Raw genomic sequence first — 72,089 nt, 5'->3', positions numbered from 1 at the left:
TTGCATTAATACACAACCTAGCCCAAAACCAGAAGCATCACAATAAATCACATAGCCATATGTTCCCTCTTGAAGAGTCAAGACGGGCACTCAGGTCAACTTGTCATTCAATATCTAAAAATTCCACTCACATGCATCTGTCCACTGGAACTTATCTGATTTCTGAGTCAGCTTGGTCAATGGGGCTGAAAGAGAAGAAAATCCTTCCACAAAACTTCTGTAGTACCCTGCTAAGCCCAAGAAACTACGTATCTCTGTTGGTGTCGTGGGCCTTGGCCAATTTCTCACAGCTTTAATCTTTTGAGTATCCACTCTAATGATTCCATCTAAAATAATGTGACCAAGAAAAATGACAGAGTTCAGCCAGAACTCACACTTAGAAAACTTCGCATATAGCTCTCTGTCTCGAAGAACTCCAAGCACTACACGTAGATGGTCTGCGTGTTCAGCCTCTGATGGTGAATAAACAAAGATATCATCTATAAATACAATCATGAACCGATCTTGAAAGGGTTTGAATACATGGTTCATCAAGTCCATGAATACAGCTGGATCGATAGTTAACCCGAATGACATGACACAAAACTCATGATGCCCATATTTAGTCCAGAATTCCGTCTTCGGAATATCTTCCTCCTTCACCCTAACCTGATAACACCCTGATCTCAAATCTATCTTTGAGAAACATCTGGCACCCTGCAGCTGGTCGAATAAATAATCAACCCTTAGAAGCAGATACTTATTATTCATGGTCACTTTATTCAATTGCTTGTAATCAATACACATTCGCAAAGAGTCATCCTTCTTCCTTACAAATAATACCGGCGCTCCCCACAGTGAGGTATTGGGCCTAATAAAGCCTTTCTCAAGAAAATCCCTCAATTGCTCCTTCAATTCTTTCAACTTTACAGGTGTCATTCTATAAGGAGGAATGGATATTGGCTGAGTATCAGGCAATAGGTCAATAGTAAAATCAATCTCCCGTTCCAGCGTAATGCTTGGAAGATCATCTGGAAACACCTCTGGGAACTCATTGACCACTGGGACAGACTGAAGGGTCGATTATTCTGCTTGCACATTCTAGACCCGAACTAGGTGAAAAATATAACCTTTTCTGATCATCCATCTTTCCTTAAGGTAGGAAATAAACCTACCCTTCGGCGAAGCAGCATTACCCTTCCACTCTAAGACGGGCTTGTTAGGAAACTAAAATCAAACTATCTTTGTTCTGCAATCAACGTTAGCATAACAGAAAGCTAGCCAATCCATACCCATAATAATATCAAAATCTATCATGTTTAAATCAATCAAATACACTAGGGTATGGTGATTACAGACTACCACTACACAACCCCGATATACTCGTCTAGCTATAACTGGATCCCCAACTGGCGTAGATACCTCAAACAGTTTAATCGATTTAGGTTTTATCCCAAACTTGCCCGTAACAAATGGAGTAACATATGATAAGGTAGAGCCTGGGTCAATCAGTGCATACACATCATGGGAGGAGACTAATAATATACCTGTGACAACATCAAGAGATGACTTACGATCCTGTCTACCAGCCAATGCATAAATGCGGTTCTGAGGACTGCTAGAAACAAATGCTCCACTCCTTTCTCTACCACGTCCTGCTGGTACATGAAAATCGTGCCCTGGAGGACGTACGGTTGAAGAAGAACTAGCTACGGACCCTGTACGCTAAATAATGCCTACACCAATCCTCAGCGGACACTCCCGCATTATATGGCCTAGCCGGCCATAAGTATAACAAGCATCTGACCCAAATCAACACTGCCCCGAGTGTAGTCTACCACACTAGGCACACCGTGGCAAAAACGATCTCACCTAGCCTAACTCTGGTCTATACTGAAAACCTGATGCTCTAGAACTCTGGCCCGCTCTAAAATAAGAAGACCGATAAAACCTCTGACCTAAAAATCGCGGAGGTACACTCCCTGGTGAATGAAATAGATACCGGGAATGCTACTACCTTTGCCCTCATCTAAACTCACCAACAATATCTAAAGATCTATCCCTCTTACCATGGCCCCGATCACACTCATGATCTGTCCTCCGCTGGCGCTTACGATCCTCCAAATTTTGTGCATATGCCTGTCTATGGGAAATATCCACGCCCGGCTGTAATGCAGTTGTCGTACACTTATCAATCAAATGCGGCCCTAGACTAGTCATGAAATGATGAAATTTTTCCTCTATCTCAGCCTCCATGGCAGGGGTATATCTAGCCAAAGAATCGAAGTGTACACAATACTCCTAAACACTCATGCCGCCCTGCTCAATACGCAAGAACCTATCTGCTCGGGCCCATCGGACTTCTGGTGGTAAGTAATGGAGAATAAAAGCATTTGAAAACTCTCACCAAAAGGCTTGAGGGGCATTCTCTCCCCAAGACAGCTCCCATGCCTAATACCACTTCACTGCAACATCACGGAGCCTATAAGAAGCTAACTCCACTGACTCAACCTCATCAGCGTGCATAACCCTCAAAGTCCTCTGCACACTATCAATAAAGTCTTGGGGGTCTATATTTTAATTCAACACAGAAAACTATGGAGGATCTAACTCGAGGAATGTCTTAACCCTAGCACTACCTGTACCTGCGAACATGAACGCTACTATGCTGGACCGTCTGTCTATCTACCTGTACCTGCGAACATGAACACATCCCCTCTGAACAATAGGGGAGTCAGTATGGATAATGTACCGAGTATGTAAGGCATAAGAGTAACATATACATAAGAATCACGAAGGAAATCTAAAACTCATAAGCTAAACTGACTGTCTGAATGCGCCTATATGACTGAATACCTTAACATATTTGTATCACTCTGCTTAACTGAAGATGCCTCTGTGGGTGTATGATATGCATAGGTCATAATATAACTGATAGTGCCGAGGAACGAACGGCCCGATCTATATCCCATATAGTAGTGTCGAGGAACGTACGGCCTGATCCATATATCGTATAATAGTGCCGAGGAATGAACGGCCCAATCTAAATATCATCATCACTTTGTACCAGCTGATCAGGTGGTAATGCGTATATAACGCCTATCCCTTCTCCCATACCCCATATACATATAATATACGCGTAAATAATGCTCTCTAGTCATGGGTTAGTGTGCATATATATATATATATATATATATATATATATATATATATAAATGCAATGCATGAGTATAAGGTAACACTATCACTATAAGAAATCTCAGGACCCATGAACAGAAGGACAATCATAATAAGGGGTATAGGATCATAAAAGATTGATGTATTCCTAGTGCTTCTAAGAATAGAGTAATATGGAAACTCAGTTACATGTTTGTTCGCTCATGTCATAAGATCATGCAAAAATGAGAGAAAGGACAGCCTTAACATACCTCGAAGTGTATCTAATCGTCCAACTTCTAATTCTCAAACTCGTAAGTCTACATTCAAGATAAAATTGGCCATAATTAGACTATTTACCTCACTACTAACCATTTTAAGTACAAAAAGAGCATAACGAATTGCGGACAACATTTCCCTTGTAAACTTCGCAATCGTTCAACTTCCAATTCACCCCAACATCAACCAAAATATCAATAACAACAATATCAACACTTACATGTCAAGATATAATAAAATCCATTCCAAATTATCTCTTAAAATAGCCCCTAATCACAATCTTACCCTTCATTAACTTACCACTTCCATAACTATCTTCCCTTTACTCAAAACCACTAAAACTCTTGGTAAATAACTTAAATACAAAGGTAGGAATCATATACATACCTTGAGGGGTCTAGGGTTCCAAGTATCAAACTCCAACTTCAATTCCAAAACTCAACAACTTTGATAAAACCCTGGGAACAACCTTTTTCTTCACTAGCTCAGGTTTACGGGGCTCGGATCGTACTACATCTTCACTAAATAAATGGAATGTAGTAAAAGGAATATTTGAGGGTTTTCTTTGGTCTGGGAAATGAATAATAATTTGTGGGACCTCATATTTATAGTTGGAACTAGAAAGTTCCAGTTGTGCGGTTTGACGAGCGGGTCGACGACCCGTCGACGTGTCGACGGCCCGTCGACTTGCTCTGTCGATTTCCACCTAGAGATTTTGAGACGGCGTTATAGTTGACGGTCCAGAACGACGGTCCATCGACATGTCGACGACCCATCAAAAATGACTAGTTTCTGCAAATTTTTTCTGAGTCATTCCAGTTCATATCGATTCGATTTGTCTAACTCCTAATCCTGTAAATTCCAAGGAACACATGTTTGTACTTTGGTACACGGGGTAAGACACTTAATATCTCAAAATTCAGGTATGGATCTCCATTCCAAGGGCATACTCAACTAGGTATGGTTTCGTCACAGCGAAAACGAGAGGCGTAACACAGATATTCAAGAACATGTAGAAGATGGAGAGAAGTAGCAATTAATTGAGTGTATGGATAATTTAGCTCAGGATGTTCAGGATCATGAGAAAAGTATCACAAATTCTCCAATTAATCAGGAGCATATTCAAAAGGAATTTCCTTCTCTAATTGTAATTAGACAGGAGGACCAGTTGACTGTGTTCTATAAATCATGATGGATTGGGATCCTTTCCACTTGAAAGGAAGGAATCTGGTAATTGGCATGTGTCTCTGGTGGAAAAAGGTCAAGATTAGCAAAGTCTATCTCTGAAGGAGCTGCATGATGTAGTGTCCCATAATTTATCAGATATGGCATTGCCTGGGCAAATTAAAGTAGACAGCAGTGCTAAAGATATGGTAGATGAGGAATCAATAGAGCAGGTACTTAATCATGTAGCTAAGGAAGCTGATATTTCTCCAAAGTCCATGAAGAAATGGAGTAAGAAATTCAAACAACAAAGTGTAGTGGATATTCAGCCTATAAGAATATTACCATATAGAGTTGTGAAGAATGTGAATAAATCATTATGAAGACTCTCTTTTGGAATATTAGGTCTGTGAATTCACCGCAAGCCTTTCGTAGAGAGTAAATGCTACGTAGGCATCATAAATTCTCCATCATTACATTGATGGAACCATTTAAGCATTTTAGACACATTCAAAGATTGAGAAGGAGATTGGACATGAGATATGCACATCACAACTGCAATGGTAAAATTTGGTTCTTCATTAATGATAACATAGATGTAGAGGTGATTCTGAATACAGAACAATAGATCACAGTTAAGTTAATTTTTCAGGAGGTTAATAAGGTTCTTATGACTACTATGATCTAGGAAAAGCTTGAAGCTTTAGAAAGAAATAATCTATGGGATAGTTTGTATAACCTGGTTGATCAAATGGAATTGCCCTGGCTTATGGGAGGGGATTTCAATATTATCATGAATGAAGATGAGAAGATAAGGAGTCTGCCAGTTTATCCTGATGAGTATGAAGCTTTTGCATTCTATGTGAATTCATGTGAACTTTTTGAAGTTGATTTTTAAAGGTACTTTATGTCATACCCTATTTTAACCAGAGTCAAAATAGTTTACAACATCCTGGTAATTCCGGGGTTATTTAAAGTTAGGGAGTCGCCACCTAATTATTTATGGTGAATTAGGACACCTAAAGTTCATTAAAGTTATTTTCTAAAGTTAACTCCGTTTAAGGTCTACGAAACTTTAAGATTCTCGGTAAGGGTTCAACTAATCTAGAGGAAAGGTATTAGGCATCCTCGGAGATCCATTAATAATGGTTAACCGATCGGATTTACGATTAATTAGGCCCTTTAGTAAGGGACTCGGTGAATAAAGTCGTGTACACGTATACCGTACCCAGCCCATCATGGGACTCGGTGCCATAATCATGTCATCATATACATATACCGTACCCGGCCCTCTAGTAAGAGACTCGGTAAATAATGCAGCGACACCGTACATGATAACATACCCGGCCCGGGACTCGGTGAAAGACATATTGAGGCATGCATGAGCAGAGTAGTGAGAAACTATATGAAATTTAAAAGATTTTCAAAGACTCAATAGAATAATCAACACGAATTACCATTTGAAAATCAGGACAATAGTCGTATCAAATACCTTTCGAATGTCACTCGGAACATATCAAACATCCCTTGAATGTCATCATAAGTATATCACAAAGCCTTAAGGATCCTAGTGATAGGTCACTATAGTATGAAAGACCTTATAGAAGTCCAGTCACTAGTTATCATAGAGTTCCTAAGAATAGGAACGGATGTATATCAACTATTAACCAACGTACAGAAAACTGAAGAAGGAGGCTCAATCACTTGAGAAATGTAACATCAAGAAGTGAATAAGAATCATAAATATCACTCAAAGCTTATGAATGGAATTACCCCAAAGTTCATATCATTCGTCACTTAAATCTAAGACATGCCATTAGAAAGAAGGGACAGCTTCACATACCTGTTAGCGACTATTCGTGAATCCTTTCGCCTCGTCGCCCTTTTAGCCTATTTATATAAGAGTAACGTTGTCGTTAGTACAATATTTTCTAGTTCACAAATCTATAGCCCATTTCTTATAGAACCTATATTTCAGCTTATATATTACCGTTTAGAGTTTTTGTTAGCTAGGGACTTAACGAAAATCGGGCAGCATTTCCCCTATATGTTCGCCTAACCCGAATTTCTAATTGTCCTCCTGTCAACACAGAAATACCAACAACAACGATATACATATCAAATTCTTACAATTCTGCCCATAACAATTCTAACAACCCAACAATTTCTCTTAATCCATTTCAACCCACAATTTCCTATAACATCGATTTCATGCATTTTCTTAATTCCAATTTCGTCCAATCCAATTCTAATAATTCCATTACAATATTATCAACACAATTACATCCTAAAACAAGAAAATCTTACCTTAATTTCCTCGGAGGAATTTCTACTCTTAATTGCTCAAATTTCGCAATTTCTTCTTCTCCGACTTAAAATCCAATTCACGTTGCAACTCCTTGAAAACCTTCAATTTCTTAAAATTCAAGCTTCCACACTCCCTCTTGCTCAAAACCATTCTCAGCCAGCCATGGTTATGGCCGAGAGGTTGCTTGCCTTTCTTAGAATTTTTTTTTTATTCTTTTACTAATTCAACATGAAATGTTACCTTTGTGAATCATCTCTTCACTTATATACCTTTGTCTTGGTCCCTACACGTATCACCTAATGTGTCATCTAATTGTGCTTTGTTTGTTTTTTTTGTTTTTTTTAAATAATCGGGTGGGGCCCACCAAAGTAATTAACTTTAATTAATTAAATTAATTAATTAATAATTCCCACTTAATAATATAATCACAATTAATTAATTCCTAATCTCCAATAATAATTTTTTTTTTTTACACTAAATAGGATTTATAAACAATTGGTTCGAATTTAGAAATTTAAAAGTTAAGGGTTTCTACTTTTTGTCCGAAAATGATTCTGCCTTTAACTTGAGTCGATTGCTTGTGAATAATTCGACGTATAAATATACGGGGTATAACACATTTGCTTACACAGTTGATTGCTGCTCAGACTCAGCGGCAAAGTACAAGGCAGGGTGACAGGGCTGTTAGTGCAAGGGCCCGTGACTTCATTACTTTAAACCCTCCGGAATTCTTTGGGTCAAAGCCGGACGAGGACCCCCAGGACTTTATTGATGGTATGTTGAGGAAGCTTCGATTGATACATGCTTCAGACACCGAGTCGGTGGACTTAGCGTCATATAGGTTGAGAGATGTCTCGATCCAGTGGTATACAGTCTGGATGGCTTCACGGGGAGCCAATGCACCTCCCCCGATATGGCAAGAATTTGTTGATGCTTTTCTCTGTCATTATATGCCTCCAGAAGTTCGGCGAGCTAGGACCGATAAATTCGTAAATTTGAGGCTGGGTAGCATGAGTGCTTTGGAGTACAGTCTCCGCTTCAATTCCTTGGCCAGGTATGCTTCGGCCATGGTAGCGGATATGGGTGACCGGGTACACCGATTTGTGAAGGGCTTAGGACCACACTTGATGGATAGATGCTTGACTGCGTCCCTTCAGGACGGTATGGATATTGCACGCATTCAGGCACATGCTCAGAACTTAGAAGAAAGACTACAACAGCGGAGAAGTGAACGCGAGCAGGATAGGGGTCATAGCAAGAGGGCCAGATCTTCAGGCCAGAGCCTTGATAGATCTGCTCGTTCAGGGCCGAGTCCGAGTTATTCAGGACCTCAGTTCAGAGATGATTCAGGTCAGTCAAGGCCACCTGTACCACGATGTTCCCAGTGTGGGAAGTTGCATTGGGGTCGATGCCGATTGGGCTCATATGGTTGCTATTCATGTGGTCGACCAGGCCATATCATGCGTGATTGCCCCTCAGTACATGGTAGAGGTAGGACCCAGCCATCAGGGTCGGTAGCCGGATCTTCAGTATTTGTACGCCCTACGGGGCCAGGTTCACATGCGCCAGTCGGCCATGGTAGAGGCAGAGGCAGAGCTCCCAGTTCTAGCGGTCCTCAGCACCGTATTTATGCTTTGGCTGGACGCCAAGATCTTGAGTCTTCCCCTAACGTGGTCACATGTATATTATCGGTATTCTCTCATGATGTATATGCTTTGATTGATACGGGCTCCACATTGTCATATGTTACTCCATATATTGCTGGTCGATTTAGAGTCGAGCCAGAGTCGATCAAACCTTTTGAGGTGTCTACACTCGTGGGTGAATCGGTAATAGCTAGCCGAGTATATAGAAATTGTGTGATTATGATTTGTGATCGTCGTACCATGATTGACTTGCATGAGCTCGAAATGGTAGATTTTGATGTCATTATGGGTATGGATTGGTTGGCTTCTTGCTATGCCAATGTTGATTGTAGAATGAAAATGGTCCGTTTCTTATTTCCAGGAGAACCAGTTTTAGAATGGAAAGGGAATACGGCGTCACCAAAAGGTAGGTTCATTTCCTACCTAAAGGCAAGGAAAATGATCACAAAAGGTTGTATTTATCATCTAGTGCGAGTTCAAGATATAGAAGCTGAATCGCCAACTCTTCAATCGGTTCCCGTAGTAAATGAATTTCCGGATGTGTTCCCGGAAGAGCTTCCACGCCTTCCTCCCGAGCGGGAGATTGCCTTTGTTATTGATGTGTTGCCAGGCACTAAGCCTATATCTATTCCCCCATATAGAATGGCACCCGCAGAACTGAAGGAATTGAAAGAGCTATTGAAAGACTTGCTTGAGAAAGGCTTTATTAGGCCTTGTTCATCCCCGTGGGGAGCACCCGTACTGTTTGTCCGAAAGAAAGATGGCTCCTTGAGAATGTGCATTGATTATAGGCAATTAAATAAGGTGACGATTAAGAATAAATATCCTCTCCTAAGGATTGATGATTTATTTGATCAATTGCAAGGTGCCAAATGGTTTTCAAAAATCGATTTGAGGTCCGAGTATCATCAAGTGAGAGTTAGGGAGAAAGATATCCCTAAGACAGCCTTCAGAACAAGATATGATCATTTTGAATTCCGGGTAATGTCATTTGGGCTAACGAACGCGCTGGCAGTATTTATGGATTGGATGAATAATGTGTTCAGGCCCTTCCTGGATTTGTTTGTGATCGTGTTTATCGACGACATCTTGGTGTATTCTAGATCTGAGGCAGAACATGCGGATCATTTTCTTACTGTCCTTGGAGTCCTTCGAACTCGAGAGTTGTTTGCAAAGTTTTCCAAATGTGAGTTTTGGTTGAATTCGGTGGCATTTTTAGGGCATGTTGTTGCAGCCGACGGTATTCGAGTGGATAGTCAAAAGATTGAAGTCGTGATGACTTGGCCAAGGCCCACAACTCCTACAGAGGTTCGTAGTTTTCTGGGCTTAGCAGGTTATTACAGGAGGTTCGTTGAAGGTTTTTCTTCTATTTCGGCACCGCTCACAAAGTTGACCTAGAAATCGGCAAGGTTTCAATGGACAAATGCTTGCGAACGTAGTTTCCAAGAGTTAAAGGGTAGATTGACTTCCGCCCCAGTCTTGACACTTCCAGAGGGATTGGAAGGATATGTCGTTTATTGCGATGCTTCAGGTGTTGGGCTAGGCTGTGTATTGATGCAACATGGCAAGGTGATTGCGTATGCTTCAAGGCAGTTGCGGAAACATGAGCAGAATTGTCCTACCCATGATCTAGAATTGGCCATGGTGGTTCATGCATTAAAGATATGGAGACATTATTTATATGGTGTTCACGTGGATATTTACACCGATCATAAGAGCCTTCAGTATATCTTCAAGCAAACAGAGTTAAATATGCGGCAACGACGATGGTTAGAATTGCTAAAAGACTATGATGTTGATATTTTGTATCACCCCGGAAAGGCAAATGTTGTGGCTGATGCTCTTAGCCGTATATCGATGGGAAGTCTATGTGATGTACGACCAGAGAAGAGAGAAATAGCCCCTGAGCTCTAACGGTTAGCTAGCCTAGGAGTCCGAGTAGTGGACTGAGGTAGCAGCGGAGCTACTATTCAGGGGTGAAGGAGCGACAATATGAGGATCCCATGCTAATGCAGTACAGAGATACACTCCTTCAGAAAGAGGAGTCATCATTTGATATTTCAGGAGACGGAGTTCTCCGATGCCGAGGCAGATTATGTGTCCCTGATGTGGCAAGTTTACGCCACCAGATTTTGAGAGAAGCTCATTGTTCTCGTTATTCTGTTCACCCCGGAGCGACAAAAATGTATCATGATCTTAAGTCCATATACTGGTGGAATGGAATGAAGAATGATATAGCGGAATTCGTAGCTCAATGTCCAAATTGTCAAAAAGTGAAAATCGAGCTCCAAAAGCTGGGTGGATTGGTGCAAGCTATAGAAATCCCGACTTGGAAGTGGGAAGTGATTAACATGGACTTCATTTCAGGCTTACCCCGTTCTCGACGTAAGTATGATTTTATATGGGTGATGGTGGATAGACTCACAAAGTCAGCTCATTTCTTACCGGTCAAAACGACCTATGTGGCAGAAGATTATGCAAGGCTTTACCTTAAAGAGATAGTGAGACTCCATGGCGTTCCGGTATCTATTATCTCCGATAGAGGGACTCAGTTTACGGCTAACTTTTGGAAGTCTTTCCAAGAGGGTCTAGGGACCCAGGTGCGCCTTAGCACGGCCTTTCATCCGCAGACCGATGGGCAAACTGAACGTACCATTCAGACTCTTGAGGATATGTTACGGGCATGCCTGATAGATTTTGGAGAAAACTGGGATGACCATTTGCCACTCATTGAGTTTGCTTACAATAACAGTTATCATTCTAGTATTTAAATGGCACCGTACGAAGCTTTATATGGGCGAAAGTGTAGATCCCCAATTGGGTGGTTTGAAACAGGGGAGACTAAATTGATAGGGCCGGACCTGGTCCAGCAAGCTATAGAGAAAGTCAAGCTCATACAAGATCGGTTGTTAGCAGCCCAAAGTCGTCAAAAGTCCTATGCGGATAATCGTCAAAGAGACTTGGAGTTCAAAGTGAAAGATTGGGTATTCTTGAAAGTGTCGCTTATGAAGGGTGTAATGAGATTTGACAAAAAGGGGAAGCTTAGTCCCCGGTATATTGGGTCATATGAAATTGTACGAAAGATAGGAAAAGTGGCCTATGAGTTAGACCTACCTCCAGAATTGGAGTCAGTCCATCCAGTATTTCATGTCTCGATGCTTCGAAAATGTGTTGGAGATCCCACTAGGATCGTCCCAGTAAATGATGTTCAAGTGACAGAAAAGATATCTTACGAAGAGGTACCCATTGCCATATTAGATAGGCAAGTACGGAGGCTAAAGAAACAAAGAAGTGGCCTCGGTTAAGGTTCTATGGAGAAGCAGTAAATGAGAAGAGATGACATGGGAAGCAGAAGAGAGTATGCGATCCAGATACCCGCATTTATTTCATCCCTTGGAAGAAGTCCAAGATGAGACGTCGAAATCATAAGGTATGCATGTTTTCCTTTTATGCTTTTTGGGTCGTGTGTGGCCAAATTTTTTTGCTATTGTGTTGTGGCGCTGTGAGGCATCGATGCTATGGGTTGTTGTGGCAGGATGGTAGTGCCATATTATGGGGGAAACTCTGGCGAAATTTTTATAGAATTCCCGAAGGCTTTAACATTCGAGGACGAATGTTCTTAAGGGGGGAAGAATGTTACACCTCGGAAAAATCTTTTGTTGGTACGCGGGTGAATGACCTAGTGATGAGCACGAGTGTATGATGTTTCCATGAGTAATAAATGACATTTGCTGACCCTAAATAAGATTCCAAAGGCAATCGCAATAAGAGAGAGGTTATACTCCATAATGAATAATTATAGGTTTTGGAAATGTGAAAAGTTGCAAGTTTGCATTCTGGCCAGTGGTCATAAAATGAAATACGGACCGTAAAGTGGTATACGGTCCATAACCTGCCATGTCGTATTGTGGCTTCCAAAACATAAAATTTCTGCCAAATGATCAATGGTTAAATACGACCTGGAATACGGACCGTAAAGTGGTTTATGGCCCGTAAACCATGATCGTAAATCATCATGTCCCAGCCTGAGTTTCGGGTTCTGTTATCATTAAATACGACCACGAAGGACGGTCCGTAAACTGGAATAAGGACCGTAAACCAAGTTTACGACCACTGTGCACTTCAAATCATATTTTTAAGTCATTAAATAAGGGGACCAAGGCTCATTTCATTTCACTTCTACATCACACCCCTTCTCTCTAAAACATCTCTCTACATATATTCCATAAGTTTTCAAGGGTTTTTAGTGATGAACAACACAAAATAAGTGAATCAAGTGTAAGCAAACCCATTAAAGATCATTCAAGTCAAGAAATCCAAATGGAGAAAAACTAGGGTTTTTGCTCAAGTGGAGTATTTCGACTAAGGCTTGTTCCTACAACATCTAAGGTAAGATTTATGGTATTTATATGTTGTTTAAGGTATTTGAAAGTTGAAATGCTTGGATTTTAAGAGTGTATAGCAAAATGCGTCATGAAAGATGAATAGTGACGTTTTGAGAAATAGTTTGAATTGAATCATGATTGTTGTTGTGTTGTGACATGAATGGGTTATAAATGACGTTAAGATCATGAAATAGGCATTGTATGTGAATGGACGAAATCGTGTGTTATGGTCTTGAATATGGAAAATTGGAAGTGAATTGAGAATATGGATAATGTAGATGACTAAAGGCTATTGTTATGATATTGTAAATGTATTGTTGACGTTTGGGAATTTAATTACGATATGGAGGAATGTTGTATAAATAAAGGAGATGTTGTCCGATTTTTCCCTAGCATTAGCCATTTATGCTAGTTATCAATTCTAATGATAGTATGACCTTGATGAAGGTATAAACGCAAGCGTGGAAGGGAACGTGCAAGTGTTATATAGTGGAACGAAAAGGTATGTAAGGCTAACCCTTCTTTCATAAGGCATGGTTCTTTGGCCAAACGTCTAAATCTCCTACAAGACTATGATTCCCTTCAAACAATTTGATTCTCCAAGCTAGTAAGCTCCCGATGCTCGATGTGCTACGATTATACTAAGTTCCTCGTATGACGAGTAAGCCTATAGGGTAGATGTAATGATAATGACAATGATAGTAATGATGATGAGAATAAAACGATGCTAAAGATGCTTATGAGCTATTATATGTATGTGTGCCTATGAAGGGCTATAATAAGACCCCGAGCTTATGACGCCGGGTAAGAATATATGTATATGAATATGTATAGAGTATGTATATGATTATGAAACGCGCGCGCACTTCTGCAGAAGGTACGGATAACCCTGATGCCTTGGTAGGGCCAGGTATGTATGACCTTGAGCCTTGGTTGGCCAAGTATGTATGAAACACCGAACCTTTATGGTCGGGCACGCTATAGCTATGTATATATATATCTATGTGTATATGACATCAATATGAGTACGAATATGTTATAAAAATGAATGCGAAGGTAAATAAATGCGGATATGGATGTATGTACACGGGTACGCAATAGAAATGGAATGTCCTTGTGGAAAGCAAGTAAGTGCTATGACGACGATATTATTATCTCCCATGTTATGCTATCTCATATGTTGACTCTTAAGCTTTCATATTGATATTGATCATGCTTTACATACTTAGTACATTCTTCGTACTGACGTCCTTTTGTTTGTGGACGCTGCGTCATGCCCGCAGGTGCACAGGGAGACAGGCTTGATCCATAGCTATATTTTCAGGGACTACATAGCGGAGCACCATTTCATTCAGAGCTATAGCTTTAGGGTACTTATTCTTTTGTGTACATAATTATGGGCCTAGCGGGGTCCTGTTCCGCTCATGTGACATGTTATAACCTTCTTAGAGGCTCGTAGACATGTGTATGTGGTTAGATGTGTTTGGCCTTGTCGGCCTATATTTTTGTATGTCTTTTTGTTGGCCTTGTCGGCCCATGTACATTGATGTGGCATAGATGCCTATGATGATATAAGAAATGTTGTCGTCCAATTGGGACTAGTATGATTGATGGCTAAAATGCATGATTTGATTTATGGCTCATCTAGACGTTATGTAAAAGTATGTTAAGGGGGTGCCCGGGTGGGGTAGCGCCGGGTGCTCATCGCGGCCCTAGTCGGGTCGTGACAAATATTCAAGCCAAACAAGTAATATTATGTAAATAGATGCGGTGATTAATCCCTAGTAAGGAAGAAAAGAACAGAAACTAATTACTCAATGTAAGTATAACTCTATATATATAGATGCAAGTTGCGTACATAAAAAGAAAAGATGCTCATAAGTATAATTATTTGAATGCCACTCTTGGGCCCGGTCTCACCAATAAAATGGCGGCAGTACTACAACCATAAGTAGAAATTTCCTCCCAAAATAGGTGTCAGAATAGAGAATCTGCTCAGTCCAGTATAGCAACACATTTGGCTAAAAATTTATAACAGCAAGTTGTTCCTAGGACCACAAGTTATCTGCCCTTAAGGACACACCACAACCCAAATGAACCAAAACTTATCCACAAAATGGGCATCAGAAACCAGACCAGTTCCTCTAATAATGCAACAACCTTTCCTACAAAAAATAATACTTCGAACCAGCAAATAGCCATAACAATGACAAAGTGCAATAACCTCTTTCCATCAAGTGTAGCATTTATCAAAGTAGTACTACTTCATAGCAAACAACAAACAGCCGCAGTTCATAGTGGACTAGCTGAACCTTTCAAAAGACACAAATTATTATGCTGAAATGATAATTAAAATGCAGCCAGAATCTTCATGTTCGGCAGATCACAACAGTAGCAGCAAGGCAAAAACTATGCAAGTGACAATCTTGTCCCAACTGAGTGTCAACAATAGAAGGGTTGGAGACTAGATGAGACTGATGTTTAATTCCCATTTGGATTATGGTTAATGAATGAACCAACCGAAGGCCAAACCTTTACACTTAGGATGAAGCAGCATTCAGGCAGTGTGAGCATAGGGATGACATGTTTGTATTGATAGAAGGCATTTAACAGGAAGTTCGAAATTAGGTAAAAATTAAGATTCAAATACCTACGTAGCTAGTTAAACTTCAAATTAAATCTTCCATATGATCATATTAAGCTATTTAATGCACGACAGAGGCCATGAACATTTAAGCTATTTAAGCTAAGAAAAATAAAAACGTTGCCAGATCCAGAATAGCCTAAAACGGGGTACTACCATGAACATGCATTTTTGATAGCAAAGAGGGACCTGAAAAATTTAAGAATGACCTATGCTACTATTTTATCATAGAGGGATTAATCTTAACCAATGTTGCTATCACAGGACGGACAATATGATGTTTCATCTTATGTGCTTAACAAATATGCATACCATCACAGACCAGATTGGTTCTAAACAGGCTAACACGGCGTTTGTACTGATTTTAGAGAACAATAACATGAAGCATTACATACTAAACTAAACTTCATATACATCCAGATTTAACACTAATATTGAGCTCTAATTAACCTAAGCTAAAACGAAACAAATGGCGATTAGTTTTCTGTGATTAAACCATATTCGTGCTACGATGAACCCTAAACAGGCCATTAAGGCTAATCAAAACATGCAAGAACACATACAAATAAAGAGTACTGAATATTACTAAAATTAAATTAAAAGGAAGGAAATTTACATCTTTCGGGTGCAGTGAACGAGGAGCGGGAGTCTCGGATCTTCGCTCAAACACGACGAACTCGAACTCAACAAAAGAAAAAAAATGTAAACTAAATGTAGACTTAATGGAAGTCGCAACTGAAAATTGGATTTTGTTGAAACCCAGTTATATTTTGTAAACCCTTCAATATTTCAAATGCATATATCCGAGATATAGTGATGAAAAATATAGAAATTTCCAGGGCGGCTGAACCGAACTCTCTTTGTGGGTCAAGAAAGTGAGTATTTATAGGATGATTTAGGGTTTTGTGGTTCGAAAAATTGAGCGGGATTTTAAGCCGTTCAAAATCGAATCTCCCTCGTGATTCTTTCAGAGATCGTTCAACAGTGTTAGATTTTTGTGTATTTCAGAAGCTCGATCAGTAAAAGTTAAAAGTAGACAAAAGCCATTAAACTTTATACCCGAAATAGCCACGCATGGCCTGTAAGAACAAAAAGGGTTTCTGTGATTTTCATTTTCGTTGAAGGAAAGAGAGGGAGGAGAGAGAGAATTTCACGAAAATGGGGTAGCCCAGTCTGTAATGGCGAAAGGGGGTGGCTCAGTCGTCTGAAAATGGAGGAGAGAGGAAGAGGGAGGAGAAAGAGCCGCGTGAAGAGAAAGAACAAACCCTACTGGTTTCATTCTTTTGAATGAACCGGGTCGGGTCAATTGAAATGGGTAATGACGGGTGTGGGCTGAATCGGATGAAAGGTAATGGGCTCAGTTGGTCCGAAAGTGTGGGCTGGTGGAATTAATGAATTTAAAGTGTGGGCTGATGGGTTTGGGGCCTGATTTGACTGAAATTGTTGATCCTTCCTCCTGTATTAAATATTTTTTGGGCTTCTAATTTAATAACTAGTACAATATATACTATGATAATTAGTGGTTAATAATGTCGAAAATAAAGGACTTGATAAAGTATAATTAATTTAACGAGCACAAAATTCGAAATTAAAATGATGACGAACCATTTTGAAATTTGTGATAAAGTAATGCTAGTAATGTTGTTAGTAAAATAGTGAAAATGAAAGTAACGATATTAAGAATAGTAGCAATAAAAATAATAGTGAAAATAAAGTGTTTAGCTCGTTAATAAATTTAGAACCCCGAGGAAATAAATAAGAATAAAGGAGGGACAAAATTGGGTGTCAACAGATGCCCCTCTTCGACCGGAGACGATGTAAGAGTTTTCGGGCGAAGAAGTTGACGTAGTAGCAAATTTTGTTCCGACCAACAAATATGAACTTGGAAGGACTTGAGAAAATATGGGTTAGGAAAATTGGTGGAAAATATTATATGGGCATAAAGGATGGTTGGAAAACATTATGGGATGGAAGGAGTTATGGCCGAACTCGTTTCGAATTGCCTACATATCTTCGGGTTTTGTGAGAATCGAGTTGTATGTAGTTCAAAAGAAGCGGGTCGATATTGACGCTACGTTTGTTTTTGCCCCGGTGTTGAATTATGGTGAGACCGGATATAGAAAAGGCTTGCAAGATTGTGAAAGGAGATGATTGAGTAGAGTTTTAGCGGTGGATATGAAAGAAAATTTTTGGATAGCCTATGCATCACATGTTTGTGGACATAGGCGGAATTGAGTTCGAGAGTAGATCCGTGACCCGTGCTTGTGAGTTTGATATTCCTCTTCAGCAAATTTGCCCCAGTTCACTACATAAGATAAAGTTCCACGTTGCCCTATATCTCTGTAGATTGTACTTTCTGTCAAAACTGAAATTCATGTCAAAATTAGTAATAAAGTCTGGGGTAAATTTGAAAATGTAAAACTTATAAAGAATGTAAAAATGATAATAAATATGAGCGTGAAAATGAGGGTGAAGCCGTGTGTCTTATAATGAGGCCGTGTGGCCAAATGTTGTCTCTGGTTGTCTTCAGGGACTTGAATGAATGTGTGATGTTTATGCTGAAGATGTAATAATATCTCTAGTTGTATTTGGCGACTTCAATGATAATAATAAAGTCTCCGGTTGTCTTCTGGGACTCGATGATAAACAATGTCTGTAGAATTTTAAGGTAAAGTCGTTAAAGTAGGTAAAGTGGATGGTAAAGTAAAGTAATAAAGTAGAGAGTAAAGTAAAAGTGTAGCCGTTTGGCTTATGCAGATGAGCCGTACAGCGTAGCGGTGTCTCCGGTTATTTCGGGGACTCGATGATATCTGTGAAATTAAGGTAAAGTTATTAAAGAGAATGATAAGGTAATTGATGAAGTAGAAAGTGAAGTAAGAGTGCAGCCGTCTAGCTTATGAAAATGAGGCTGTATAGCCATATGATATCTCTGGTTATCTTCGGAGACTTGATAATGATTCCCGTAAAGTCTGTGGTAAAGTCGTTAAAGTAGGTAAAGTAAATGATGTCTCCGGTTATCTTCGGAGATTTGATGAAGATTCCCGTAAAGTCTGGGGTAAAGTCGTTAAAGTAGGTAAAGTGAATGATGTCTCTGGTTGTCTTCGGAGACTTGATGAAGATTCCCGTAAAGTCCGGGGTAAAATCGTTAAAGTAGGTAAAGTGAATGATGTCTCCGGTTGTCTTCGGAGACTTGATGAAGATTCCCGTAATGTCGGTAAAGTAAAGTGAATGATGCCTCCGATTGTCTTTGGAGACTTGATGAAAATTCCCGTAAAGTCCGAGGTAAAGTCGTTAAATTAGGTAAAGTGAATGATGTCTCCGGTTGTCTTCGGAGACTTGATGAAAATTCCCGTAAAGTCCGGGGTAAAGTCGTTAAAGTAAAGCAAATGATGTCTCCGGTTTTCTTCGGAGACTTGATGAAAATTCCCGTAAAGTCCGGGGTAAAGTAGTTAAAGTAGGTAAAGTAAATGATAAGAATGTAGCCATTTGGCTTATGCATATGAGGCTGTATAGCCAAATGATGCCTCGGTTGTTTTCGGAGACTTAATGACAATTCCTGTAAAGTTCAGGATAAAGTCGTTAAAGTTGGTAAAATAAATGATAAAGTAATTGGTAAAGTAAAGTGATAGTGTAGCCATTTGGCTAATGCGGAAGAGGCTGAATAGCCAAATGATGCCCCCAGGTACTTCGGAGACTTTGATGATAATTCCTGTAAAGTTCAGGATAAAGACGTTAGAGCTGGTAAAGTAAAAGATAAAGTAATTGGTAGAGTATGGAGTAAAGTGATAGCGTAGCCGTTTGGCTGATGATGTTGATGGTATCGTGACAGGACAAATTCATGACACGTAATCCTGATTTAATTCGCCTTCAATTTCGTCAACCTACAAAACAGGTGTATCTGTTAATAAAGTTATTTGTGATAAAAAAAATGAAATTAATGATAAAGTTGGAAATAAAGCCGTTTGGATTTTAAGGCGTGGCCATAATGGGCCAAATGATAATTTTCGGCCATGATTGATAGACTTGACTGTTGGTCTCGCGGTCTTTTAATTCCTGCGCTCAAAGAAACATTCATAGTTTGGGAGGGGAAAGTTGATTCGTCTTGACTCGAAGCTTGACGTTGTTGGCACTCCATTCGTCTTGTTTGTTTGGATCTTGAGATCTCCGTTCAAGCCTCGGTAGATGAATAGTAGTGAAACAATTTAAAGAAAGTGTTTTATTTGAAGTATATGTATAAGGAAAGATATATACGTAAGTATATGTATATAAGGAAAGATATATATGTAAATATATGTATGTAAGTTGTCAAATATTTCTGCCAACTTCAGATTGTGACACTTCTGAAACAATTGAAACGTCATTTGTCTATAATACTTCCTGTCTGGTAGCCTTAATCTTGTCAATGTCCAACCATTCTCTCGTCTATATCTTTCAAGATATGCCCTAGTTTTGACTGAGAAGGGTGTACTAAACTTATGTTGTGTTGTGACTGAACCTTATATAGGTTGCCTACGTATCCCGCCAAGGGAATCAGGTCAAAACGTAGTTCGTAATGTACATATACTGGTAATTTTCTAATAAAGGGACCGAACCCAATGTGGATTGCCTACGTATCCCACCAAGGGAACCAGGTTAGCATAGTTCTGCCGTATAAATGGTAAAAGGTTTGTTGGATTTCTACTTAAATATGACTGAACCGTATGTTGATAGTCTACGAATCCCACCGAGGGAATCAGGCCATGTGTAGTTCTCCCTGCATAAGGATTTTCAGATTTTCTGTTATAATGCAACCGAACCCTATGTGGGCTGCCTACATATGCTGCCGAGGGAATCAGGTCAGCGTAGTTCGTAAGGTATATAAAAAATGATTTGAAATTTTCTGATAAAGGGACCGAACCCGACATGGATTGCCTACGTATCCCGCCGAGGGAATCAGGTCAGCGTAGTTCGTATGTGTATTAAAGGAAAGGTTGCAAACTAGGCAATCTAATGTCGTCTTTGACCTTGTGAGGTAAGGGTGGTCGGCCAGCTCGAGTGTCAACACGAATCAACTCTTTTGAGAATAAAAATAAAAAGAAACATAAAATGCAAATGATGTCATTCTCATTAACATATCCAGGTAAAGTCATGATCATGTAGAGTCAAGTAAGTCATGTAGCAAATAATTCATCAGATAAAGTCAAACAAATGTAAATGGTTATATCAAACAATAACGCGTCCTAATATGCATGTAACCTCTTTGTGCCAGAGGTAGGCCTAGCGTTTGTTTGAAGGGTAAGGTGTGTCATAATACGTCATCCCATTGCTTTTGATTAATTAAACCAATTCTATTTCCCAAAATAAAGTACAAAAGCAACGTAATATTTATTACATATCAAATGAATACAACATAAAGTGTTTCCTAATCTAAGTAAAGTAAATACAATTTCCTATGTCTATCTTCTAGCTCCAATTTGTGATGTCTTTGATCTTCGTCATTTGTTGTACTCCAATCCAACTCCATACCTATCATAGAAACGTTAGTCATTCCCTCCCTCCTAAAGTTTAATTAGTTAAAGCAAATAGTCAATATTTAGGCACAGTTATCCCTCAAACATGCACATAAAGTATGATTATTGTCACTTGGGGTCCTGAACCCACTTGGACGTTTGGGTAAAGTCATCTAATGGGCATAATTCACCAAGGGTATTAAACCTCCTAGGTCATGAAATGTATGCTCTTAATAAAGGGTGTTGGTTTATCTCTATCCTAGTTTGACTAAGAGCGGGTTTACTAGACGCAAGATTCCCGAGCGGACAACTCGAGTGAGAAGGCTACGCGGTCACACGAAAAATCCGGACACCCCGCGCATATGCCAACTCTCCTAAAATTTGGGTTTTTGAAAGAAATTTGCGGGTGCGCAAAACACACCTCGCGTGTACGTGTGATGGTGCGAATTTCCAAATGTGGAGAAAAGTGATACGGAATGACAGTTTATATCAAAACAGTAACATTTAAACAGTTTATAGCAAACAAACAATTAGTAGCATGTAAAACAGTTAACAACAAATAAAAGTAATTAAATAAACACACAAAGCCTATTTAAACTAAGTCTGTTATGGTTAGAACCTAAGTGTTCCCCAGCAGAGTCGCCAAGCTGTCATACCCTATTTTAACCGGAGTCAAAATAGTTTACAACATCCCGGTAATTCCGGGGTTATTTAAAGTTAGGGAGTCGCCACCTAATTATTTATGGTGAATTAGGACACCTAAAGTTCATTAAAGTTATTTTCTAAAGTTAACTCCGTTTAAGGTCTACTAAACTTTAAGATTCTCGGTAAGGGTTCAACTAATCTAGAGGAAAGGTATTAGGCATCCTCGGAGATCCATTAATAATGGTTAACTGACCAGATTTACGATTAATTAGGCTAAGTGTAAAATGTGCACATTTTATGAAAGAAAGTACGTTGAAGATCTTTTTATAAATATAGTATAGAGTGTAAATTGGTTAACATGATGTTTTAACAAAAGGGCCGATATGATTTTGGAAGTATAACTTTGGTTTGGCGAAAAGTATGGGAAACTAATGACTTGAGAAATTGGGTAATGGGGAGTTTTGAAATGGTATTGTGGGAACTTTTAAAATGACCCTTTAAGTTTCTTGGAATAAACTTGACCTCAAAGTTGGACTCACACCATAAATCATTTTAGAGTCAAAATGTTTGGTTGGCAAATCGTTTTGCTAATTTTAGTCATCGTACACCTATGTAATCAGCCAACTTTGATGGGAACTTCTAGTTAGACTAGACTGGTTTTCAAGATCCTAAAAATATGCTCTCTAAAAAATAAATTACTCTTGCTATAAGACTAAGGAAAGATTCCAAATAATCACGTGAGACAAGGTTAGTAGCAGCTAATCATCCAACTAATAGTATAAGTCACACCAACACATAAACAACATCAAAGAATGTAAATGGGATGATTAGAGCCATATTTGGCTCCCGTAGGAGGATGAGGTTTTCGGTGATTCTCCGCTTGGCTAGCCACTCTCTTTGTTTTCTTGTTCAGATGAGCGTTGAAAGAATGAGAGCTTTGAATGATAGAGTAGATGCACGTTCAAGCCTTTGCGGGGTGACGTCGAGTCTTAAAGTAAGACTCTTCGACTCCGGTGTGTCATGCAAGAAAAGAAAAGAAAAAGTAGGATTAGAGCACGACATAATTCTATAATATACAAGATTTTATAATCGACAACCAACATAACAGAGCAGTTTCAATATTCAAGCCAAACAAGTGATATAATGTAAATAGATGCGGTGGTTAATCCCTAGTAAGGAAGAAAAGAACAGAAACTAATTACTCAATGTAAGTATAACTCTATATACATAGATGCAAGCTGCGTACATAAAAATAAAAGATGCTCATAAGTATAATTATTTGAATGCCACTCTTGGGCCCGGTCTCAGCAATAAAATGGCGGCAGTACTACAACCATAAGTAGAAATTTCCTCCCAAAATAGGTGTCAGAATAGAGAATCTGCTCAGTCCAGTATAGCAACACATTTGGCTCAAACTTTATAACAGCAAGTTGTTCCTAGAACCACAAGTTATCTGCCCTAAGGAGACACCACAACCCAAATGAAACAAAACTTATCCACAAAATGGGCATCAGAAACCAGACCAGTTCCTCTAATAATGCAACAACCTTTCCTACAAAAAATAATACTTTGAACCAGCAAATAGCCATAACAATGACAAAGTGCAATAACCTCTTTCCATCAAGTGTAGCATTTATCAAAGTAGTACTATTTCATAGCAAACAACAAACAGCCGCAGTTCATAGTGGACTAGCTGAACCTTTCAAAATACACAAATTATTATGCTGAAATGGTAATTAAAATGCAGCCAGAATCTTCTGGTTCGGCAGATCACAATAGTAGCAGCAAGGCAAAAACTATGCAAGTGACAATCTTGTCCCAACTGAGTGTCAACAATAGAGGGCCTGGAGACTGGATGAGACTGATGTTTAATTCCCATTTGGATTATGGTTAATGAATGAACCAACCGAGGCCAAACCTTTACACTTAGGATGAAGCAGCATTGAGGCAGTGTGAGCTTAGGGATGACATGTTTGCATTGATAGAAGGCATTTAACAGGAAGTTCGAAATTAGGTAAAAATTAAGATTCAAATACCTACGTAGCTAGTTAAACTTCAACTTAAATCTTCCACATGATCATATTAAGCTATTTAATGCACGACAGAGGCCAACTAAGACAAATAGAAACGCTGCCAGATCCAGAATAGCCTAAAACGGGGTACTACCATGAACATGCATTTTTTATTGCAAAGAGGGACCTGACAAATTTAAGAATGACCTATGCTACTATTTGATCATAGAAGGATTAATCTTAACCAATGCTGCTATCACAGGAGGGACAATATGATGTTTGATCTTATGTGCTTAACAAATATGCATACCATCACAGACCAGATTGGTTCTAAACAGACTAACACGGCGTTTGTACTGATTTTAGAGAACAATAACATGAAGCATTACATACTAAACTAAACATCATATACATCCAGATTTAACACTAATATTGAGCTCTAATTAACTTAAGCTAAAACGAAACCAATGGCGATTAGTTTATGAGATTAAACCATATTCATGCTACGATGAACCCTAAACAGACCATTAAGGCTAATCAAAACATGCAAGAACACATACAAATAAAGAGTACTGAATATTACTAAAATTAAATTAAAAGGAAGGAAATTTACATCTTTCGGGTGTAGTGAACGAGGAGCGGGAGTCTCGGATCTTCGCTCGAACACGACGAATTCGAACTCAACCAAAGAAAAAAAATGTAAACTAAATGTAGACTTAATGGAAGTCGCAACTGAAAATTGCATTTTGTTGAAACCCAGTTATATTTTGTAAACCCTTCAATATTTAAAATGCATATATCCGAGATATAGTGATGAAAAATATAGAAATTTCCAGGGCGGCTGAACCGAACTCTCTTTGTGGGTCAAGAAAGTGAGTATTTATAGGATGATTTAGGGTTTTGTGGTTCGAAAAATTGAGCGGGATTTCAAGCCGTTCAAAATCGAATCTCCCTCATGATTTTTTCAGAGATCGTTGAACAGTGTTAGATTTTTGGGTATTTCAGACGCTCGATCAACAAAAGTTGAAAGTAGACAAAAGCCATTAAACTTTATACCCGAAATAGCCACGCATGGCCTGTAAGAACAAAAAGGGTTTCTGTGATTTTCGTTTTCGTTGAAGGAGAGAGAGAATTGCACGAAAATGGGGTAGCCCATTCTGTAATGGTGAAAGGGGGTGGCTCAGTCGTCTGAAAATGGAGAAGAGAGGAAGAGGGAGGAGAAAGAGCGGCGTGAAGAGAAAGAACAAACCCTACTGGTTTCATTCTTTTGAATGAACCGGGTCGGGTCAATTGAAATGGGTAATGACGGGTGTGGGCTGAATCGGGTGAAAGGTAATGGGCTCAGTTGGTCCGAAAGTGTGGGCTAGTGGAATTAATGAATTTAAAGTGTGGGCTGATGGGTTTGGGGCCTGATTTGACTAAAATTGTTGATCCTTCCTCCTCTATTTAAATATTTTTTGGGCTTCTAATTTAATAACTAGTAAAATATATACTATGATAATTAGTTGTTAATAATGTAGAAAATAAAGGACTTGATAAAGTATAATTAATTTAACGAGCACAAAATCCAAATATAAAATGATGACGAACCATTTTGAAATTTGTGATAAGGTAATGCTAAAAATGTCGATAGTAAAATAGTGAAAATGAAAGTAACGATATTAAGAATAGTAGCAATAAAAATAATAGTGAAAATAAAGTGTTTAGCTCGTTAATAAATTTAGAAGCCTGAGGAAATAAATTGGAATAAAGGAGGGACAAAATTGGGTGTCAACAGTTTATTCACATGGCGGAATGATAGAACTGGTAGGGATTGTATTTATAAAAAGTTGGCAGAATGCTCACTAATTCAAAGCTACAGGATTGGTTTGGTCACATGGAAGTTGAACACTTATCTAGAACTAGTTCTGATCATGCTCTTGTTCTACTTACTTTTGGAGATTCATCTCAACATGTAAGGAAACCTTTCAGGTTTATGAAGTTTTGGATAGAACATGAGTCCTTTTTAAAGGTGGTGAATCAAGGGTGGACTGTAGATTTTGAAGCAGATGAGCTCATTACTTTTAAACTAAAGCTTAAAAAGGTTAAGTCTGTTCTATCTGAATGGAGTAAAGCTACTTTTGGGGATTTTTTCAAGCAGCTGGTAGTAAGGGAAGATATTGTGAGAGTTAAAGAATAGTTTTTTGAAAATGATCCATCTCCTGCAAACAGAATGGTACTCCAACTAGCACAAGCAGAATTGAAGAAGTATATGTATTATTAGGAGGAATTCTGGAGACAGAAATCTCATTTTACTTGTTTTTCTGAGGGGGATAGGAATACAAGGTTTTTCCATAACATGGTAAATGGTAGGAGGAAGAGATTGCAGGTCAAAAGGATGAAAAACCAAGATGGAAGTTGGATTAAGGGGGACGATGCTCTAGCTGAGGAAGCAACTCAATTTTATCATCATCAATTTACACAGGAGAATATGTCTTCAGATTTTTCATTGATGCAATATGTTCCTAATATGGTTACTCAGGAGAATAATCAGCTACTTGCTAGCATGTCAACTCTAGAAGATTTTAAGAAGGCCGTTTTTGATCTTTTATGAGATAGCTCGGGTGGTCCAGATGGTATGATAGGAGCATTTTATCAAGTATGCTGGGATATTGTGGGGGCTGATGTGTATAATGTAGTGAAAGTCTTTTTTGAAGGATAGACATTGCCAAAGTCCATAACTCATACAAATTTGGTTCTGATCCCAAAGAAGAATTCTATTGAGATCTTTGCAGCTATGAGGCCCATAAATCTCAATAATTTTATTAACAAAGTGATCTCTAGAGTGATGCAGAATAAACTTGAAAATGTTCTACCTTTCTGATATCTGCTAATCAGTCTAGTTTTGTAAAGGGAAGATGTATCATTGAGAATGTACTGCTAACTTAAGAGGTGGTATCAGATATAAGACTGAGGGAAAAGCTAGCTAATGTGGTGCTTAAAATGGATATGGCTAAGGCCTACGATAGAGTGTCTTGGGATTTTTTTGCAAGAGTTCTGAGGAAAATAGGATTTGCAGAAGTGCTTATAGATATGATATAGAGATTGATAGCAAACAATTGGTACTCAGTTCTATTTAATGGACAGGCTGCTGGTTTTTTCCATTCAACAAGAGGTGTTAAGCAAGGAGATCCACTATATTTTGCTTTGTTTATATTGTCTGCAGAAGTGCTATCTAGAGCTTTGAACTCTTTATTTGAGGACAATGGCTTTAGAAGTTATGGAATGCCTAAATGGAGTGCTAATTTGAACCATTTTGCTTATGTGGATGATACTATTATCTTCTCATCTGCAGATGATACTTCCTTGCAGCTGATTATGGGAATTTTACAAAAGTATGAACAGATGTCAGGGCAGCTTATCAATAAAGGAAAAATTCCTCCTACATGCATAACAAAGTTTCAAATGTGATAGTGCAACAGGTGGAGGCTATTGGTTTTACTAGAAGATCTTTTCCATTTACATACTTAGGTTGCCCAGTCACACATGCAAGAAAGAGAAAGGTTGATTATAATGACTTTATCAAGAAACTGAAGGACAAACTAGCAGCTTGGAAAGGAAGACTTCTATTATTTGGAGGAAAAGCTTTTTTGATCAACAGTGTCTTATTGAGTATGCCAATTCACTTACTTTCTGCTATCAGACCTCCAAAGGGTGTTATATATGACCTGCATAGGGTGTTTGCAAGATTTTTCTGGAATAATAGTTAAAAAGGAAGAAGAAGACATTGGTCTTCATGGTTTAATCTATGCTTGCCAAAGGAAGAAGGTTGAGTTGGCTTCAGATCCTTATTTGATGTGTTTAAAGCATTATGTACTAAACTCTGGGTGGAAATTCAAAACTACAAATACTCTATGGTCAAACTATATGTGGAACAAATATTGTAAAAGGCACTACCCTCAGTATGTGCCTTAGAAAGGAGGCTCTCAGGTCTGGAAAAGGATGTTAGAAGCTAGAGACAGCATAGAGCATGAAATGTGGTGGGAGTCAAGAAGTGGAACTGCTAACATCTGGTTTGATAATTGGACAAAAAAAAAGTTGGAGCTCTATATTACTTAGTTCCTGATGAGTTTGTTGTGGATGAAACAATACAACATGTGAAGGAATTGAGAAATCAGAAAGGGTGGAACATGAGTAAACTGTAGCAGTTTTTTCCCATTGATATTGTTGATCATATACTGGAAGAATTGGACTTTAATGAATCTACAGAAGAATGGGATAAACTAAGGTGGATGATCACAACATCTGGTAAATTTACAGTTGGAAGTGCATGCGAGCTTTTAAGAAGGAAATTAGTTAAGTTTGATATACACAAAAGCATGTGGATACCAGGTTTGCCTTTCAAAATTTCATTCTTTTTCTGGAGATTGTGGAAATACAAACTCCCAGTAAGGGATATAGTGAGAAGGATTGGGGTTCAGACAGACAGAAAATGCTATTGTTATGATCCTAAACAATGTGAAACTGTAGATCATCTGTTTTTCATATGAAAGATTGCTTCCCAAGTTTGAAGATATGTTAAAGATACTATAGGTATCACAACAACTTTGCTTCAGGTGAAACAAGGGATACAGGTCTAGTGGAGGAAGACTGTGGTGCATGAAGGGATGATGTCTACCAATAAGGTGATATATGAAATAAATTTGACTATCCATCAGATGTACAAAGTTAGAAATCCCAGAATGCAACTATCAAAGTCTCTTCCTCAAATAATGCAGATGATTGAAACATATAGACCACACATAGTGAGATGGAATCTATCTATGACAGGATGGTTTAAGTATAACTCAGATTGTACTTCTAGAGGTAATCCAGGGCCAAGCTCAGTGGAATTTTGTATTAGGAACTCTGTGGGAGATCTAGTGCATGCTGCAGCTAGAAGAATATCAGATGGATCAAACTTAGTTGCTGAAGCAATGGCTTTGCAGAAGGAGATTAGATATTGTGTAGCAAATAGTCTATTGCTAGTAATTTTTTAGACTAATTCAATGACACTGAAAATGATCTTAACAGGACAATGGGAAGTGCCATGGAGTATTTCTTTGATCATAAATGATATTACAAGGTTGAGAAGGGACAAGGAAGTGAGAGTGGAACATGTACTGAGGGAAGGAAATGAATTGGCATATTTTTTAACTAACTTTGTTTTTGATTTTGTAGGTGATCATCAATTCACTAGTTACCATTCACTTCCAAGGAAAGCAAGAAAAATTTTGAATACTGAAAAAGCACAAATGCCATACATTAGAATCAGGAAAGCCAAAGATCATCAGAGTCCAGGTGATTAACATATGAAATAAGGATACTGCAGGATCTTCAAAACTGCAGGAAATAGGCCGAGAACAGAACTATAAGATTGAATAAAAAGACTTTTGGACAGGTTACAACAGTTGTATTAGTATGATTACATGCTCATTCTGTTGTCACATATCCAATAGACCTTTTTATACAATCATACTTGAAGGAAAATGTCAACAATGCATAGGTCTGGATCAAACTCAGAATCAGCTGAACATGAGGAATTTTTGAAAGAATTCTATTTCATCCTTGAAGTCTGAATTTTAATTTAATGGACTGTGGATCCATAGCACCTGGTGAGAGCTTGAGGTGTCAACATGCTATATAAATCAAGGCCAAAGGATTTGCAATAGACAAGCTTTTAGATCTCTTTTAGTTTAGCTACATGTATTTTTTGTTTCTTTTATTTTCTGCATTTTTAGCATTTTTGTACAGAACTTTGATTTTTAATAAAGCACTATCAGGCAATCTGCTTTGTAGATTTTGATAAATAAAAAATGAGTATAGTAACAACTTTTATTAGTATTAACCAGTTGTCTTGATGCCTTCTCATACTTCCTCAAACTCTTCATCATTCTTTTTAACGAATATCCATCTCCAGAATAGAATAGGATTGTATCATCAGCAAATGATAGATGACTGATTTGAGGACTCCATTTTGGCAGTCCATAGCCTATAAACCTTGGATTCTCATGCAGCTTAGTCAGACTTTTTGTCAATACTTCTGCAGCTATAATGAACAATGTAAGGGAAAGTGGATCACCTTGCTTTACCCCCTTACTTGATCTGAAACAACCATGACTTTGATCATTGATCAATATTGAGTACCAGTTGTTTGATAACAATCTTCGTACCAAATCAATGACAACCTCTCCAAATCCAAACTGTCTTAGAACTTTAGTTTAAAAAAAATCCAAGAAAGCCTATCATATGCCTTTGTCATGTCTAGTTTAATCACAACATTAGTATGTTTAGCTCCCAAATTAATATCTCTGATGATCTCCTGTGCCAGTAATACATTTTCTACAATGCTCCTGCCCTTCATAAAATATATCTGATTATAAGAGATAATACTAGGAAGAACCTTAGTCAATCTATTATGTAGCACTTTTGACAGTATCTTGTTGGAAAAGGAGCTGAGACTAATAGGTCTCATATCACTGAAAGTGTTGATAACCTCCTTCTTTGGCAATAAGACCAGCTTAGTATGTGTAATGAATTATAGGATCTCAGAACCACAGAAAAATTCTCTAACCATTTGGATCACATTTGTCTTGATAACCTCCCAATACTTTTTATAAAAGTGTCTTGTCAATCCATCAGGCCCACTAGCACTATCCTCTTTGAGTGATAAAGCATCTTCTTTTACTTCACTTTCAGATGGAAACTCCTCTATATTCTTTTGTTGCTCTTCAGTAATCAGCTTAGGAATATTTTTCAGCAATGCATAATCAACTTCTGAATTTTCTTCTCTGAATTGTGACTCAAAGAACCTGATTGTCTTAGAACCAATGTCTGCTTTATTTTCCAGCCAATTACCATTTGAATCTTGTATTCTTTTCAAGGACAATTTGTTCCTTCTACTCCTCACATATGAATGGAATTTAGTATTTCTATCTCCATCATTGAACCATTTCATGCCAGCTTTCTACTTCTAATATTCTTCCTCCAAGTGTAAAAATCTGGTTAATTCAGCCTGTGCTTGATGTAGCAGTATTCTATTCTCCCTTGAAGGATTATTTTCAAACTGCAACTCCTTCACTTTTATAGCATCTTCAATAGTGGCAATCTGCTAAAATATATTCCCATAAGTGGTCCTGCTCCATTGAACCAGTGCTTTTTTAAGTTTCTTTAACTTATGATAAAATACATAAAATAGCTTTCCACAAAAATCAGAAGTCCAGTTCTCCTTTACCAGATCCATAAATGTATGATGATTTGTCCAGTAGTTAAGAAACTTAAAAGATTTTATTATATGTTGGGCATTGCTGTTACACTCCAATGTAATGCTGCATGATCTGAACCATGTCTGATCATTTGAGTCACTGTTGTGGATGGCATGATGTCTAACACTTGCTGATTCACCAAAATCCTGTCAAAACTCTTGAATATGCAATCTTCTTCAGTTCTCCCATTCCACTAGGTGAATTTACTTCCAGAGAATCCTACATCAATCAATCCACAGCTTTGTATACAGTTAGAAAAATCTAGTGTCTTATTGGATGAGACTGGTAGACCACTTTATTTCTCTTCATCAGATACAATAACATTAAAGTCCCCTCCCTATAATCCATGAGAGGTCATGCTGATTAGCTAACACCGCCATGGATTCCCACAACTCTTCCCTCTCTTCTCTATCACATTTAGCATAAACTACTGACACCAGCACCGATTAATTCAAGGATAAGTGAGTTAGTTGCAGAGAAACTTGTTGTTCTGATTCAGAAATAACTACACCTTTCAATTCACTATCCAAAAGATCCAAATCTTTCTTGAATAGTTCACCTTGTAATTATGATTGCCTAACTTCCTTCTATACTCTTCAATAGTAGCAGGGTCTTGCAAAGGTTCCATTAGGCCTATGATTGAATAATGATGTCTCCTCTTTAGTTCAATTAACCTCTCTAAAGATTGTTGAGTGTTAACTGACCTAATATCCCAAAATATGGCTTTTTCTATCATTGAGAATTGTTGGATTTGTTCTTACTCCTTGTTATGCCCCAAAACCCACCCTTAACATAACTGGCATCCGACGTCATGAACAAGATCGAAAGAATCTAAACGACACAATAATAACACTGGAACTCGCCAGGTTCAATACTAGCCTCCAACAGTTTATAAAATAAATGTAACATCAAGTTCCTTTCTAATAATCTTTCCTTATTAAATTAAACTAAGTTATAAGTAACTGCATATATGAGGATCACAATTAAGGAATAAAATTAGCAGAAGTCTAATATAAGTAAATAGTCATAAACGTGGCAAACACCCATTGAGTCATACGAGACTTTGACAATCTACGCACAATTCTGACAACTATCTCTGGAGACACAACAATCATCTAACTTCGGGACGCAACCCGGAAATCTGGAATAATAAATGAAACAGGAAGTGTCCCACGAACAAGGATGTGGGCTCACCAAATCAACAGCAGCAGCAAGTTCTCCTAAGCATTGAGGGTATCACGAACCTGCTCTTCTCTGTTACCTAACATACAATCAAAAACAACAATGGTATGCCTGAGTACTTTCGTACTCAGTGAGTGCCTCGGGGACAACAAGTAATATAAAAATAAAATATAATAATACATAAAGAAATCAGTTTTGAAAAGATAGTATAAAAATAGTCATTCCACTTTATGATTCTTAATATCATTTGTTAAATAGTTTATAAAGTCATTTCAAAATCCCAGTTTCAATTATGCTTTAAATCAATCAGGAATAAATACTAGTTCCATAATAAAGATGGATATCACAATCGCCCATATAGGCCCAACTCAATATCAACAACACTTCGCAATACACCGAAATATGGATTCACGGTGGCTACTCTTCCTCTCGAATAGCAAGGCACACAGCGGAATACACTAGAATATGGATTCACGGTGGCTACTCTTCCTCCCGAATAGCAAGGCAATTAATACACCCCAGGTAGCGAACCCGGAAGTGGCCACTCTTCCTTCTGAATAGCAAGGGAATTAATACACTAGGATCCATAGTGGCTACTCTTCCTCGCGCATAGCAAGGCAAACACAACAACAAAGTCCATGGCATAGAAGCCGATTCACAATTTGTGTCAAAGTAGTCACACCATCAATAACATTAAAGTTCATTATGCCATATCGAAAGAATAAGTCATTCTAATCAATGTTTTGAAAACGTATAACTTCTTTACAAAAGATTTTCATGTCCCAATTCATCAATGAGAATGTCATTACCAACTCTTAACCATCACTATTTAGCATCTCTCATAGAGGAAAACATTTATAATATCTTATGCATATATAGGGTTTGTTACAATCTAGGTTTAATGTGGGTTTGTCCCCTCACACACATTAACCACCATTTAGACATGAATTAGAGTTCAAGAAACATGAAAAGATTACTTTTTCTTTCATTCATTAAAGAATCTTGAATAAAATTTATACTTCCAGCAATAGTTTCAAAAAGTGATTTTCATTCACAATAAGTATTCAAAAGAGAGACATACAAATCACCTTCATAGTCAAAAATGATTTTTAAAAGAGACATACATCCAAAACCATTTTTCAAAAGAGAGACATATAAATTACCTTTATATTCAGAAAGGATTTTATTTTTAAAGAAACATACAAATCACCTTTATTGTCCACAATGATTTTAAAAGAGACATACATCCAAAACCAGTTTTCAATGAAACCAAGTCAACAATGGTTTTTCAAGTTCATTATGCCAGTCTGAAAGAATGTTTATTTCAAAGAATGCCCTCCAAACACTTATCATATCATGCAACTTATAAGGTTCATACATTCTATGTTTAATGTGGGCTTGTCCCCTCACACACATTAACCATTAATCAAAACATGTAACAGATTTCAAGAGTGTAAAACTAATTCATCATATCATTCAAAACATGCTTTTATAAAGAATCAATCTTTCAAGAGAGTTTGCAAAAGAGACATATAAATTACCTTTATATTCAAAAAGGATTTTATTTTTAAAGAGACATACAAATCACAACCAAGGAGTTCATAAAAACCAATCGAAAGATTATGTTCAAAAGAGGCATACCTTAAATCCCGTTAAAATATTCCAAACGTAAGCTCCATGCTTCAAATAATCATTCTACATCTAATTGAGGTTTGTATGACCAATAAACTATAGATATTCACCAAATTCGCAGCTACTGTTCATAGCTCGAAACGCACAGCTACAGACCTCTACATCCGATCTTCACCGTTCACATTTCAGACCTATATGTTGGGACCACTCAGTTAAAATTTGGGCTCGAGCCAACGGTTAGATAAGCGGGAAACATCAACTTAATATACCTGGTCGGAGGAAATTCTACAGTAAAAATACTAGGGTTTTGTTTTTAATAAAGTGCATCTAAACCAATCCTATTTCATGATTCTACCAACTATTCCATGTCTAAAACATAATAATAATTCCATATATCCATAAAAGTGTGAGGGTGTTACCCTTTTGAAGATATCCCAAAGCTTCATCCCATATTTGACCTTGAATGAAATTTTCACAATCTATCGATTTCATATAATGATTCGGTGTTAACCTAGTGATTAGTTAAGGTAATTAACTTACGGATTTGAGTAAAAACTCACCTTAGAGAGATGATATATGGCACTGGTGGAAAAACTCTCTCCTTGTACGTTTTTGGGTTGTATTTATAGGTTATTATAAAGGCTTGGGCTGTAAAGCCTAATCCTACAAGAATCGGGATTTTCATTTTACACAACTTCAGTAAATTGGTCATAACGTTTTACTCACACGTTTGTTTGGGCTGCATAATATATTTTTGAAAAGGTATTTTAATTCCCTACAACTTATATGTTTTGAGTTTTTCCAAATGTCAAACGCAAATACCCGCAAACTGGACATAACCGGAAACTGTCTCAAACTTGATGTATTTAAAGATTTCTACGGAACTTCCTTATCTCATTTTACCCCGAAAAAGATTATTTAACACCATTATCCATCCCAAAGGGATCCAAAACGTTAACATGATATTTAAACCCCAATTATTTCACAATGACACCTAACTCGGATTTACGGGATGTTACACTCCTCCTTGTTGAAACTCCTGCAGCTGGAACACTGGTATTTCTGGCTGGCTTTGGCTTATTTTTTTCTTGCTTCAATTTCTGCACACTTCTAGGAGATAAATCTGCCTCCTTTGCTATGTCATCAATGTTCTGAGTCAAATCTTCCTCCTCTTGACCATTATGATCAACTTGTGGCTCTATCTCATCTTGTTTTCCATGTTGTGCATTCTCTACTGGTTCCATAGGAAAATTGTCAGTATTGTCACTCTCTGGTCGTCTCGTGATTTCTTTTCCTTCTTCCTCCTCTTCAATCTCCAATCCCTGAGCTAATATATAATTATCACCTTGATCTGCAACATCCTGGTGCAAATCATATGTTTTATCTTCTTCCAAACCTTTCTCCAAGCTTTTGTTGACTAAAGTTTCACCAGTTTCTTCTGTACTATGTTCTTGCTCAGCTCTAACTGGTGTAACCTTAGAACTCTATAGAGAAATAATCTCCCCTTTATCATTGAGTTGTTTACCAAAGCTCTTCTCAATCCATTCCTTTATTGATTCCCTCTCCACTTGATTTGGTTCTTCCACCTGCTTTTCTTTGCCCTTCTCATTAGTACTTACATCTTGCTTCACTGTAACAATCTGATTAGAAGCTTCAGCACCATCCTTTGTGTCACGACCCGACTAGGGGCCGCGACGAGCACCCGGTGCTAGTCCACCCGGGCACCCCCGTAGCTTACACTTATACTTACATCTAGGTGAGCCACATAATTAAACATACATTTCTATCCATGACATCATAATAGTCTCATTAGACAACAACATCTCTATATCATCATAGGCATCTTTGCCACATCGATGTACATGAGCCGACAAGGCTATCAACATGATATACAAAACATAGGCCAACAAGGCCAAACACATCTACCCACACACACACATATCTACGAGCCTCTAGGAGTATAACATATCACATTAGTGGGACAAGACCCCGCTATGCCCATAATTATATACACAAAAGAATGAGTACCCAAAAGATATGGCTCCGAAGGAAATGGAGCTCTCTATGTAATCTCCAAATAGGCAGCTATGGATCAAGTCTGTCTCCCTGTGCACCTGCGGGCATGACGCAGCGTCCACAAACAAAAGGACGTCAGTACGAAGAATGTACTGAGTATATAAAACATGATCAACATCAATGTAGAAGCACCATAGACAATATATGAAGTGGCATAGGAGGGAAGACAATAATATTATCATCATGGCACTTACCTGCCTTTCATAGGAACTTTTTGTTTCTCATGTGTATTTCATAATAGGGCTCGTATTCGTATACATAGTATTTTCACATTCATATTCATATTATATACATAGCCATACACCTATATACATACATAGCATTTACATAACATACCCGACCTCATGGGATCGGTGTTTCACACATACTTGGCCAACCAAGGCTCAAGGTTACTCATACCTGGCCCTACCAAGGCTTCAGGGTTATCCGTACCATCTGCATAGGCGTGCGCGCGTTTCGTAATCATATACATACTTTATACATATTCATATACATATATCCTACCCGGTGTTATAAGCTCGGGGTGTCATTATAGCCCTTCATAGGCACATGTAAGTATAATAGCCCGTAGGCACCTTTAGCATCATTATTATTATCATCGTTATCGCTACATCTTTATCTTAGGCTTACTCGTCATATGGGGTGCATAGTACAATCGTAGTACATATCAAGGATCGTGAGCTTTTGAGCTCGGAATATCAATCATTTGGAGACAGCATACTCATATAGAGGATTTAAGAGTTTGGCCAAAGAACCACTCCTTATGAAAGAAGGGTTAGCCTTACATACCTTTCCGTCGCACTATTCTACACTTGCGTGTACTCCTCCGATGCTCATGTTTCTACCTTTATTAAAGTCGTACCATCATTAGAATCGACAATTAGCACACTTGGATAAAACTAGAGAAAATCGGACAGCATTTCCTTTATTTATACGACATTCCTCCATATCGTAATTCAACTTCCAAACGTCAACAATACATTCACAACATCATAATAATAGCCTTTAGTCATCTACATCATCCACATTCTTAATTCACTTCCATTTATCCCTATTTATGGTCACAACACCCAACTTCGTCCATTCATATACAATGTCTATTTCATGATCTTAACGTTATTTATAACACATTCATATCACAACACAACAACAATCATGATTCAATTCAAACTATGTCTCAAAAACGTCACTATTCGTCATTCATAACCCATTTTGCTATTCTCTTCTAATGACCAAGCATTTTAACTCTCAAATACCTTAAACAACATATAATATCATGAATCTTACCTTAGATGTTGTAGGAACAAGCTTTAGTTGATAATATTCCACTTTGAGCAAAACCCTAGTTTTTCTCCATTTGGATTTCTTGACTTTAGATGACCCTTGATGGGTTCTTACTCTTGATTCACTTATTTAATGTTGTTGATGGCTTATAATCCTTGAAAACTTGTATAATAAATGTAGAGAGATGTTTTAGAGAGTGGGAGGAAATGTTGAAATGATTTCAGGAACTTGGTCCTTTATTTAATAACATTCCACTGATCTGTCGGGTTCCACTATACGGTCAATTATACGGTCCGTATAATAGACCGTGAAATGGGTCTGCCTGCACCCCCTTCACTGTGACCATTTGACGGTTCGTTATACGGTCCGTATAAATTTATACGATCCGTATAACTAACCGTAAAAATTCCACCAGCAACCAACCTCCACTGTGATGGTTTTACGGTCCATTATACGGTTTGTAAAACATTATACGGTCCGTATAATGAGCCGTAAAACTCATCAGTTCACTGAACTTATTCTCATCACTTCGTTTGATCTCTGATCCTTGCGGAACCTTCTTAACACTTGTTCAACACTTCAATACCAATCTAAGGGACGTTATAACTCTTCTCCAAGACATCACTAAGTCCTGGCTAACTCGTTGCTCGTAATCCCTTTTCGATATTCATTCACTTGCGTACCAACGGAAAATTTTCCCGAGGTGTAACATTCTTCCCCCCTTAAGAACATTCGTCCTCGAATGTTAAGCACTCGGGGATTCTATAGAAATTACACCAGAGTTTCCCCTATAATATGGCACTACCAACCTGTTACAACAACCCATAATATCGATGCCTCACAGGGCCACAACACAATAGCATTTAAAATTTGGCCACACACGACCCAAAAGCATAAAAAGGAAATCATGCATACCTTATGATTTTAACGTCTCATCTTGGCCCTCGTCCAAAGGCTGAAATAAATATGGGTATTTGGATCGCATACTGTCTTCAGCTTCCCACGTCATTTCCTCTCGATTGTTGTTCCTCTATAAGACCTTAACTGAGGCCACTTCCTTGTTTCTATGTCTCCGTACTTGCCTATCTAGTATGGCAATGGGTATCTCTTCATAAGTTAATTTCTCTGATACTTGCACATCATTCACTGGGAAGATCCTAGTAGTATCTCCAACACATTTCCGAAGCATCGAAACATGAAATACTGGATGAACTGACTCCAAGTCTGGAGGTAGATTTAACTCATAGGCCACTTTGCCTATCTTGCGTACAATTTCGTATGGCCCAATATACCGGGGACTGAGCTTCCCCTTTTTGCCAAATCTCATCACGCCCTTCATCGGCGACACTTTCAAGAATACCCAATCTTGCACTTCGAACTCTAAGTCTCTTCGACGATTATCCGCATAGGACTTCTGACAACTTTGAGCCGCTAGCAACCGATCTTGTATGAGCTTAAATTTCTCTATTGCTTGCTGGACCAAGTCTGGCCCTATTAACTTAGCTTCTCCAGTTTCAAACCACCCAATTGGGGATCTACATTTTCGCCCATATAAAGCCTCATACGGTGCCATTTGAATGCTAGAATGATAACTATTATTGTAAGCAAATTCAATGAGTGGCAAATGATCATCCCAACTTCCTCCAAAATCTATCATACATGCCCGTAACATATCTTCGAGAGTCTGGATGGTGCGTTCGGCCTGCCCATCGGTCTGTGGGTGAAACGCCGTGCTAAGGCGCACTTGGGTCCCTAAACCCTCTTGGAAAGACTCCCAAAACTTAGTTGTGAACTGAGTCCCTCTATCGGAGATAATAGATACCGAAATGCCATGGAGTCTCACTATCTCTTTAAGATAAAGCCTCGCATAATCTTCTGCCACATAGGTCGTCCTGACCGGTAAGAAATGAGCTGACTTTGTGAGTCTATCCACAATCACCCATATGGAATCATACTTACGTCGAGAACGGGGTAACCCTGTAATGAAATCCATATTAATCACTTCCCACTTCCAAGTTGGGATTTCTATAGCTTGCAATAATCCACCCGGCTTTTGGTGTTCAATCTTCACTTATTGGCAATTAGGACACTGAGCTACGAATTCCGCTATATCTTTCTTCATTCCATTCCACCAGTATATAGACTTAAGATCATGATACATTTTCGTCGCTCCGGGGTGAACGGAGTAACGGGAACAATGAGCATCCCTCAATATTTGGTGACGTAGACCTACCACATCGGGAACACATAACCTGCCTCGACATCGGAGAACTCCGTCTTCCGAAATATCAAATGATGACTCCTCCTTCTGAGGGAGTGTATCTCTGTACTGCATTAGCATGGGATCCTCATATTGTCGCTCTTTTACTTCCGCTACTAGCGATGAAACTGCTGAATTCTGAATAGTGGTCCCCTGGCTACTTGAGTCCATCACTCGGACTCCTAGGCTAGCTAGCTGTTGGAGCTCACGGGTCATTTCTCTCTTCTCTTGTCGCACTTCACATAGACTTCCCATGGATCTGCGGCTAAGAGCGTCAGCCACAACGTTAGCATTTCCGGGGTGATACAAGATATCAACATCGTAATCCTTTAGCAACTCCAACCATCGTCGTTTTCGCAAATTCAACTCTTTCTGCTTGAAGATATACTGAAGGCACTTATGATCTGTATAAATATCCACATGGGCACCATATAAATAATGTCTCCATATCTTTAATGCATGGACCACCGCAGCCAATTCTAAATCATGTGATGGATAATTCTGCTCATGTTTCTGTAACTGCCTTGAAGCATACGGAATCACCTTATCGTGCTGCATCAATACACAGCCTAGCCCAACACCTGAAGCATCACAATAAACGACATACCCCTCCAATCCCTCTGGAAGTGTCAAGACTAGGGAAGAAGTCAATCGCCCCTTTAACTCTTGGAAACTACGCTCGCAAGCATCTGTCCATTGAAACTTTCCCGATTTCTGTGTCAACTTTGTGAGTGGTGCAGAAATAGAGGAAAAACCTTCAACGAATCTCCTGTAATAACCTGCTAAGCCCAGAAAGCTACGAACCTCTGTAGGAGTTGTGGGCCTTGGCCAAGTCTTCACGGCCTCAATCATTTGGCTATCCACTCGAATACCATCGGCTGCAACAATGTGCCCTAAAAATGCCACCGAGTTCAACTAAAACTCGCATTTGGAAAACTTTGCAAATAATTCTCGGGTTCGAAGAACTCCAAGGACAATACGCAAATGATCCGTTTGTTCTGCCTCGGAACTAGAATACACCAAGATGTCATCAATAAATACTATCACAAATAAATCCAGGAAGGGCCTGAACACATTATTCATCAAATCCATGAATACCGCCGGCGCGTTAGTTTGCCCAAACGACATTACTCGGAACTCAAAATGACCATATCTTGTTCTGAAGGCTGTCTTAGGGATATCTTTCTCCCTAACTCTCAATTGATGATACCCGGACCTCAAATCAATCTTCGAAAACCATTTAGCACCTTGCAATTGATCAAACAAGTCATCAATCCTCGGGAGAGGATATTTATTCTTAATCGTCACCTTATTCAATAGCCGATAATCAATGCACATTCTCAAAGAGCCATCCTTCTTCCAGACGAACAATACGGGTGCTCCCCACGGGGATGAACTAGGCCTAATGAAGCCTTTTTCAAGCAAGTCTTTCAATTGCTCCTTCAACTCTTTCAACTCTACGGGTGCCATCCTATAAGGAGGAATAGATATGGGTTTAGTGCCTGGCAACACATCAATAGCAAAATCGATCTCTCGCTCGGGAGGAAGGCCTGGAAGCTCTTCCGGGAACACATCCGGAAATTCGTTCACTACCGGAACTGACTGAAGAGTCGGCGACTCAGCTTCTACATCTTGAACTCGCACTAGGTGATAAATACACCCTTTCGTGATCATCTTCCTTGCCTTTAGATAGGAAATAAACCTACCTTTTGGTGATGCCGCATTCCCTTTCCATTCTAAGACTTGTTCTCCCGGGAACTGGAAACGAACCATCTTCATTCGGCAATCAACATTGGCGTAACAAGAAGCCAACCAATCCATGCCCATAATAACGTCAAAATCTACCATTTCTAGCTCATGCAAATCAATCATGGTACGACGATCACAAATCACAATCACACAATTCCTATATACTCGGCTAGCTATTACCGAGTCACCCACGGGTGTAGACACCTCAAAAGGTTTGATAGACTCCGGCTCAATTATAAATCGACCCGCAATATATGGAGTAACATATGATAATGTGGATCCCGGATCAATCAAAGCATATACATCATGAGAGAATACCGATAATATACCTGTGACCACATCAGGAGAAGACTCAAGATCTTGGCGTCCAGCCAAAGCATAAATACGGTGCTGAGGACCGCTAGTACTGGGAGCTCTGCCTCTACCTCTACCATGGCCGACTGGCGCATGTGAACCTGGCCCCATAGGGCGTACAGATTCCGAAGATCCGGCTACCGACCTTGATGGCTGGGTCCTACCTCTACCATGCACTGAGGGGCAATCACGCATAATATGGCCCGGTCGACCACATGAATAGCAAACATCTTGACCCAATCGGCATTGACCCCAATGCGACTTCCCACACTGGGAACATCGTGGTATAGGTGGCCTTGACTGGCCTGAATCACCTCTAAACTGGGACCCCGGATAACTTTGACTCGGCCCTGAACAAACAGATCTATCAAGGCCCTGGTCTGGAAACCGTGGAGGTGCACTGGTCATAGAATAACCCGAATGTCTAGGGAACTGTTTCCTGTGTCCGCCTCTGGACTCACTTATTGGGCCCGAAGATCTGGCCCTCTTGCTATGTCCCCTATCCTGTTCACGTTCACTTCTCCGCTGTTGTAGGCTTTCCTCTAAGTTCTGAGCATATGCCTGAATGCGTGCAATATCCATACCATCCTGAAGGGACGCAGTCAAGCATTTGTCCATCAGATGGGGCCCTAGGCCCTTTACAAATCGATGTACCCTGTCGCCCATATCTGCTACCATGGCCGAAGCATACCTAGCCAAGGAATTGAAGCGGAGGCTATACTCGAGGGCACTCATACTACCTTGCCTCAAGTTCAAGAATTTATCGGCCCTAGCTCACCGAACTTCTGGAGGCATATAATGACGAAGAAAAGCATCAACAAATTCTTGCCATACCGGGGGAGGCGCATTGGCCCGCCGTGAAGCCATCCATACCGTATACTACTGTATCGAGACATCTCTCAATCTATACGACGCTAACTCCACCGACTCGGTGTCTAAAGCATGTATCAACCGAAGCGTCCTTAGCATACCATCAATAAAATCCTGGGGATCCTCCTCCGGTTTTGACCCAAAGAATTCCGGAGGGTTCAAAGTAACAAAGTCACGGGCCCTCGCACTAACAGCCCTGTCACCATGCCCTGTATTCTGCCTCTGAGTCTGGGCGCAACCAACTGAGTCAACAAATTAATGGCCTCTTTCACATCTTGGCCAGAAGCATTCGGTGGAGGAGCTGGAGGTGCTGGAGCTGGGGCTGAGGCTCCCTCATGCTCCTCTGTAATAGGCACTGTCTGAGAGGATTGGGATTGAGCCGCACCCTGGGACTCACTTTCCTCTACTACCGGTGGCGGTGCTCTTGTAGCCCGATTTTCTGCCACCGTCTTGCCCTTTTGGGCCGCTGTAGCCTTTTTATTTTTTGGCATCTCTGAAATACACAACACACGATTAAGGAACAAGAATTTCTTACATCATAGCTCTACCGCACGATTCTTATGAAGAAAGAAGGTCATTCATTCCTAAAATGTCCGCAGCTTCTTGTTCATAAGTGTGGCGCGCAACACACCCATAACCAAGACTCTACTAGACACGGCTCGTAGACATACCCTAGGACTGAACTGCTCTGATACCACTTTTGTCACGACCCGACTAGGGGCCGCGACGAGCACCCAGTGCTAGCCCACCCGGGCACTCCCGTAGCTTACACTTATACTTACATCTAGGTGAGCCACATAATTAAACATACATTTCTATCCATGACATCATAATAGTCTCATTAGACAACAACATCTCTATATCATCATAGGCATCTTTGCCACATCGATGTACATGAGCCGACAAGGCTATCAACATGATATACAAAACATAGGCCAACAAGGCCAAACACATCTACCCACACACACACATATCTACGAGCCTCTAGAAGTATAACATATCACATTAGCGGGACAGGACCCCGCTATGCCCATAATTATATACACAAAAGAATGAGTACCCAAAAGATATGGCTCCGAAGGAAATGGAGCTCTCTATGTAATCTCCAAATAGGCAGCTATGGATCAAGTCTGTCTCCCTGTGCACCTGCTGGCATGAGGCAGCATCCACAAACAAAAGGACGTCAGTACGAAGAATGTACTGAGTATGTAAAACATGATCAACATCAATGTAGAAGCATCATAGACAATATATGAAGTGGCATAGGAGGGAAGACAATAATATTATCTTCATGGCAATTACCTGCCTTTCATAGGAACTTTCTATTTCTCATGCGTATTTCATAATAGGGCTTGTATTCGTATACATAGTATTTTTACATTCATATTCATATTATATACATAGCCATACACTTAAATACATACATAGCATTTACATAACATACCCGACCTCATGGGATCGGTGTTTCACACATACTTGGCCAACCAAGGCTCAAGGTTACTCATACCTGGCCCTACCAAGGCTTCAGGGTTATCCGTACCATCTGCAGAGGTGTGCGCGCGTTTCGTAATCGTATACATACTTTATACATATTCATATACATATATCCTACCCGGCGTTATAAGCTCGGGGTGTCATTATAGCCCTTCATAGGCACATGTAAGTATAATAGCCCGTAGGCACCTTTAGCATCATTATTATTATCATCGTTATCGCTACATCTTTATCTTAGGCTTACTCGTCATATGGGGTGCATAGTACAATCGTAGTACATATCAAGGATCGTGAGCTTATGAGCTCGGAATATCAATCATTTGGAGACAGCATACTCATATAGAGGATTTAAGAGTTTGGCCAAAGAACCATGCCTTATGAAAGAAGGGTTAGCCTTACATACCTTTCCATCGCACTATTCTACACTTGCGCGTACTCCTCCGATGCTCACGTTTCTACCTTTATTAAAGTCGTACCATCATTAGAATCGACAATTAGCACACATGGATAAAACTAGAGAAAATCGGACAGCATTTCCTTTATTTATACGACATTCCTCCATATCGTAATTCAACTTCTAAACGTCAACAATACATTCACAACATCATAATAATAGCCTTTAGTCATCTACATCATCCATATTCTTAATTCACTTCCATTTATCCCTATTTATGGTCACAACACCAAACTTCGTCCATTCATATACAATGTCTATTTCATGATCTTAACGTCATTTATAACACATTCATATCACAACACAACAACAATCATGATTCAATTCAAACTATGTCTCAAAAACGTCACTATTCATCATTCATAACCCATTTTGCTATTCTCTTCTAATGACTAAGCATTTTAACTCTCAAATACCTTAAACAACATATAATATCATGAATCTTACCTTAGATGCTGTAGGAACAAGCTTTAGTTGATAATATTCCACTTTGAGCAAAACCCTAGTTTTTCTCCATTTGGATTTCTTGACTTTAGATGATCCTTGATGGGTTCTTACTCTTGATTCACTTATTTAATGTTGTTGATGGCTTATAATCCTTGAAAACTTGTATAATAAATGTAGAGAGATGTTTTAGAGAGAGGGAGGAAATGTTGAAATGATTTCATGAACTTGGTCCTTTATTTAATAACATTCCACTGATCTGTCGGGTTCCACTATACGGTCTATTATACGGTCCGTATAATAGTTATACGGTCCGTATAATAGACCGTGAAATGGGTCTACCTGCATCCCCTTCACTGTGACCATTTGACGGTTCGTTATACGGTCCGTATAAATTTATACGGTCCGTATAACTGACCGTAAAAATTCCAATAGCAACCAACCTCCACTGTGATGGTTTTACGGTCCATTATACGGTCCGTAAAACATTATACGGTCCGTATAATGAGCCGTAAAACTCATTAGTTCACTGAACTTATTCTCATCACTTCGTTTGATCTCCGATCGTTGTGGAACCTTGTTAACACTTGTTCAACACTTCAATACTAATCTAAGGGACGTTATAACTCTTCTCCAAGACATCACTAAGTCCTGGCTAACTCGTTGCTCGTAATCCCTTTCCGATATTCGTTCACTTGCGTACCAACGGAAAATTTTCCCGAGGTGTAACACTTTGCTTCTGCCATCTTTCCACCTGTAGAGTTCTTCATATCTGTCAAATTTGTTATATCATCATCTGTGTTTTATAGTGCAGCATATTGGTTATTTTGAAGAGTTTGATTCTCCTTTGGTTTCCAAGAGTTTTCATCATATCTACCTCTATGAAATTGCCTCTAATTCTTCTGTTTGCCCTTATTCTCTTTGAATCCATCATTATCATTACTCTCTGCAGGCTTAGCCTGGTCTACTACTTCCTTCCCTTTTCTTACTTTCTTTCCTTTGTGCCCGTTAGCATCAGAACTGCTATGTGTTGTATTATTTTGATCAATCTTTTTCCTTTGATCTTCCTTGGTATTTTCCTCCTGCTCTTTGTGTTACACCCCGTATCTTCGAAGAGCACTTATCAAATTTGAAACATAAATATGTTGAGTTAGGGTTAGGTAAAACCACTTTAGAATATAAAGAGCAAGCATTATTAAGTATATTTAATAAGTGAAGGATGTATATAAGATATACCGGAAGGTTTTAGAAGGAAATGAGTGGAAGAAATGAAGTAGTACGACTTCAGAAAAAAGATGGGTAATGTTTTGTGTGAAAAATTTTCTCCAACTTGGGGGACGCATATCTCTTACTATATGTAGTGTAAGGCGAAACAAAAGCCTAAAATGAAGTTTGTCGAGTCTAGTTTCCAATACAATAAACTGCTCATCGATAGGACATCGGAGTAGAGAATTATGGACGTTACAAGTTCAGCTGACAGAGCAGAAACGCGTGCAACAGTACTGCCAAAGTAACCGACCTCCTACAGTACTGCTACAGTAAATGCTACAGTTACCCGACCCGAATTGACCCTAATAAAAAGGGTAAGACCCTCCTTTTTTCACCAGATTTTAGCCCAGAAATTTCTAGAAATTTAAGAGAGAGGGAAACAAAAAGTAAGCAATTTCCAGGTGACGGAGTATTAATCGAAGCTCGGAGAAACGCATAAATGTGATTCTAGTATGGTTTTGCGGTGGATTCAAGGTGGATATTGAAGATATCGCTGTTTTAAAAAAAATAAGATATGAATCTCTCCTTATTAATATTACTCTTGGTTTATTTGCGAAGATAGAGTGATGAAATGGTTATATAATAAAGTTATTGGTTGTGGAAATTGGGAAAACCGCGTGTGGGATGTTTTGTGGTATATATTGGCGTTGGAAAGGATGTTATTGATGTTGATATTGTTGTTGTTGTTGTTTGTTGCTGAATTGAGATTTCGGGGTAGGCATATAAACAAGGGAGATGCTGCCCGATTTACAGCAGGATATAAAATAGTTTGACTTGAAAGCTTAGCACAAATATACTATGATGAGTCTAACGATTGTGCGAATCCTCTTAAATGTAGACTTGCGAGCTCGGACGAATAAGTGTAGATATTTGGAGGCTGAACAGGTATGTTAAGGCTCGTCCTTTTCTTTCAAAGGCATGATTCTGATGTTATGGCTTCATAAATGTTTCCATATCTTCCTTGTTTTCAAAGGTTAGATGTTTATGACTCCAAGGCATAATTCCTTTCCTAATAATTCATAGATGTTTTCCAAAATGTTATTTTCTAAATCAGAGATTTATGGCTCTGTGAGCTCTTATGATAACAACGATGAACCTGTTTTCACAATCATAATGATGATGTCAAATATGAGAATATTTTCCTACTTGATTATGATGATTATGATTCCGGGTTTAAAGGTTCCAAGTTTACGATTTCAATGACGATATAAGAATGTTGAGCTATTTCTTGATTCCTCAATTTTATTCATGGATGATGACTATTTTTAAAGACTCCAAAGTATATGAATTAATGCCTCATGAGATTTACGATTTAATTCTATGTTCTCTCTTGATGCTATTCTTCATTGATAGTCTCACCTTATTATAATTGTACCTTCAAGGTGAGACAGAGCGATGATGATTATTCCATAATATAATCGGAGGTTACCGACCTTACGTCACTCCGATAGAGTTATAGCTTTCCTTGGGCTCTCTTGCATGCTGCTTACATGAAATGTGCATATGGTATATGTATATGATACATGAACATGATATATGTACATGATATATGAACATGATACATGTATATGAATATGGGAAAGAGCTCCAGAGCGCTATAGACGCGTATCCACCTGATCAGTTGGTATTATATGACATGATATCATCCCGGACGCGGGAAATATGTGGCTAAATGGATTGGAGCCGACGCCTCGGCAACATGATATGTTCTATTTTCTGTATATATGAACAAGAAATGTTTTTCAAAGAAAGCTAAGCATGCATGGCATCCGCCCTAAGAGGCACTCATATGTACAGGTTACTCTTTTATCTCACGATATGCTCTATATTTCCATTCTACTATTATTCGTACTTTACATCCCTTACTATGTTACTATTCATGCCTTACATACTCGGTACATTATTCGTACTGACTTCCCTTCTTGTGGACGTTGCGTTCATGCCCGCAGGACCAGGTAGCCAGTCAGACGATTCGCAGCAGTTAGACCTCCCCTCAGCGGCAATCGGTACGCTCCACAGTTTGTACTCCGTAGAGGTCTGTAGACAGTGATATGTAGTCGTGATATTATGCAGCCTCGTGGGCGTGTATTTTGTTGTTCAGTATATATGTGTGGCGGCCAAATCGGCTCAAGCTGTTATTCTCAGTGTTTATACTTATATGTATACTTGGCCGTGAGTTCCCGGTACGGTGTTTCTTATGTTGATTGTTCGGGAGACAGTCCAGCTCAGTTACAGATTGTGTATGGGCCTAGGGTTGTAAGTGAGAGGTAAATGCAGGCATAGGAGTGCTTGACCAGCAATGGTCGGGCACTTGTTGTGGCCCATCGATTTGGGTCGTGACAAAAGTGGTATCAAAGCAGTTCGTCCTAGGGATTGTCGACAGACCGTGTCCGGTAGACTCCTGTTTATGGGTGTGAAGCCGGCCACACTTATAAACAGGAGGCTGCGGGGCATTTAGGAATCATTGACCTTTCTTTCTATCTTAGATCGTGCGATAGAGCCAGAGTCTAGGGAAGACTTCTTCTGACCTCTTTTCCTGTAGGTAGGCGCAGACTGACGAGAGATGAAGAGATCAGCTTCAGATAGTGGGGGTGCTAAGAAGGCCCCTAGAGTATCTCCAGGACCCCAGGCTCCAAAACCTAACAGGAGGAGCCTCAGTTATTCTATTGAGACTGATCCCTCGGAGGACAGCTATGATACAGATCCGTCCGAGTATTCGTATGGGACACCAGAGGAGGAGATTCCCGAGGCCGTGCCAGCTGCTCTTATGGTAGAGCACCACGTCAGACCAGCCTCCCCGGTGAGTGTTACGGATTACTCCAGCCCCTATCCTGGCCGTCAGTAAACCAGGAATTGCCTGGTTATTTATATCCCTCAGACTCGGATGAGAGAGATGATGAAGGCCAAACGAGCAGATGGTGCTGATTGTGGGAAAATCTTGATGAAGAACAAATTTCACCTTATAGTCCACCAGATCAGACTAGAGACCGATCGGCTATAGGTATATGAGTCCTTATTGGAATTTTCTATGTATGTACATTTTCTGTAGATTATTATTTAATAGTGGCGAGCGGAAACCCAAAGAGGCCGATAACCGAGTATTTATAAGTAACGATGATCAAGGTGTTTTCGCCACCAGTGGAAATCTGGAAGTCTAGGACGAAAGGTAGTTATACACATAGGTGAAAGGTGAATATTGAGGATTGAAAAGGCGAAAATAGTAATTGTATAGTTAGAAGAGTAAAAGACCCTTTCTAATTCGGAGGGAGATGTGTTACGAGAATGTTTTGGAATCTGTTAATACTTCAACTTGCTCCAGATTATGTGATGAAGGTCATGCGGTGAGGTGAATGCGATCATACCAGCATTAACGCACATGATTTCATCAGAGTTTCAGGGTTAAGCGTGCTGGGGTGAGAGAAATCTTAGGATGGGTGACCCCCTGGGAAGTGTACAAAAAGTCCTATAAATTGTGATATAAGAGACAAATGAGAATGTAGACTAACCTAAGGGAAATTAGAGTATGCGGAGTGGTTAGAAACCTTAAGAGGTCGTGTAGGACGAGGCGAACTAGACCGGTGAAGAGAAACAAGGTGCATCACAGCTCTAGAATTAAGGTGAGTTTGAATAGCGTTTGGAAATATTTTGTAAGCGAGATGGTAGTAATTATATATATACGTATGCATATGATATCCCATATGTGGCTGTATCAACGGGTACGTGTATCCCAGCAACCGATGTTGCGGTATATGGAAGGCATTGATCGAACAGGGTAACGAAGTTCAAGTGACAAAACAAAAAATGGTACAAATGTTACAAGGTAAGTTGATGCTATTTTCACTACAGGTTAGGCCTGAAGAGCTTTAATGTAATGATATTTGGAAAAGAAAGAAAGTGAATGTATGGAAGCTAAGGAGATCAAAATGTCAAAAGTGATAACTATGAGTAAATGGAGCCTCCAAAAGATACGACGGGCAAAGCACGAGACTATTTGGGAAAAAACATTCGAAGGTAGGCATGTGAAAGGGATAAAGTGTGGTAGTATGGAACAAAAGAGGAATGGTGGGGTTCGAGAACCGAATTCGATCGGTGGGACTAAAAGGATAGTGACCATGACAAGGAATGTGAAGTAAGAGAAAGAATGAATAAGCCTTGCAACGATGCTAAAATATTTCCAACTCTCGAAAGATATATATATATATATATATACACAAAGGGATAAATGTGTAGTCATATTGACATGGTTGCCTCGGACATGGAGAAGTTCTCTTAAAGGGATGACTTAAGAATAGAACGGGCTTGTACGTTTAAAGTAATATTTCACGAACTTCAGAGCCGATACTAAAAATAAGAAGAGAAGAAAGGTGCTCGAGGAGGAAGAAACCCAAGGAAGGTTAAGGATGAAAGTAGGAAAGGTATACTAATGGGTTGGTCGAAGGAAGAAGAGAGAATTTAGGATTAAAGCAACTGGAAAACTTTAACCATGGGAGTAAGAAAGATACTTTAACAAGTTGGCGGTAGGAAACCGATTACTCATCGAAGAAAGAACAAGGATGATGAATCGACATAAATGATTAGAAAATTAATGACATGGAATAAGAATTCATGTGAAGACTGAGAGATTTGATCATAGACGAAATGGAATGAAATGTAAGGAACGTGCATAGAAGGCCACCCGGCCGTAGCATCCGAAAGATAGATAAAGGTTAGATGAACGAGGATAGAGAGAGTGTAAATTGTAAGAATTTTGTGCTAAGAGCAAAAGTAGCAGGACACTCGAAAAACTTGGATGCACAGCTACAACACAAACGCGTAGTTAAGAAGGGTATGGAAATGTTGAAAAAATGAGGAGTAAGGTATAATCGAAGACGTCATAAAGAATGTGCTGAATCTCGATGTCCCCATTAACTTGCAGGTCCGGAAAATCGTTAGTCATAAAAATAAAGAGGTGTGAAAAGATGGAAAAGAAGGCATCGGAATTGGATCTAACCCTTATAAGTATTCCGATTGGATACAAGACTGTAACTAGCAAGAAGATAGACAAGTCAGACCATACGATGACGGAACCCCGACCCTAAGAAGATTGTGAAGGGCGGTAGAAAATTATTGAAGACGACGGTTACTCGAAGGCTATGGGCATATAAGGACCTCCTTAATAATGGGGGAAGAACATACTAGACTTGAAAGGAACTATGACATTTCAAGCTCCAAAAAAGGAGATTTATTAGCTCAGGGCCAGAGTTCGAGGCGTATTGGCATATCGGGAAGGTAACGGAAAGAAGTAGAAATGAATTGACAATAAGTGTACCATGAGGCAGATATAGGGAGAATGTATGGAAGATAACTCAAGAGAGCATTTTACGCCAAGATGAACTACGATATTTTTAGACCATGATTTGAATCCCTCGTATCGGGAAAAAGGTGTGTCGTACTTAAGTATGCAGTGACATGCCCTAAAGGGTAATGAAAAGAGAAAGAAAAGTCTCCAAGCTAAATTTACGAAGGGTGTTAGAGAGGATGACGAACCCAAAGAACACTTGGAATGACAATGACAATTGTAATAAAAGGAACAACGATGGGTGGTTTGGAAATTTTTGAAGGATAGAAAGAACACTGCTCCTATGAATGGAAATAAAAGAGTTCACCGGATATTAGAAAAATAGTTCATGGACCACTAATTATACTGAACATGAGAGAATATGCTATGGAATTATATGAACCATCAACGGGAAGCTATTCCCAACTACAATTGTAAGAAGGCCACACCGGAAAGCCAACAAGGAATAACGACTGACGAAATGATCGCCGATACAAGGAAATCGAAGATAAGTGTACTTGCGTTGCAGGAGAGTCATAATAGAAGAGTTGCCATAGTCCTATGCTTCTCGTATTGTATTGATAGATATGAGGGAAGGAAGTAAAGAAAAAGTTATAGCAGAAGCTCAAAGATGTTGCGAGCTATGAAATTAGTCGAACTCAGATTATAAGTTTGCCATAAGTTTAACTAGACTGCGAAGGATAATAAATGGCGAAGAAACATTATGTATATATGTATTTCGGATAATGATATAACTGGCCTTAGAAAGGAACATAACCATTAGGTTCACTAGCGACACAGTTATGCTGGATAAACATTTGGAATGTAAGGGTAAAAGAGATGGCGACAAGGAGGTAAGGATTAGAAAGCCTAACTAATGGACTACAAAAATCGGTACAGCGTATATCTAAGATCAACGGGTATAAAAAGGATAGCCCGAGATGGCACCGAAGGACTAAACACAAAGAGGGCGCCGTAAAGAGAGAAAGGTGCCCACTAACAAGGAAACAAGGAGGGAAAAAAAGAGTACTTACAGGACGAGGAATAGCTATGGCATGGCAAGTCAAGACTACCATAATGGAGAAAGAACAAGAGCGAGATGCTAGTTAATTTTCGATCATGTACATGAGGACAAAGAAGTGAAAGAAGATGACTGACCCAAGTTATAGTTTAAGCAAATGGTAATCGGACCCTAAAGGAAAAATAATTGTTCTAACGAATAAAAGATGGTGTCGTGGGTTGGCACTACTGCAACATTCGAGGACGAATGTTTTTAAGGGGGGAAGGATGTTACACCCCGTATCTTCGAAGAGCACTTATCAAATTTGAAACATAAGTATGTTGAGTTAGGGTTAAGTAAAACCACTTTGGAATATAAAGAGCAAGCAATATTAAGTATATTTTAATAAGTGAAGGATGTATATAAGATATACCGGAAGGTTTTATAAGGAAATGAGTGGAAGAAAAGAAGTAGTACGACTTCGGAGAATGGATGGGTAATGTTTTGTGTGAAAGTTTTGGTCCAACTTGGGGGACAGCATATCTCTTAGCATATGAAGTGTTTTAAGGTGAAACAAAAGCCTAAAATGAAGTTCGTCGAGTGTAGTTTCCAACATAATAAACTTCTCGTCGATAGGACATCAGAGTAGAGAATTATGGACGTTACAAGTTCAGCTGACTGAGCAGAAACGCGTGCTACAGTAGTGCTACAGTACCCCCGACCCGAATTTGACCCGTATAAAAAGGGTAAGACCCTCCTTTTTTCACCAGATTTTAGCCCAGAAATTTCTACAAATTTAAGAGAGAGAGAGAGGGAAACAAAAAGTAAGCAATTTTCAAGTGACGAAGTATTAATCCAAGCTCGGATAAACGCATAGATGTGATTCTAGTATGGTTTTGCGGTGGATTAAAGGTGGATATTGAAGATATCGCTGTTTGAAAAAAAATAAGGTATGAATCTCTCCTTATTAATATTACTCTTGCTTTATTTGCGAAGATAGAGTGATGAAATGGTTGTATAAAAAAGTTGTTGGTTGTGGAAATGGGGAAAGCCGTGTGTGGGATGTTTTATGGTATATATTGGCGTTGGAAAGGATGTTATTGATGTTGGTATTGTTGTTGTTGTTGTTTGTTGCTGAATTGAGATTTCGGGGTAGGCATATAAACAAGGGAGATGCTGCCCGATTTTCAGCAGGATATAAAATAGTTTGACTTGAAAGCTTCACACAAATATACTACGATGAGTCTAACGATTGTGCAAATCCTCTTAAATGTAGACTTGCGAGCTCGGACGAATAAGTGTAGATAATTGGAGGCTGAACAGGTATGTTAAGGCTCGTCCCTTTCTTTCAAAGGCATGATTCCGATGTTATGGCTTCATAAATGTTTCCATATCTTCCTTGTTTTCAAAGGTTAGATGTTTATGACTCCAAGGCATAATTCCTTTCCTAATAATTCATAGATGTTTTCCAAAATGTTCGTATTTTCTAAATCAGAGATTTATGGCTCTGTGAGCTCTTATGATAACAACGATGAACCTGTTTTCACAATCATAATGATGATGTCAAAGATGAAAATATTTTCCTACTTGATTATGATGATGATGATTCCGGGTTTAGAGGTTCCAAGTTTACGATTTCAATGACGATATAAGAATGTTGAGCTATTTCTTGATTCCTCAATTTTATTCATGGATGATGACTATTTTTAAAGACTCCAAAGTATATGAATTAATGCCTCATGAGATTTACGATCTAATTCTATGTTCTCTCTTAATGCTATTCTTCATTGATAGTCCCACCTTATAATAATTGTTCATTCAAGGTGAGACAGAGCGATGATGATTATTCCATAATATAATCGGAGGTTACCGACCTTACGTCACTCCGATAGAGTTATAGCTTTCCTTGGGCTGTCCTGCATGCTGCTTACATGATATGTGCATATGATATATGTATATGATACATGAACATGATATATGTACATGATACATAAACATGATACATGTATATGAATATGGGAAAGAGGGCCAGAGCGCTATAGACGTGTATCCACCTGATCAGTTGGTATTATATGACATGATATCATCCCAGACGTGGGACATATGTGGCTAAATGGATCGGAGCCGATGCCCCGGCAACATGATATGTTCTATTTTCTGTATATACGAACAAGAAATGTTTTTCAAAGAAAGCTAAGCATGCATGGCATCCGCCCTAAGAGGTACTCACATGTAGAGGTTACTCTTTTATCTCACGATATGCTCTATATTTCCATTCTGTTATTATTCGTACTTTACATCCCTTACTATGTTACTATTCATGCCTTACATACTCGGTACATTATTCGTACTGAATTCCCTTCTTGTGGACGTTGCGTTCATGCCCGCAGGACCAGGTAGCAAGTCAGACGATTCACAGCAGTAGGACCTCCCCTCAGCGGCAGTCGGTACGCTCCATTGATTCAGAGCTTCTGTCCGTTTGGTATGCCATCTTGTTATATACATATATGGGTACGGCAGGGCCTTGTCCTGTCCCTTCCACAGTTTGTACTCCATAAAGGTCTGTAGACAATGATATGTAGTTGTGATATTATGCAGCCTCGTCGGCGTGTATTTTGTTGTTCTGTATATATGTGTGGCGGCCAAATCGGCTCACGCTGTTATTCTCAATGTTTATACTTATATGTATACGTTGGCCGTGAGTTCCCGGTACGGTGTTTCTTATGTTGATTGTTCGCGACACAGTCCAGCTCAGTTACAGATTGTGTATGGGACCAGGGTAGTCAGTGAGAGGTAAATACAGGCATAGGAGTGTTTGACCAGCAATGGTCGGTCACTTGTTGCGGCCCATCGTTTTCGGTCGTGACACTTTGTCTGAACCTTTTTCCTCCTCCTTAGGATATAATTCTGGATGAATGACATAACAGTCTTGTTCATTATGCCCTTCAAGTTTACAGTATTTGAAATACTTAGGGATATAATCATATTTGATCTTTATACATTTGTCAACAATCTCCCCAGTACTCTTCTTCTTCGTCCCTATATAGATTCTCTTTGGAAATTCTCCAAGCAGGTCAACTTCTACCTTCACTCTCGCGCAGCTTGGCCTGGTTTTATTAACTGTAGCCATATCAACTTGTAGCGGATTTCCAATAGCAGTGCCTCTTTCACAAAATAATTTTGAGGTAAGACTGGAAAAGATATCCATGCAATTGCGATTTTCGTTTCTTCCCCTCGATCAAACCATGGATCCCATTGAAGCGTGCGCATGGAGAATAACCAGTTCTTATATGTGATATAGAATGCAAGTTTGGACAATAAGGTTATGCAATCTTCTAATGATGGCGCACGTATTAGTACATACCTATTGCTCAATAAACCGATAATACACTCTTCTTTCAATCCACACTATTTTGTGATTAAGGTTTTCAGTTCTTTCACATCAAGCCATCCATATGGAAACTTCCCAACGACAGCATATTGTAGTCCTTCCTTGATAATCATCTGCTCGATCTCCTCTTCATGCCATACTACCATGGGTTCTCCATGTAGATATGTGACCTTCTTCATGGGTAGTGTAGGAGTATACGTAGTAGTAGTTGTTGTTGGGTTGAGAGTTGTTGCATACGTTTGGTTTGGTATATGGTGAGTAAGTTGCATTGGTGGTGTTGTAGTAGACTGGACAGCCACAATGGGCGACTGTCTAGTGGCCGAAGAGGCCATTGCCGCCGTGATGAGGTTGATGGTATATTAGGGTTTCGGCCAGTTTTTAGGGCTTTTTTAGTGTTTATATGCTTTATGGTTATAATTTGATTATATTTTGTTGTTGCATATGTGCCTATTTTTTGTACTGATTTTTTCATATAAGATTTTGTTAATGGTGCTGCAACTTGCAAGGACGATTAAGTGATTAAGATTTTACTTTCGTATATAAGCAAATTGGATCAAGTTTAACTCTTCTTTTATGGAAGACCCTTTTAATCTTTGATTTTTTATAGGAAATTTTATTGTTAATATGCAGTATGAAGGAGGAATGTAAGGCCTTTTTGCATCGTTTAACTATCAAGAGATTTAGGTTAGATGTGTCAAACACATTATTTGGGTCAATGTAATAAAATTATTGTCATTTGAATGAATGTTGCATCTATTATATTTTGACCTCCATTGCTATTTTACATATGTAGCGGCCTAATTCGTGAATCGAGATGGCACCTACACTGTCCCCCCAGCCAGGCGAACCATTCCCAAATTATTTTAGTCATTTATAAGAATGATGCGAAAATAAACAATGATTTAGCTAACATATTCAAATTATATAAATGATAAGTGCGGAAGTAATAATAACCCCAAAATCTGGTCTAGAGTAGTACAAGAGCCACTATTGCATAGATACAAGTCTGATAGAAATTACAAATCTCAAATATCAATACTGTCTCAGAAATACAAAGTAGACAGGTAAATACAAAGAAGAGCTTCCCGGCAGACTCACCCTGGAATCTCTGTCAAGCAGACTCGAATCACTCTCGAGGATGGGAACTGGAATTAGTAACAGACTCTACACTCAAAGAAAAGTACAGCAAGAGTAGCATCAGTACAAACAACAAGTACTGGTAGATATAGGCCGACTGATAAGTTGTTATTTTTCCAACTTATCTCTTCTTTAATCTTAGACTTTTGACTTGTTTGATTGATAAAATAGTGCATTTAATGTCGTTTACTTCCATTTTATAGGTTTTATATGATTGACAAGTGATCAGAAAGAAACCAAGTGAAAAACAAGTCAAAAGAGACCAAATTGAAGTAAACCAAAAAAGTGGATAAAAATGCAAAAACGGGTCAGATCTGCAAATCTGAAAAATATAGGGTTGTTTTGGTCATTTTTTATTGGGAAAATTTGAGAACTACAAAGCAAGACATGAGAAACATTTTTATCATCTTTGGCCATTCAAACAAGTCTTGGAGAGCTAGGGTTCTTACACCCACACTTGGGGATTGAAGATTTGAAGACTTTGATGAGAAATTTCTTAATCCTTTACTCATTTCTTCAATTCCTTGCTATTTATTAACTATTTAAGTGTGTAGTATTTTATTCTAATGTTTGCAACTTGTTTATGAAAAATATATGTTGTTAAAGTTTTGAATTGAAACTCTTGTTATGCTTATGTAGTGAATGATGTTTATCTCTAATGAAGTGGGTCATTGTTTCATTAATTAATCTTGTTCTTTTGTCACGACCCAATTTAGCTAAGTCGTGGGGGCACTTACCTTTCCCACATCGATTAGCGAACCCTCAACCCAAGGATAATCAATACGCAAATAATTAACTAAATAAGTGGAAGAGAATAATTCACGTAAGTCTTACGATAATAATATAGAAGAAAGTGCGGAAATAAGAAATACACCCCACCCCGGGTGTGGTCTAATCCATACAAGAGCTTCTAAATGAAAGTATACAAGTCTGGAATATAATAATACATCAAATCTGTATATGTCTAAGAATGGAAAAGTGAGACATAAATAAGAGTAGTCTTCAAGGTAGCGAACATCTCATGCTCACCCTGGAAACTCAAAGATGTACTGATAACGACTATCAGCCACGGAAGATGGAAGCTGATCCAACCTAGAACTCTGCATTCACAAAAAAAATACAGCAAGTGTAGGTCAGTACAAAACCACAGTACTGGTAGGTATCATTGGCCGACCAATATAACTAACATAATTCAGACAATAAAGCAGGATAGGCATATAAATCAACAAGTATAAGTCAAACACAAACCAGAACCAAGCATCCGTCATCACCTAGGTTGAAGCATCTAAACCCAAGTGTACCAAGTCTCAATATATCCAATCTGAAATCAAAAACACCAATAAATCACCAGATCATCACATATAAGCAAAAATGTAATGCAATGCAATGATGTAAGAATGCCAAGTCAATGCAATGTTGTGTACACATGTACTTCAGACGGAAGTATCGACGTCCCGGTAGCACAACCCATGAGGGACCCACGAAGCCCATGTACTCACTCATCCACAATTTCGGGACAATCATCATACATCAGACTCTCACATCACACAATCCACGACTCCGGGACAACCATCGGACTACTCACATCACCCGCACACAATCCACGATTCCAAGACAACCATCGGATATCGGACTACTCACATCACTCTCATGCAAACTGAGCTCAGCTCATCACAGTGTTTCATCAAGTATCAATAATGTATCAACAATTTATCATGAGAGATGTGAATGCGTGCGATGTATGTGTCAACAGCACTTATCAGATCAATATCACAAGTACCAAACATAGGTATGCCAACAATATCATGAAAGACTACACAAGTCATATAAAAACACTATCCTCGAAATCAAATGCCAACAAGTGGGGCACCATAATATCATGAACAAGATATCTCAATAGTCTCCAATATCCACTATCATTATGCGACATCAAGCCCACAACAATAGGACAACTCAATCACAACACAACGGGGTGGCTAGCCCAATCACACAATAGAGCCTAACCTAATACAATATCCAACTCAACTTCATACTCGAAGGTTTACATGCTTTATCTGACAATATAGTCTAAATATATGCTTCGCTACACGAAGTCTCAGCAAGGGTAAGCCATAACCTACCTGGATGGACGAACAACAAAACACCAACAATCACACCTTAGCTTTTCCCTTCCTCTGTGACTCAAGATCAAAAAAATCTAGGCATATTCGAAATCTTGATTAGAAATCATGAAGATCGATACCTATATTGCTATCATTCAAATTAGGTCAAAACCCAACCCTAGAATTTTGCGAAATGGGGCCCACAAGGTCAAAACGGGAAATTCAGGGGTAAAATATTACATTAAATGCTAGGTGATCAAAACCCATCAACTAATTGCTAAATTAACTCAAGGATTCACCCAATTTCGAAATTCAAGCAAAACCCCCAATTTTGGTTATAAACCTGAACTCTTAGATTCAAGAACTCAACACTAATAATGGGAGATATATGATTAACAACCCTAGATATATCATAATCTAGCATAAACCCAATCAATTCCATCATTTAGAAGCCTAGATAGAATATTCATTAAACCAACTTCAATATTCTTCACTAAAGAACTAACAACGAAAAGGAATTCTAAGATGATTAGGAATAATGAATTAGCAAGAAGGTTTGGAGGACTTACCATTAAGAATCTTCTCCAAGAGTCCTCTAGAATTTCTCCCTAGGTGAACCACTTTTGGAATAATAAAAGAACGAAAAGACTTGGGGTTTTATATCATTAAATACCCCAGTCACTACCCGATCACCCCTTTCGCGGTGCTCAGACCGCTTCAGCGGCGGCGCCCCAGCGGTTCCTTGACCACTACAGCGGTCATGCCCAATTGGCAAGGACTGCTTCAGATACACCGCTACTGCGGTGCTGGTGCCGTCAAAGCGGGCACCAGAAACTTCCTCAAGTTTCACACTTCAACTCAAACATTTGACTAATTCCCGAGGCCATCTGCTCACAAACCACATACACAGACACACATCAAAATGCGCTACGAACGCGTTCGTGGGCTCATAATTCCCAACGGAGGTCTCGTTGACCGAGTTAACCCCCGATACCTCAATTTCAACTTCATAACCCAAGTCTCAAAATGCATTCGAGTGCATTCGGAACCGAACTAGATTTACACACATGTTCTAAATGACTATCCGGACCTTTCAGAATCGGCGGATTTCTGAAAAAGGCCCGTTTACCCAAAAGTCAACTTTGAGTCAACTTTTTTTCTCTTTTAGCCTAAATTTCACAAAGAGTCACCCGAATCAAATCTAAACACCTCGAGAAACGTGTCAATGATCCTCTCAGGTCAAAAGTGAGCTAACCAAGCTCGGGAAAGGGTTAAAAGGATCAGAAGTGCAATAACAACCAAACGGGTCGTTACATCAGATACCAATTAAACAATCGCTCGTCCTCGAGCGACAAGGAAAAGAGGACAAAAAATGCTAGAACCGGTAATAACTGAAGATATGGGTCATACGTGTTGGACTTCTCCTTACAGCAAAGATTCTCATCGAACAATACTGAATCCCAATGAATGATACAGAACCACCAGAACGATACTTCTCCAAGACAAAAATATGCAAAACCGGATGAACATTCGACAGATCTGGTAAAAAGCTAACTCATAGAACAAGGGGTCCAACAATAGGTAATATCAAACAGGCCCAAGCACCTTGGCTCACTTACCAGTCACCGCTCTCTAAACTTAGCTTAAGCTCCAATTCTCATATCTCTATATTCGGCTTCCCCTCGCAACTGATCCTCGAATAAACAAATCGTTTTACTCAAATTCTCTGGTTTGGATAAAATCGCAACTCTGAACTCAATCAATAGGCCCCACAAACATTTTTCCCAAACTAACGCAATCCTCTGAAACACGGTCACAAATTGTAACACATTCTGAACCGATAAAATACTCTGATTCCGCTAACTCCTTCTCCCACATCTTCTAAAGCCATTACTCGCACCACGATTTCTTAGAAATATATGAACACACATACCAAAATTCTGAAAGCATAACTTACTCTCGCCAGAAAGAATCATTGACTCATCTGTGATCTCTACGCAATTCCATCAAACTGATTTTATCGGCAGCCAACTTAGCCAGTTCCAAATCTTCTCAAACCTTCAAATCATAGTACAGGAACCATACCTCTGAATATCTAGCCGAGCAAAGTCCGTCAGAACCCAACGGATCACTATGAAGACCTCTCGCTGTATTAAGCTCATTGTATACTATTTTCTGCCCAAGTAACTGTCCTCAAAAAGTATCATCAAATCCACTAGAAAACCCTTACAAAGCTCGGTAAATTTGTCAAACCCCAATCTGAGCCAAAATGCTTCGAGCCCTTGGATATCTTCCTGGAAGTGTAATCATAGACCTTTCAGCTTAACTCAAACATGCTGAAACTGAACGAATGCACAACCCTCAAATATCACCAATAGTCATTAGAACTGACTTCGAATTTCGAAACCAATAACAGTCATAGCATGGATAACAAATCTTGTCTATCATTTTCGACTCCACAAGTTGATTCCTATCCAAGCTATCAACTTGATACCAAAAAACTATACTTTACGATTTCAAACTTTATTTTCCTCAACCTTTATCCGATACGCAAATCTGATACAACCCCGAACTTTCGACGCAAATCCTGAAACCTCATATAGTAATTATATAACCATCGAACCTCTCATAGTATCACCTCAATATCCAATCTTACACTGCCGCTCAAAATCTCACGCAATTACCCCTAAGTCCTTAATAACCAAAAGATCTTACCCAAACTGTCCAGTCAATATTATTTGCAATCATGTTGTGTTACCACGAGCAAGGTCCCTCCCCGAAAATATAACTCAAGTCTCACATGATAGGAATTTCACAATCCTTTCTCTTAAAGCACACTAACTCATTCACTATGGAATGTTACGAACTTTTCCAACGGTTCACGCCACTTCTTATAAATCTCAACATATCGGTTCACTGAATATGCTAAAAATAAGCCCAACCATGGTGGACGGGCAACTGAATATGCTTATTACTAGCTGTCGATCACGAATCTTACGAAATTTCCCTCATATCACTTAGTCCATCAATAGATTTCCTTCCTTAAGCTCACATAATAATTACACCTCATTTGAATATGCAAGACCATGATGCTACAATCTAAATAGACTCACGTAATCCCAAGATGTACCTCATTCTTGCTGACTCTCAATCAACTATACCTTTCTTGAATCTTCAATTCCTCAATCTCTATCAGTTCACTTATACTGCCATCGTCGGACCATTACTCGAACCCACTCAGTAGTCTATCACATAACCATAAGTCTCGCATGCTGACTGAATCATATCAGAAGGTAATAGTAGGCCACAACTCTATCTGTTATAGTTCCTTAACGCTTACCACTCTAAGTTGAACACTCTCTAAATCTAGCATATTACACAAACAATCTCACTATTATCCTCATGTATATCACTGAAATGTCCTTGCCCGAATTTCCTTACTCAATTTCCGAAATGTATATTAAACTTAACTCAGTTAACCCTTCATTGTCTATTTATCATTCCAAGCACCTATGTTTCCTAATCCCTTACTCAAATCCTTAACGTTACTAGTCCTCGAAGAATTACCTCTTACCTCAATCATCAAATCTGAACACCTGTAACCACTCGCGTGCCAATCCCTTTTTATTCAATCACATAAGCCGAGTAATAACACCATTAGTAGCGGGATCTAGCCAATAACACCATGAATACAAGGTTTCCAACCTTAGTCCACCACTAATCTCTATTAGTCTATGACGTCACCGAACATACAACCCATCCGTAAACTTTTAAGCCCACTCTACACCATACACTGTAACCAAACTCCCACATCACTAACTCTTACTTCAATGATTTCCTTTCTGCCCTTAACCTTGTAGACACCCATCAACCTCATCGGTCACACCCCTTACTGTACATCATGATATAATGTTCCCGCAATCCAACACGGCTCAAGTACCCATATTACCTCACCTCCAGTCTTACGAACCTTAATCTCCTGAACCCAATAGCAAGATATCTCATTGTAATCCTCCAATTCTCGTATTTCATTTCAGATCACTTTTATCACTATCAACCAACCTCTCAAATCCACTCGATCATCTAACTAATTATCCATTTAAGCCTGAAAACCACAAAACAAAATCCATACTTCTCCTTAAATCTAAGTGTAGCAACTAGTAACTTCCCAAGTCATTAACTCATTGTGTGCGCTCATAATAGAAGTCATTTCCATCAGTCTATTACTAACTCCTCAGAAGTCTAACACCGAGTCAAATTCATCGATCAATGATGTGCCCATAGCATTCACTTACTAATCGAGTAGTCCTTTAACATCAACTAACTTATGTCAAGAATAACCTTAGCACCAGTCGAAACGTTATTCTGACAACTATGCTAGGTACCAATTTTTCCCTTTCCAATCTCTCGGAAAGTACTCATGCCCAAGATATTTTATGAAGTCTCACCTCGCTAAGATCTTTCCACCAAAGTCTTCCTTCATGTCCTTATTGTCACCTTATTTTCTCTATTACACTCGATCACAATACTTTGCCCACATTCGATGGTCATCACTGAACTTACACTTATTCTCACATACTGAAGTCTAATACTCTACTATTATAGGATCGTCGACCCGCCATTGGTTCACCAGTGTTATGCGCACCATGATAAATCTTTAATGAAGTTGAAGTCAAATGAATCCTATCATCGAGCAACCCACTATTGTTAAGCCATAATTTCACTTGTCGCTTCCGAGCAACCCAATGTTGAAACATGGAGACCCTACAATTGTAACACTCTGTAAATCCGTGTTAAGTGTGGAAGCGTCTTCGAGAATTTGGAATCCACTATTTTGGTTAATGAAAAATACGACCAAAGAATACGTTCCGTATTTTGAAATACGGTCAGTATTTCTTGGGTGTATTTCACCCATCTACCTACGTGGTCCATTGTTTTTGTTAATGTAAAATACGGCGAAAGAATATGGCCCGTATATTGAAATACGGTCCGTATTTCTTGGGCGTATTTCACCCGCCTCCCTACGTGGTCCACTATTTTTGTTAACGTAAAATATGGCCAAAGAATACGGCCCATATTTTGAAATCAGGTTTGTATTTCTGAGCATATTTCACCCACCTCCAGCAGTACGTATATACAGCGGCGTTCAGTTAATTTTATCACTTATTCACATTCTCATAAACCCTAAGGATGAATATCTTTCATCCAAGTCTTCTAACATTAAGGTGAGAACGTCTTTAACACTATTAATCAATCCTCGCATTAAAACCATAATTATTAACATGATTCTTGAATGAGAAACCTGGGGTTGCAAGGTAATTTTTCTCAAAGTGACTCAAGCTATGGTTTTGGGTGTTTCTCATTGTAAAAGTGAATTGTTGAATTGCGTAAGGCTTAATTAAGGTATGTCTCTTTTGAAAACCTAGTTTGGATGTGTGTCTCCTTTTCAAAAGTTCTTTATTGAATAAAAAGGTGAACTTTTCATACTTTAAAACCCTAATTCATGCTTTGATTATGGTTAGTGTGCGTGAGGGGACAAGCCCACATTATACCTTGATTGTATTATACACTATACAAGTATACATAATTTTAACCATTTTCCTCTATAAGAGATGATCGACAATAATGGCTAATGGATTGGTAATGGTGTTTTATGATGAACTAAAATGCTAATTGATGATGTGACTACCTTGAGATGAATTGTGATTCAGCTTCTACGGTTTGAACTTTGATGTCATGTTTGGCCTAGCTATTTGGGAGGAAGGCTAGTCACTATGGATCCTAGTGTGGTTATGCCTATCCATTCGAAAGGAAGAGTGGCCACTGCGGATTCGCTACCCGGGTGCGGTTTATGCCTAGCTATTCGGGAGGAAGGATAGCCACCGAGAGTTTAATATTCCGGTGTGGTGCGCAGTTATGATTAGGGAACCTCAAAGGTCATCCCTTCGATGTGATTCATTCTTGAGCCTGTATTGGCATGTGTTATCTTTATCTCTTTGTGAAAGTATTACTGATGATAATCTAGCAAATTCAAAGGACATAACCGAAAGTTGTAAATTTGATAAAAAGGGGTTCTCATTCGTTTGGATAAGCATATTGAACCAAGTTGAGTAACTGTTTAACAATGATTTCACATGGTTTCCAGAACTGATTTATTTACTTATTATTGTATCTGATTTTTATATGTCATATTGTCCCTGAGGCACTCACTAAGTACAAAGTACTCAGGCATACTATTGTTATTTTTTGATGGTATGTTAGGTAACGAATAAGAGCAGGTTCGTGGAGATTAAAGCGCTAGGATAACTTGCTGTTGATGTTGATTTGGTGAGCCCATATGCTCATTTGTGGGTCATCCTCTATTTATTCATTCCAGTTATCTATATTAGTTTTCCGGGCTACGTCCCGATGATTAGACGGTCATTCTTTATTCTTAGAAGTTCCATAGTATACATTCATTCTGTGGGTAGTTGATGGATTACTGTTAAAGCTTTAACTTTGCTGTTTTGACTAAGTTATATCTTTATCAAGTCTTCTACTGATTTAATAATTGACATTTCTTTATTGTTAGTTGCTTATCTATAAACTGTTGATACTTTATTAGTGAACCTTGCGGGTTCTAGTGTTGGATATTGAATGTTTAGGTTATTCCGATGTTGTTCATGATGTCGGATGCCGGTCACGTCTATGGTGGGTTTTGGGGCGTTACAAGCTTGGTATCAGAGCTTAGGTTTAGATACGTCCTAAGATTGCTGTCGGTTTCTGTTAAGCTGTGTCTATTGGAGTTTTCCTTATGCAGCCTGATCACCTGCATGACTGAGAAACTCTCAGGACATTTATAGGTGTTTCCTATTCTTCTTGATTCTAGATTGTGCTGTAGAGCTTGAAGTCCTTCTAGGATTGTTCTAATTCGCTCGTTAATTCGTGCCTTGCAGAAATGGCCCTAACTCGATCCGAAATTGGTAACCCAGGACGCGCTACAGGAACTCAAAATCTGGTGGGAGCAAATGCTGGTAATGGGAATCACGCTGGGAACCAGGCGCCACCTCAACCACCGCCTGCTCCTGCTGCGGGTCTGCCTAAGATTGGGTCAATGCAGATGGTGATCCAAATGCTAATTGCATTAGTTGCAGCTCAGCATCAGCGTGGAGGTATGGAATCTCATGGTGGAGGTAGGATTAAGCAGTTTCTGGATTTAAAGTGACCAGAATTCTTTGGGTCACAAGAGTCGGATGACCCCCAACACTTTATTGATGAGACTTTCAAGGCACTGAGGGCAATGAATTCCCAGGGTTCTAAAGCTGTACGGTTTGCGTCCTATCAGTTGAAAGACGTTACTTACTAGTTTGAGGTGTGGGAGTCTGAAATATGTTGTACCTCCTACTTGGGCTGAATTTGAGGAGGCGTTCATGGAGAGGTTTCTGTCTAAGGAAGAGAGGTTTGCTATGGCTACCAAGTTGGAGAAACTTGAGCAAGGTTCAAAATCTGTTCGTGAATACATCTTGGGGTTCACCCGTCTGTCAAAATATGCACTATACATGATTCTGACTGAGAAGCATAAGTTGACTCATTTTGTACGTGGGTTGGTCCCACGAATCAAGTCTGCATATACTGCTTCTACTATGTCTCCTACTTGCACTTTCTCATCATTAGCTGGGTTTGCTGAGCAACAAGAGAACTGGAAGAATGAGGAGATAGTGGAGTGAGATCAAAACAAGAAGGCCCAATCTGCGAGTGGCTTTAGTGGTAATGTTAATAGAGGACAAAGGAAAAGGTACTCAACATCTAGCACTTATTCTAACGCCAGTGTGCCTTCTGGTAGACAAGGGCAGTGAACTAATAATAATCAAAGTTGATTTTCTCAAAGTAGTAATCGACCAGTTGTGTGGGAGGATCGTATTTGTCATCAATGTGGGATTAGAGGACACATTAAGAGACAGTGTTTGAAATGGCTACTGAGATGGCTAATATGTCCAATCAGAGGAATGATTCGCCTGCTTCCACTTCTGTTAAGAACTTGCCTGCTGGCAATGCTGCTAATAATTAGAATGCTTGTGGTAATGGTAAAGGAAAGGAAGTTGCTAATACTTCTAATGGAGGAACAACTTGACTTTATGGTTGACTAGTAAGGAGGCAGCTGAAGCATCTGACATTGTGGTTACAGATATTCTTACTATTTGCTCCTTTGATACGTATTTGTTGATCGATCTGGGTTCAAACTTATCTTATGTGACCTCATATTTGCTCTCGATTTTGGTATGGAACTTGAACTGTTGTTGGAACCTTTGTTGTTGATACACCTTTTGGTATTCCTATTATTGCCTCTAGGGTCTATAGAAATTGTGTTGTTGTGATTAAGGGTCTTAAGAATATGGCAGATTTATATGAACTTGAAATGGTGGATTTTGATGTCATTATAGGGATGGATTGGTTGTCCACCTGTTATGCTAAAGTGGATTGTCGCCATAAGTTAGTTTGTTTTGCCTTTCCTGATGAACCTATTATTGTTTGGGAGGGTAAGATTGTTACACCTCGGAAAAATTCACGTCATCATGTGGTAGATAGACTAAGGCAGGGTAAGAGGTATATGATGTCCCTACAGGTAAGAAGGGGTACTTAATGATTCTAATCAAGATTCCAAAGACATTCGAGGCAAGAGAAGAAAGTTCGTTGGAGAATGTAAAGTATAAGCCGTTTTTTGAAAAGGGTTGGCAAAGTATTGAGCTAATGTTGATTTAATAATGTCTTGAGGAAAAGTTATAACTCTCCTTAGATTGTTAATGAAGTGTTAAACAAGTGCTAAGAAGGTTCCATAAGGATCGGAGATCAAACGAAACGGCGAGAGAACTTCGAAAAAACAGGGAGTTATACGGCCAACTTATACGGACCGTATAATTTATACGGTCTATAGAAGGGACCGTATAACCTGTCCAGAGAAGTGTCCTCCACTGGAAGTATTATACAGTCACATATACGGACCGTATAAGTTATACGGTCACATATACGGACCGTATAAGTCCCCAAATTTCATTTTCTTCATTTCCCATTTCTCTCCAACTTTTTCTAAATCTCTAGAACCCTCTCCACACCATACCAACACATATCTAAGGGAAAATCAAAGATCAAACACCAAAAAGTAGTAGAACCAAGTGCAAGAATGCTAACTAGGGTTGATGGAAGCTAGAAATCTCCTTGGAAATGAAGTAAGGGTTTTCTCTAAGTGAAGTATTTTCATCCAAAGGCCATTCCTACATAATCAAAGGTGACTTTTATGTTCATTTCATGTTATTAGAAGTATTGAATGGTTGAAAGACTTGGATTATGGAAGAAAGTAGAAAATGGAGTACAAATATGGAAATAGTGGAGTTCTTGAATGGTAACCTGATTTGAATCATAGTTCTTGACATGTTATGAGTATAATCTTATTATAAATGATATAAATGATGTTAAAGAAGTATTATATGAGGATGAATGTGGCGTCATATTATAACTATGGTTATGAATGACTTTGAGAGGGAATTTTGAGAGTTGAATAATGTTTAGCTCAACGAAGTTTATTGATTGTGATATTGTGGGTATTGTTGTTGACGTTTGGGAGTTGTTATATTATATGGAGAAAGTTGTAGAAACAAAGGAGATGCTACCCAATTTTCATTAGCTTTAGCTTAAGCTTAAGCATGTTTCTGGTTATCTAACCTTAGTATGAATTCTCTTGAATTTAGAATCCTGAACATTGGAGGGAAGCGTTTAATCGATAAAGTTAGAGAGGTGTAAAGGTATGTGAGGCTAGCCCCTTCTTTTTCTAAGGAATGACTCCTATAATATTACTTCCTTTAACTTTCCATGATTTTCTCATATTTCGAAAACTATGAGTCTATGATTATTAAGAGCTTCCCACGAAATAAAGATAAGAGATGCGTTGTGAATATGACAATGATGATGATAAGTCTAAGTCTAGAGATTCCAAGGTTCACGATATGATATTCTTATGATGCTAATGATCCTTATATGACTCCTTGATGTTATTCACTATTGCTAAACCCACCTTATAATGCTAGTTCCTTCAAGGTGAGATAGGATGATCATGACTACTCCATAATGGAATCGGGGGTTCTCGACCTTACGTCACCCCGATAAAGTTGTAGCATTTAATTGATTTCTAATTCATGCTTTATGATAAGTATATAATGATGAGATTACACTGTTCCTAGATGGCCGGGCATGACACCGCTAAGGTGGGTGGCTTAAGATAACACCGCGCCTAGATAGCCAGACATGACACCACTAGTGGGCGGCATGTGATAGTTACCCGGATGCAGGTTAACGATGATGGTATATCTGATATGCATACATGTTTTTTCTTTTTAAAGTTAAGCAGGCATAGTATTCGCCTTAAGAGGCAATTGACGTACAGGTTATATCTTCGCCTCATGTTTCATTATTTCTTTAGTATGCCAGCATTATTCATGCCTTACATATTCAATACATTTTTCGTACTGACGTCCTTTCTTTTTGGACACTGTGTTCATGCCAACAGGTAGATAGGGAGACGGTGCAGACCCGTAGGAGCTTATCAGCAGATTCACAGGAGCACACCACTATTCTGGAGGTGATACTTATGATCATATTATTTTGTGTATATATTTGGGGTACGACGGGGTCCTGTCCCGTCCTTATATCTCAGTACTCTAGTAGAGGCTCGTAGATATGGATGTGTGGGTAGTTATTGTCTTATGGACACATCAGCGTATATTCTTGTATATCATTTTTGCAGCCGTGAGGGCTTATGTATATTTATGTATTGCCTTGGAGAATATATTTGTCCAGGAGGAGTGTGATGACTAGCGTAATGCATGGTGCTCGGTGGTCAGCTCCGGGTACCCGTCATGGCCCCTAGTCGGGTCATGACAGAAATTGCTAAGCCCCAGGATAGGTTTATTTCCTATCTTAAGGCTCGTAAATTGAATACTATGGGGTATATCTGCCATTTGGTTGTGGTTAATGATACAAAATTCGTAGTACCTGAATTTTCATCTGTTCCTATAGTTAGTGATTATCCTAAAGTGTTTCCGGAAGATCTTACTGGTATTCCTCCAGATAAAGTTATTGATTTTAGGATTGATGTTATTCCCGACACCTAACCAATTTCCATTCCTCCATATCTTACGGCTCCAGCGGAGCTAAGGGAATTAAAAGACCAATTAAAGGACTTGTTGGATAAAGGTTTCATCCGACCAAGTTCCTCACCTTAGGGTGCTCCAGTTCTTCTTGTTAGGAAGAAAGATAGTTCCCTTAGGATGTGTGTTGACTATCGCCAGCTTAATAAGGTGATCATTAAGAATAAATATCCTTTGCCTGGGATAGATGATCTATTTGACCAACTTTAGGGTGCTAAGTTTACTCGAAGATTGACTTAAGGTCTGGGTATCACCAATTGAAAATAAAGGAGTAGAATATTCCGAAAACAGTGTTCCATACTCATTATGGACACTTCGAGTTTCTTGTAATGTCCTTTGGGTTGACTAATGCGCTTGCTGCATTTATGAACTTAATGAATCGTGTGTTTAAACCTTATCGGGATCATTTCATCATTGTTTTCATTGATGATATTTTGGTGTATTCAAAGAGTAGTGAGGATCATGCAAATCATCTGAGAATAAGCCTGACAACACTTGAGAAGAACGAGCTTTATGAAAAATTCTCTAAGTGTGAATTCTGGCTTAATTTTGTGGCTTTCTTAAGCCATGTGGTGTCTGGCAACGGTATTAAGGTTGATCCTCAGAAAATTTCAGCAGTGAAGGATTGGCCTAGACCGATGAGTGTGACTGATATTTGTAGTTTCTTGGGTTTGGCTAATAATTATAGGAAGTTTTTGGAAGGCTTTTCATCAATAGCCTCGGCATTAACCAAGTTGACGCAAAAGGCTACTATGTTTCAGTGGTCTGAAGCTTGTGAAAAGAGTTTCCAGGAGTTTAAGGCAAGGTTAACTTTGGCTCCTATTCTGACTTTACCCTCTGGGTCCGGCGGCTATGTGGTGTATTGCGATGCCTCTAGGATTGGGCTAGTTTTGTGTTGATGTAGAATGGTAAGGTGATTGCATATGCGTCGCGATAGTTGAAAAAGCATGAGAAAAATTACCCGACTCATGACTTGGAGTTCGCTGTGGTGGTCTTTGCTTTGAAGCTTTGGCGTCACTACTTATATGGTGAGCATTATGATGTTTTCACTGATCACAAGAGTCTACAAAATATTTTCAAGCAGCGAGAGTTGAATCTCAGACAAAGAAGATGGTTGGAGTTGTTGAAATATTACGACTTGAATATCTTGTATCATCCGAGTAAGTCGAAAGTTGTTGTTGATGCTCTGAGTAGAAAGTCTATGGGCACGTTGGCATATTTGGGTGCACATGACATGCCTACGGGAAGGGAAATTTGAAGACTTGCTAGTCTGGGTGTCAGGCTTGATGAAACCGAAGATGGTGAGTTAGTGGGAATCACGCCAGCACGCCAAGGAGTATGACAATGAACTTTTGATGAAACTGCTGGATGGAGTGGAAAGGGGTGAGTACACTTCATTCATTGTGGGGATAGGTGATAGTGTCCTACGGTTGCAAGGGCAATTATGTGTTCCTGATGTTGATGGACTTCGACAAGAATTGATAGTGGAGGCGCATAGTTCTAAATACTCTATGCATCTGGGGTCCACCAAGATGTATAAGGATTTGAAATAGCACTATTGGTGGAAGAGCATCAAGGTTAAAATCTCTAACTTTGTGGCTAAGTGTTTGAACTGTCAACAAGTTAAGGCTGAACATCAAAGGCCTAGAGGTCTGGCTCAGAATATCTAGATTCCGCAGTGGAAGTGGGAGGTGATCAATATGAATTTCGTTGTGGGTTTACCCCGCACAAAGGCTAAATTTGATTCGATTTGGGTGATCATGGATAGACTCACAAACTCTGCGCACTTTCTCCCTGTGAAGACGTCATATACCGCGGCGGAGTACGCCAAGTTATATCTAAAAGAGATAGTTAAATTTCATGGGAATCCTTCATCCATCATATCTGACAGAGGTACGCAATTCACT

The sequence above is a fragment of the Lycium barbarum genome, chromosome 5, assembly GCF_019175385.1.
Source record: "Lycium barbarum isolate Lr01 chromosome 5, ASM1917538v2, whole genome shotgun sequence".
Lineage (NCBI taxonomy): Eukaryota > Viridiplantae > Streptophyta > Magnoliopsida > Solanales > Solanaceae > Lycium > Lycium barbarum.
The sequence above is the reverse complement of the archived record's forward strand: the minus strand, read 5'-3'. Positions refer to the sequence as shown.